The 67,438-nt window shown below is 51.5% G+C and overlaps 3 protein-coding genes and 1 long non-coding RNA gene across 4 annotated transcripts; all 4 read right to left on the bottom strand.

The window, feature by feature from the left end:
- Positions 1–13,913: 13,913 nt before the first annotated feature.
- Positions 13,914–35,025, bottom strand: LOC311204386 (hydrocephalus-inducing protein homolog; the record flags this gene model as incomplete). Its single annotated transcript, XM_084280817.1, has 20 exons — positions 13,914–14,086; positions 14,175–14,236; positions 15,111–15,185; positions 15,619–15,846; positions 15,963–16,090; positions 16,903–17,039; positions 17,435–17,568; positions 18,243–18,373; positions 18,847–19,024; positions 20,300–20,437; positions 21,788–21,997; positions 22,240–22,432; positions 24,224–24,537; positions 25,263–25,400; positions 25,897–26,040; positions 28,275–28,527; positions 29,422–29,660; positions 30,805–30,957; positions 34,489–34,653; positions 35,005–35,025. The coding sequence occupies 20 exons, from the start codon at positions 35,023–35,025 to the stop codon at positions 13,951–13,953; spliced, it is 3,177 nt and encodes a 1,058-aa protein (XP_084136943.1). The 3' UTR covers positions 13,914–13,950.
- Positions 35,026–37,644: 2,619 nt separating this feature from the next.
- Positions 37,645–44,163, bottom strand: LOC311204384 (hydrocephalus-inducing protein homolog; the record flags this gene model as incomplete). Its single annotated transcript, XM_084280816.1, has 7 exons — positions 37,645–37,731; positions 38,654–38,807; positions 40,892–41,115; positions 41,402–41,520; positions 42,562–42,661; positions 43,523–43,598; positions 44,141–44,163. 7 exons carry the CDS (start codon positions 44,161–44,163, stop codon positions 37,645–37,647), a joined length of 783 nt encoding a protein of 260 aa, XP_084136942.1.
- A 5,156-nt stretch (positions 44,164–49,319) lies between these two features.
- Positions 49,320–53,033, bottom strand: LOC311204383 (hydrocephalus-inducing protein homolog; the record flags this gene model as incomplete). The annotated part of the gene is made up of 4 exons (XM_084280815.1): positions 49,320–49,368; positions 50,420–50,619; positions 52,648–52,770; positions 52,959–53,033. The coding sequence occupies 4 exons, from the start codon at positions 53,031–53,033 to the stop codon at positions 49,320–49,322; spliced, it is 447 nt and encodes a 148-aa protein (XP_084136941.1).
- Positions 53,034–53,961: 928 nt separating this feature from the next.
- LOC311204388 lies at positions 53,962–60,811 on the bottom strand. Its single transcript, XR_014618052.1, has 3 exons — positions 60,395–60,811; positions 59,526–59,655; positions 53,962–54,040 (listed from the first exon to the last, which is right to left on the bottom strand). It is a non-coding gene; the product is annotated as an uncharacterized lncRNA (long non-coding RNA).
- Between the last annotated feature and the right edge of the window lie 6,627 nt (positions 60,812–67,438).

Here is a 67,438-nt window from a genome sequence, read left to right as displayed (position 1 = left end):
ATGACACTTAGAAGAACATAAAAAGGAGAGGTGAAAACAAATAAACACAATATGTTCATACAAGTCAGGGAATTTCAAAGGCAATAAAAAGGGTTTATAAAGTACATTACAGAGAGACACTATAGATATCGTAGGGGGATACCTGAGGGGAAGATACTTATATCCAAACAGCATCCTGACCGATTCGTGAGCATAAAATACTGTAACCAAATGACATTAAATATTTGTACAGACAGCTGTTCCTGTTAGCACTGACACTAGGAGTAGAGGCAACTTGCTGAAGTTTATAGATTCTGAAGATTGTTAGGCCACTGGTACTGCATAAGTCTGTATTTGTGTATATGAGCAACAAGGACAGTCCTAAATCCTGGGAATAATCTTCCTTTCCTAGGATCCTGAGTGCTCTTGGGTCCCCACATTCAAAAGATCTCTATCATGTGAAAATGAGCTGAATTGTATATTGGTATTTATTTAGTATGAATAGGATTATAAAACATGCTGCTGTTATTTCCACTTCCCCCAGATGAGATCACTGCTGGCTGCTCAAACATCTCTGCTTCAACATAAAATCAGGCAGGTGAGCAGACGTGGAGCCCTCACATAACTGCACAGCAGGCTCGGCTAGTATGTGGCCACCAAAAGCACAGCCATGCAACTGAGACTGTGCCTCCCTGCCCAAAAATCTTCTCTGGAACAAAACAAAAACATCTTGGCTGGAGCCATTCTCACCTGGGAGGTAGGAGCTACCAGCTGAGAGGCAGATCCAGAGCCTGCTGCCTTACTCTGAGACATGTGCCTACGTGTATCCTAATCTGGAAACAACAGTAGTAGGTTGCTTGAGGTTACACATGCGGAGTGATCACAGAGATATATTGTGGTGCTATGGAAATAGTCCAAAGGAAAGAAAAGAGAACAGTAGATGAAACATACGCAAATTTTGGTTTCATATACAAAAAACAGCATAGAAAAGTTTTTCAGCCAGGGCCATTATCATGTGAATTACAAGCTGCATGAAAATTATGCATGTGACAATTAATTTATGTCATTTTTTTCAGATATGGAGAAATATCGTAGAATATTGGTGTGTTTTAGGTTCAGCCTTCTATCTGACCTCTACATTAATAATTTGGAAGAGACGGTAAATTCATTGAGAGGATTAATGACAAGGACAGAAGAGTAATAAAAGGCATCCCAGAGAGATTGGGGTAGAAAACAGCAAAATCAGTTACATGCTGAGCTGGTGTGAATTAACAAAAGCAGAATAATCTGAAATACCAACACCATACAGAGGACAGAAACCAAAAGGATGTTATGTGGGTCGAAGACGGGCATTAAATGTGATATCAAACCATGATACGATGCGATAGCCAAAAAATGCCATTCATTTTGGAAAGAACCACCTCACTACAGAGTATGAAGAGTGTACTCCTTTTGGCTAGGAGTCTGGTGTGATCCCAACCACAGTACTGCATTCCTTCCTGGGTATCTCATTACCAGAATTACAGTTTGGGAAAAGCCAAAGTAATTAGGAAACAAGAAATTGTTGACACAGGGTGGCGGGGGTGGCAATTAGTAAGCTAAATTTGGAGACTTAGGTAGCAATGTTTAAAGGAAGAACATAACACATTAAAAATGTCCTGGAACTGCCAGAGATGGAAAAGAATTGGCTGATACAAATCCTGGCGCAACTGAGCTAAGGCTGAGAGAGGGGGAGAAAAAACAAAAGATAAATGCAGGCGAAACAACCGGTTATATTTCCTGCCAATTGTCTCTATTAGGCTATCTTCCAAGGGAAGCTTTTTTCTCTTGGGATGTTAAAATGTGGATTGGACAGAATTCTGTGAGATGTATTGTTTTATATAGCTTAATAAGTGGTTTCTGTCACTAATATGGGCCAAATATATCAAGACAGCATACAGTTCCTGCTGTTATTAGGAGCAGGTATTCAAGCACAGAATGTGTCTCTCTCATTCTTCTATGATGTTCTACAGTGAGGTGCCCTTGCATTTACCATTTCCTAGAGATCTTTGATCTTTTGAATGGCATGTAACTGGCTGTAGGGATCAGCAAACGCAACATTTCCAACTGACTTGTATTTAACGTGAGATTTCTAGCTGAGAGAGTGGGACCATGTTTGAGTATGTGCTGTTTCCAATTCACTGAACTTATTAGCAGTTTATACCCTGTGTTTGGTTAAGAATGTTCTCAGATACGATTCTAAAATGTTATTAATCCTTTTCATTATTGTTTTTAATCATTGTGGGTACATACTATGTGCCAAGAATAGGCTGTGAGGTTTAGTTTTCTTGCCTGATAGTTTAATAATTCTCTCTTGAATAGAACTTGCTTTCAGAAAGATTTATCAGGTTAAAAAAAGGTTTTGATTTAATATTTGAAGATGGAGTTAGTCTCCTGCTGTGCTTTAAGCATTTGAAAACCTGCTGCAAAGTGGCATTTCAAAGACAGCTTAATATTAAATTCAGTTTGCAATATTCATATCTAATTGTTGTAAGACCCGTTGTTCTGTTAATAAGTGGCAGAATAACAATGTTATTATGTTTGGCTTTCACATGCATTTTTAGACCTTTGTTAAAGGACATTGTTCTTGCAAAGGCTTTCCTCAAAGCAAAGAAAAACATTTACATATACAGTAGATAAACTCCTACAGCTTCAGAGCAGTCTGGGTGTTTATCATCTTCTGCAGGACTGATTTGAGTGTTATTCTGCTCAGCTATTCTCAGAGTACACATTGTATTCTCATTTAAGCATTGGCTAGTTGTGTTATCCAAATCACTGCATTATGAAAATAAAATATCCAAGAATATGAAATGATATGAATAGGAAAATATGCCATTTTTTACGAACAGCATGCAATCTAGTCCTCTGTGTTTTCTTCTACAGCAGAGGCAATATAATAAAGAATTTTATATGACTTCAGCACTGATGTTATTGAGTGATTTAAAGCCATTTTCCCATTGTAACTCAGCTGTTCTGCGTTTTTGGAGATTATTTTTACCAATATTACTGAAAATATCAAGAGAGCAGTTGCAGAAGTGACACTGGCTACTTGCTTCTGTTGGACGGCTTTTATCTGGCATAAAACTATTAAGCATACAGTCATTATGAATCATTAATAGCCTGACAGCAAAGTTGACTGCAGTGGGAAAATCAAGTCAGTTTTAGTATTCATTAAGACATTCCTGAAGGAGCTAACTCTTCACAGAAAGAATAGACAATAGAATTATAATATTTCATACTTAGGAATGTGGTCATGTGTTAAACTACTTTGCTTTCTTATAATCAGATTTTTTCAGTTACTTATGCTAATCATTTTGGTAACATTTTTATTGCATGCATTCCACTTAATTCAAAACCTGTCTTCTAGGATATCGAAGTAATGTCTGAATTTCTTTGTAATAGTTACCTTGTACACACCTTCCTGTATTAAATTTTAGTTTCTCAAAGGATTTTTATAAGCTAAAATTAGGCCAACTATGAATTTAAACCTCGTCTGAAGACAGCGCCTCACATTCCTCTTCACACAGGTTTTGCTGTTTTCCAAACAGAAAAAAAAACCCACAGGTTTTGAAAAGATGTGTAGAGTTGTGATGCAGAATGAGGTCAGGGAAAGGAACATACACTGGTGGCTTGATGCACACATTCCAGTAAGAACAAGAGCACTGAGACATTTGACCTCTTGGGTTATTTCTTTCATTTTGTCCTCTTTTGATGTGGGATAACAGCTCTCAAGTTAGAGCCAGAGAATTAACCTTGGGGTAGGGTGCTGTAGAGAGATACTAGATTCCAGCTGTTCTTAGAATAAAATTTGCAAACGTTTCCCTGAGATTTGTGAACTCAGCCTAACTTTTAGAGATACATTGGGTATGGGTCCATGAACACTGTCTGTGGGGTTGGCTCAAAATGTATTTGCCTATATGAGAGAGTGAACCCCTCCCAGACTTGTGTCTACTTAAGACATGCACTTATTCGGCATGCCAATCTCTTAATTTTTCTGTCTTCAGAATGAGAATCCCAATACCTCACAAGAAATACTAGAAGTCTAATGTATAAAGTGTTTTGATATTTCTGGTCATAGATATAAAAGTGGATGTTCCATGCTCACAACATTGTAGATTCCCCCATATCCATGCACACGGAACAGTGTTTTACTCCCAGCTTCTCATTTGGTCCAGTATCTGAACTTGGCTGGGAAGATGATCTTATATGACTGTGTAGAAAAATTTATTTTAAAAGAATAAGCAAATTCAGAGGTGCTCTGTTTTAGGTACTGGGCAGCTCGGGGACATTCAGCGTTATCATCAAACTCCTTAGCTTGTTCAAGACTGGCATTTTAGGATGAGACTTCTATGAAAACAGCATGATTCAAAACATCATCTGGTATCAGATGCATTCAGATCCATCAGGACTAATGTATCTAGAGTCATAAGTGCAGAATATCTGCTTGCAAACCGCTGTAAAACTATTAATGAATCTAGGTAATCTGGTCCACATCATGCTTCCTTCAGAGGCATAAAGATAGTGCTATTTATAGGCCAAAAAGAAAGCACCAAAATTAGAGAAGTGTTACTAAAAGAGCACTATAGAAAAGCTAGCACATTCTGAGAACAATCTGTCTTCAAGTAGGTTCTGGCTTCTACCATATATTCTGCTACCTCAGCTCTTAAAATCTGATGTAGAAAACGAAATCTTGCAGATTTATTGCTAAAGGGTGTTTGGTATGTGGGGAACCTCTAAAGGCAACATCTTCTATTTATCCACCTTAAGCCAGGATGCCCACATACACAATTCGATTCCTTCCCTCATCTCAGATTTCTTTTAATCTCCATCTCCAGAGTGCCTCTGACCACTGACAGCTCCTCCTGCAGATTTTCCCCTTCCTGCTTTCGTTTTCCTGCTTTGGTGTTACGCCGGTGAGCTCAATGTTGTTATACCGTGGTACTGTATGATACTTTATTTTACCGTATGGATATTATAATTATAGTAACATGCTGATTAAGAACTTCAGACACAGATGAGCACTGCCAAGTACTAAACACTATGTATAAAAATGGAAGAAAAATCCTAGACCCATCAAATAATGTTTACAAGATACAGATGGATCAGACAGATACTAACGGATCGGGGAATGCAAAGAAACAGCAAACCTACCATATTTGTAAGTATGATAAGCTATTCTCTTGAAAACATAACACAATGCAAGCTAACACCTTTGGTCAATCTCTAAGAATTAAATGAAACAGAAGATTGCTCAGGTTTTTGGAGATTAAAAGAAATTAAAAGAAACTTTCATTGGCGACGGATGAGGGAACACTGAGGAAATCCAAGAGCCAGACAAAATGATAAACTGGGTAAATGCCGCACTTTTTGAAGGGGTACAAACAGGCCAAGGAAGCATTTGTCAAGATCAAAGTAAAGGACTTTGTGAGATTTAAGACAATGAGCACCACCAAAAAATATCTGGCTACGTGAGAGAATGGAAAAGGTGTATGTTAAAGGTATTACTCAACAGGAAACTGCTAGACTTGTTGAAGACATTGCTAGAAGGTTAATCATACTTTAGTCATCAGTAACATTGGGATTATGGGCCTGAAGAAGAGGTAGGATGCTCGTAATCACGGTGGTTAGAAAGCAGATAAAAAGGGAGAGATTGCACTGGAAGAGTATCAGTGCTACTTTAAGCACGGTCTGTCATTGGTCCCTACATTTAAGTGAAGGCGTCTCTCACTGTTTCACAGTGTACCTCTGACAGCTCATCCAGGTCTTTCCATGTAATCGTTGGCTTTATTCTTTTCATCTGCATTTTTAAGCAGTGGCCTGTTCCTATCACTCTTTCCCCACATCCCCCTCAGAAAGCTGTTTGGGTTCCTGACCTCTCAGTTTCTCCATCGGCACTTCAGGTCCATTTGCTCTTCTCTCACTGTCTCCTCTCATAAGATCGTAAAAAACATTTTTTTCTCAGTTTAGACTCATGGTTGCACAGCTCTGGGCATGAGCAGAGCCCTTGGGAGACCCATTGTTCCTGTCCCCTTCCAGCTTGCAGGCTCCCTGTTTGACTCCCCATCGAGGTTTGAATGTCTGTGGTGGTTTAGGCCTGGCTGGAGGCCAGACGCCCACCAAAGTTGGTCTATGACCCCCCCTTTGTAGTTGGACAGGGGAGAAAATGTACATTGAGAGGTTTAGGAATCAGTGTAAGGACAGAGAGATCATCCTGTCAACAACAACATGGGCAAATCACACTCAGCACAGAGTGAAGGACAGAAAACTCTCTAATTTATTACGCTACAGAAACAGCGAAACTGGAGTGGGGAGCGACCAGATCTTAAAGCAACGTGAGCAGATCTTAAAACACTTTCCCCCCCACCACTCCCTTCTTAGCAGACTTTAGTCAGGATTATGCTCCCTTCTTCCCTCCCGTTGTGGCACAGGGAGGGCAGGGACTGGGGAAGATGGGGTTCTCGGTAGCACCTTCCCCCTCCCCGCCATTCTAAGCAGACTTCCCTTTAGCCATGATTTTGCTCCCTTCTTCGCCCCAGTGGGGGTACAGGGGTGCAGGGACTGGGAAAATGGGGTTCTCGGTCACTTCTTCATGAGCTGTTTTCCTTTTCCAGATCTTATAACACCTCTACCTCCCCTCCCATCCTTCCCTTCTTAGCAGACTTCACCCTAGTCATGATTTCACTCCCTTCTTCCCCCCCACATCGTAGCAGGGGGAGGGGCAGGGACTGGGAGGTGGGGGCTTTGGTCAGTTCCTTGCAAGTTGGTTTCCTTCTCGGCCGGGGGGGGGGGGGGGGGGGGGGGGGGTACGACATTCATTCCACACCCTCCCCCTGCTGCACTGTAGGGTCTCACCCACAGCAGACAGTCCTCCATGAACTACTCCAATGTGAGTCCTTCCCCACAGGGCTTTATCTGTTCATCAGCTGCCCCGCCGTGGATCACTGCTGTGGCGGGCAGTCATAAATCCCAATGTCTCTCCAGTCCTCTGTGGGGTCACCAGCCTCCCCCCACCAAGTCTCTCTCTCGCTCATCTCTGTGTTTCTGCTTCTCTTCATGGGCTGCAAGTGCTGGCAGGGGCTTGATCCAACACTGGTCATAGGATCTTCTCTATGTCTCCACCTGCTCCATCCAGCATGGAGCCTCTCCACTGGCCACGGTCATGGGCTTCCTTCTTCTCTCACAGGACCTGAAGACAATGATGAGATGCCACATAAATGGCTAAAGACTGAAACAGAGCAAGACTATGAAGAGTGGAAAAAGAAGATCCTGGAAAATGCTGCTAAGGCACAAGAGACAAGTAGGAGTCTCTGCAGTGCCACCTAGTAGTACAACTGCTGCTTGCTCATCATTTTAACTCTCCCTCTGCTCTAAGAAGAGTTCCTGTAGCATAGGAAGGACAGCTACCTGGTAGCTAGCTGTTTTTATTTATTAGCTGTTTAAGGATTTCAGAAGTTACTTGAAGTAAATTACACCGTAATTGAGGTGATTTTACAAAAGCTTGTCTGACCGTTCCCCAGGCTGGTACCTGAGCAGCTGGGGCATGACACAGAATAGCTTCATCCTCTTGCTGCAAGAAGAATAATGTGTTAAGAGTAAAGAAACTGTAATCTTTATGCTCTTGGGCCCCTGGCTAGGAGTAGTCTGTGAAAAAAAGAGGGGGGGGGGGGGGGCACACTAACGGTCCCTCATTGAACTGCAAAACCAGCAGAGGAATTAAGACTGATTTTTTTAATATTTTTTTTTTTTTTTTTTAGCAGTACAACACTGCTGTACAGTTACACTGTAGTGTAACTACATGTCTCTTATGTCTTCTGCTCTGGATGTGCAAAAGAAGTTAACTTTTATGACCCCTCACTTCAAAACAACCCAGAAGGCCCCAAGTGTCCCTATGAACCAAAAGTAAGGTATCTGACATCTGAGCATTTCGATTGGAAACGCTGTCCCTGGCTGAGCTTCTCAGCAGTACATTAAGGGCTTGCCAAATGCCTCACTGCTGTGCATGCTCCCTGCTTACCAGGGTGACACCAATGGCACCAGGATCACAGTAGTCGACACCATTACCTGCTTTAGATGCCAGCGTGTGGCGCTGGGTCTTTCTGTCACACTTACTGACTTGCAGGTCACCCGAGGTTTGGCCTTTCAGCACTTTGCAGAGCTGAAAACAAACTTCACAGGACACAGTGAAACACCCTGTAAGGCTGCAGAGGTCAGCTTCACTGGACCCCAGAGCTGCGTGATGGCTGCCAAAGGGGAAGGGACTCTATTAGGAGCAAAAGAGCAATCCTGCTGGCCAGATGCACCTTCTCCTTGGAGAAGATGGAGAGGAAACATGTCCAAGACACCAGTGAGCATCCATGTGTCAGCCTCTTACAAAACCAGAAGAGGGAATAGCACCCGTTAGCTGGAAAATTAAACCTTCTGGCCATTTTCCTGTCACTTCTCCTCCCAAAACATAAAAAAGGAAATCATTTGAAGCCAACTTAATTAGCAGGAGCTAATCTCATTGCAGATGCAAGTTCTGAAACGGAGCTGTAACTGTTAGGGAGTGGACTTGAACACTAACGCTTGATGCGCAGAGAAAGTGCTGGATAATTAACCCATGCAGAGTAAGAGCTGCAACAAGTGCCTGCCCTTTAAAGCCCAGTCTAATACATAGCAGAGGGCTCTCAGGGTGGGAGAGGACCCAGCCTCGTACATTAGCATTATGTTGTTAAGACCTACTCAGAGATGCTTTGAGGTGGGTTGGTGCAGGGATTTAAACCAGAGCTGAGAAATAGGCTTATTGCATTTTAATGGACTCTATTAGTATTCATTCAGAAATAGGCAGACCCATTAATAAAATACCATTTAGCAGGCAGAACCACTGTGGAAGGAAAACATGAACAAAAGTGGGCCTTCACAGGAGGTGAGACGTTGTCAAGGTTATTACGTTTGATTTTAATTCTTCTTCTCCCTTTCGATCCTGGAAATGCTGTGGAAGTCCAGAATTCAGGACTATGGAAAGGGAGAAGCGTAACTGGAAAAGATGACTAGACTAGTGTAAGCCAGGCTTACAATCTCTTTATTAGCAGCCAACACTTTTGCTAAATCAAGGGATGTGAAAGTCCATAAAGTCAAAGACAGCTTCGCCGTGGTTTGATGCCTTTGCTGCCAGGCTAGTTAGAGTAGTGCTGGATTCTGTGTTTCCTAAGAGTCTATCCAGCTCATGCTGAGTTTTGCAGAATCTAGAAGAGGAAGAAAGGAAACCACAGCTTTAATAAATAATGTTCTGCTTTTAGCTGAGAGATTGTAAGTGGCTCCAAACTCTTTATACATCAGGGAAAAGTTTTAAATACAAAATAAGCTAGTAGCATGAAGAAAATGTAGAATGTTAAAGAGCAAAGTGAGGGGGCAAAAAGGGCTTCCACCTCCTAACTGGGTTAAAGGCAGTCTGGCAACACACCGTCTCCCTGCTACTGAACAGCATCAACACCTATTTTGCATGTCACACCATATCAACTTCTCAGCCTTCAGGAAAGTTGTCAGGAGGAATAAAAAAGCCCTCAACCTATAACTTACAAAATTAAGGGCTGCAGTCTCACAGACCGTGAGAAGAACTTCCAAGTTTTAAAAAAAGTAAGGAAACTTAGTGTTTCCTTTAGGAAAACAGTGTCATTTTACTGCAGTTCAGCTCCAGGTAGGAAGTAACAAGTACAAAGAATAGAAAGGTGGCTGAATAGGGATTGGAACACAGCTGCCAGGGGCAGGGGGAAGTGGAGGGAAGACTGCAGGCATTTCTCGCCAAAGAGGGGTTTGGGGGTGGGTTTCCCACTGCCGCCCAAAGGACACTGCTTAGTACCACAGAGGCTGAGAAGTTTCTGGTTTGAGAAGCAAAAGCCCAGAATCCTGTTCGCTGTTCTGAGCAAACGACCAAATAGACACTGAAAAAAGTGTAACGAATCTCTGGAGTTCCCCACTCATTGCGGCTGCCCAACTAAATAAGTCTATTTCCTTATGACCTAAGGCCATGTTAATGAGAAGTAACTCTTTTAATTAGAGACTCCATGGTGGTCCAAACCACCATCGCTAACCAGCAGAGAGTATGAGCTACTGACCTTCAGATCCAAGTGGAGAATGTAATGCTGGTTCAAGTAGTGGACCTCGTGGTGCCCAGTGAGTGGAGGAGACTTGGCCGGGGCTTGTGCAAGCTGTGGCTGGTGGTGGACTACTTGGTGTGCACCTGCCTCTGTCTTCAACATCGTTCTTATCAGCTTCAACCAGCTCATCTCTGTCACCAAAGCGGTAAGGGCTGGGCGAGTGAGGGGGCTGCAGGGGCTCCACAGCTGCCCTTTCAGGGAGGATGGGCTGCTTGTGGCACCTGGCTCTCGCACATCAATCAAACACCACAGGAGACAGGGGGACTGAGGCAGCTCCCCTGTGCCCTGGAAATATTGCAGGGGTGATTGGCTTTGGCAGACAAGACAATTGATTCTCACTTGAATATGGGAAGAGGTACTCTGGTTTAGAAACAGGTACAGTTAGCACATGCTCCTGTTGCAGCTAGAAGGGAACAAGGTGTGCTTATTTCCTCACCAGCTACACTTGGATAAGCTTAAGTAGTATTACCCAGCTGAAGCAGATCATGTCCCTCAGAACATAGCAGCACACCTGCTGGAAGCTGATAACCCAAGCCAGCCTAGCTGCATCCTAGCACAAAGGGATTTCCTTGCAATGGGTATCAACCCCTCAGGGAAAGTTAGATGTACACAGTGGTGATGGTTCCAGAGAGGCATTGCTGAAATCAAAAGAGCTTCATTTTCACCTGGACCATCCCACCTCCGAGTATTTTGGATGGAGAAGAAAAAAAAAATAAACCTGGTAATAGGTTTTACTCTTCTACACACATTTTTTGCTTGTTCTTCAGCCTCCTGTTCCACCCCCATTTCCTTAAAACATGAATTCACCTTCATGGCTCAATTCCACTTGGAGGAAATGATAACGTTTTTGGCAAAGCCATTTTAGTGGCACCGTCCCAAATCTGACCCCAACTTCATCCCAGATTTCTGCATGAGAAATATTGTGACTGTTTGTGGAAGGATCACTTTTAAAAGTCCAAAGAAAAATTTGCTGTAACTCTCCACTATCCCTTTTCTTCCCATGTTCCTTCACAATCCTGTTGATTACATTCATCCCCACAGTTCTCAGCCGCTCACCTTCCTCCTGCGAGAGGCACTGGGGCGCCGGTAGCGCTTCCTGTCAGCGTTCTGCCCTGAGTTCAGCTGAGCCGCGGCACCGGATCGCAGCGAGTCGTGTCAGTGCCCCGCACTGGGCGCCATTGGTGGCGTATTGAAAGGCCCGGACTGCGATCGCGGTGGATCGAAGACACCTTTAATAACAACTGAGCAAGCTTTTATCCCCTCTCATGGCTGAGGCAGCAGCCTCCAGTCAGGTTTCTGGACTTTTCATTAATACAAGAACCACAACATTCCTATACAAAAGGTTGTCCCAGGGGCGTCCTTCTGTCTGCACCTTCCTTACCGTGACGCACAAATCACATCTCTACACGACCCTCTTTTCTACTTTTTCTCTTGCTTTTGCAGCTTCTCTCCAACGATGGGCATGGGTGCTGCCCTGACTGTGGTCCAGCAGGACCCTCATGTCCATTACCATGGTCAGGGCCTGGCATGGAGCAGTCTGGCCCCAAGAGCATTGCAAGAGAGGATGCCACTCCCAATTAGGTGCTCGCCAATTAACGCCTGCCAGGGATTTATTGCACCCAGCGTGTGCCCGCGGGCAGGCTGGGCTCTGCAAGGGGCTCCCGGCACCATTGCTGGCCCAGGGCAGCCCCGGCTTCGGAGAGGCGCTCCGGTCACCGGTGGGACAGGGACATGGGTGGCACCCGGGGGCCCCTCATGCCCAGGCACTGTGCCCCTCCCCGGCCTGACAAGGTCACCCTGGGCAATGCCTGCACCAGGGCCGTGCCGGTGCCCTGACAATGGCCCCTTGTCATGCTGCGCCCGCACCACGCCAGGCGTCAGTGGCGCGGAGGTCGCTGCTGTCACCACCACACCCCAGCGCCTAATGAAAAGAACTTTAATGAACCCCGGGTCATTAGCGCGCCGCTCCCCCGGTGTCACAGTTTTGTGTAGCTGGGTGCTGGGAGAGACATGGGGCTGTAGAAAATGGTTGTTGTGAGGAGCTGCTGGAATTCTCTATGGCCCCAAAGTGTAAATATTGGGCCAAAGCGCCTCTGTGAATCACATATAGGAGAAAAAAACCCCTGCTGGCAGCTGCATTTTGCCACCAGAGAAGGGAGTGAGGAGATGTAACGAGCTGCGTAGACACGCAGGCTGGGGAGGGTTGGGGAGGAGGCACCCCGGGTGTTGGAGAAAGATGCCCCTGCACCCTGTGGAGAAACCCACTGTGGAGAGGGTGTTTCCCCTCCCCCCCTCCCCACAGAGTCCATGGAAAAGGCCAAGACCCCACCTGTGGCCAGTGGAGAGGCTCCACGCTGGATGGAACAGGTGGAGACGCATAGAAGAAGATGCTGTGACCCTACGTTGGAGCAAGCCTCTGCCAGTACTTGCAGCCCACAGAGATGAGCGAGAGAGAGATTTGCTGGGGGGGAGGCTGGTGACCCCATGGAGGACTGGAGAGACATTGGGATTTATTACTGCCCGCCATAGCTGTGATCCACGGCGGGGCAGCTGATGAACAGGTAAAGCCCTGTGGGAAAGGACTCACATTGGAGAACTTTGTGGAGGACTGTCTGCTGTGGTTGGGACCCCACGGCATTTATTCCACACCCTCCCACTGCTGCACTGTGGGGTCCCACCCACGGCTATTGATGTGCAGCAGGGGCTGGGGCCCTGGCATGCTGGCTCCCAGGAACCAGGATGGTTCCTGGCATCAGGTGGAACTGGGTATCCCATGGATTTAAATGGACTGACAGGGGTTTCAGCTCGCCCTGGGGGAGTGCAGGGCCCCATGGGTGGGCTCAGGGGCTGCTTCTCCTCCTCCTTCAGGGTTACACTGCCCAGACAGTCCTGGCACTGCCACCTCGGGCAAACATCCGCTCTGTATCGCTCCATCAGAGGGGCGAGGAGCTCCCGACCGCTCGCAATCAGGGGTGTCATCTCCACTCCGCCTTTGGCCAGCAACAGCAACACCCCGGGACTGGGAGCCAGAGCTCTCGTGTCCACAAGCCACCGGTTTCCAAGTCCCAGTGGCCACGTTCAAACCACCTTTGGGAACGCTCCACCATTGAAGCGGATTCCCAGTTTGCCCGGAACGTGCCGGCACCACAGGGACCACGGGCGGTGAACCACGATGGGCGACAGCCCCGCTGAGCCCGGGAAGGGGCCTGGGCTGGGGCTGCTTGCTGGTACCAGTGATTCAGTGACATGCAGTAATGCTGAGGGGATGGATATAGATAGAGTTTAACAGACAATTAATTAATAGAATGTCAACTGTTTGTCGTAAAACTTGCTGTCTGGCGTAAATCTTGGTGTTTGCTGTGGTGTGCATGAGTGAGTGATTGTGAAATCAAGTTACTGTAAACTAAGTAAAGGGCCCCAATTTGTAGTCCCGAATCCCTGTGAAGAGATTGGTTGGAACTTGTGGTAGATATTAGATGAAGGTTGAGATCAAAAACTTAATACAGATCTCGAAGAGCAATAAAACTAAGAGAAAGGAATATGTGGGAAATTAAATATTTCCACCGTGTCTAATCTAATTGATCCAAGATGTGGTGAATCGCATGCAAAGTTACTGTGAACCATATCCCTTCTTTGTCTACTGTAAAGTTATGAGTCACATGGTGTAGCAACTTTCTCCCCCTGATGTCCAATAGAGATATAGATAGAAACTCTTGATTAACTAAACAAAACTAATCTTTTTCAGTGCACAGAACTGTATAACTGAACAAAAACAAAACTTTATTACTATGCACAACTATAACAACAATAAAAAAGACACAATAAGAAAAATAATAAAAATAATAATAAGTGCTGACAATACAAAACATTCCATTTTAAAGCGTCGCTCCCACATATCCGCATCAGCTGGAGCAGAAGCCTGGGTCCTCTGCCTAGAATTAAAACAACAGAAAAGGAAAATTTAGATTTTTTCTAAATTATCTGAGCTTGAAGAGACCTTTTAGTCTCAGTAACACCCACCTGTCTGGTTGTTCCGGTGGGTAAAGCCGCACTCGTTTGGAAGGCGATGACAACCTGAAAGTCTAAGGGCAAGGGAACAATATACCACTACAGCCATAGCAAGGACATTGTCCCTACTGCCTGGCTGTAGTGCTGTAGAAAGGAACATTTACCACTCGTGGAGTTATAGGCGCATCCTGTGATTCAGGCAAGGGAATTGGGGTCTCACCCTCACCAGTGCCGGCCACTTTGTACTGCTCTGCTGCTTGACTGCGTGTTCACCTAACTGTGTTTTTGGAAACGCGCAGGCGCAGTTTTCCCCCTACGTCCCCACAGAAAGTACTAGAAAGGGAAGGTTCAAACTGTAACCGTCGCAGTCTAATCCTAAAATGATGGGTAACAATCAAAGTGGAGCCTCTAAGAAGAATCCCCTAGGGTGTGTGCTAGCCCATTGGAAGGAATTGGTGGGATCAGGAGGCACTGAAAATAAGAAAACACTTATGAAATATTGTAATCAGTAGTGGCCTTGGGATAAATTAGAAGATGGGGCTAAATGGCCACTAAACGGAACATTAGATTATAACACCTTATTACAATTGATGTTATTTCTAAGAAGAGAAGGAAAATGGGATGAAGTTACATATCTGGGTATGTTTTATACCCTCCAACACCATCCAGAGTGGCAAAGGGAGTGTGGATTAGTCCCACCACAAGATCCTATGGTACTAGCACTCGAGAGGGAGAATAAAAAACACAAAGGTAAACTGAGGCGGTGTTGCTCGACGTGCAGTATAGGGCAGAGGTGTACCAGACCCGATAAAATTTACCAGGTACCAGAACAGGATCTGAACGATAGTTTTAAGCCTCCCCCTCGGCTGCAGGAACAGGATGAGGACTCGGATGCAGCTTATACTTCTCAGCAAGTTAGAGAGTCTATTTTCCGCACGTCAATCTCACCTCTTTCCTGGGTGTAAACCTGAACCGCACGTTGTAGCGCTGTCCCGGAGTCAGGGTCCCGGCCGAGGGCAGCACCTGGAAGACACAGCGCTTGTTCTTCCACTGCCGAAGCAGCTTTTGTTTAATGTACAGTGGCAAATACTTGTCCACCTGGGCACAGGAAGGAACCTTGTGAGGTCTCTTTGGTCTGTGAGGACAGACCCTCAAGTTCCCACAGTGCTCTGAGACACCGTCACGGCGCCAAGAGCACCCACATCCAGACCAGATGTGGCCACTACAGCCTAGAACTGGAGGGAAAACCCGTGGGCAGGGCAGGCACATGGGCAGGCACCGTCCCTGGAGGAGGACGAATGGGTGAAGGTGGCAGAGAAGTGAAGCATCAGCTGCTCAACAAGTCCAGGTGAACCAGCCGTGCTCCATACCCTCCAATCTCCCTCCCACGAGCCATCCCCACGCGGTGAGGCACCCACAGTGGCAGAAAAGGCACGAGAGGCACAGAAAACCCAACCGAGAAGTTACGTGTCCCGCGTCGTCTCTTCCTCCCCTTCACAACAGGCTCATTCATGGTGATGGACCCTTTACAGGGGACCTGGAGTTGTTTGTGGAGCTGGATGGTTGCTTCCTGACTCTGTCCACACTGGACAGCAGCAAACTCCAGTCTGTCCCTGGACACGCAGACGGATGGCTCAGCCACACTGGCACGCAGACGGATGGGAAATGTGGGGCCTTCTTCTGCCTAGTGAGGGGCAGAGCATCCAGCTGAAGGTCCAGGCAACATCTGCTGCTGCCCCCAACCTGACAGCTGCCTCAAAAGGCTGTGCTGGCACAGGGAGGTGAGGAAGGATACAGTACCTTGATGGGCAGGACAACATTCACTTCTCCCACCGGCAGGTTGGCACTCTGCGGGTCAAAGCGCACTTCAAAGGTCTCGGTCTCACAGAAGGGCAGGTTCTTCACGCAGCCCAGATCCACACTAAAACCTTGAATGGGTGAAAATAAAGCAGCTGAGATACACCAGCATCGTGAAATTGGTCACAAGTATCTTCAGACCGTATGGGTGTCCACAGGACTGTCAGGCAGAAGGACCCTTTGTGTCTCCAGAGAAGACTGCCACTCCTTCTCTCTTGTCACCGCTCAAAGAGAAAGGAATTTCACAGCCTGAATTCAAGACCCGCAGGGTAAAACGGAAACCCATCAGCTGAGGAGCACCAGCAATTCCTTCACCAGGCCCCCAGGAAGGATGCGCAGATCTCTCCAAAGAACTTCCAGGGAAGATTCCCCTGTGCTGTGGTGCTGCTTGGAAGACAATTTAGAGGAGACACCTGACCACCCTTCAGACGCAGCAAGTCACCATCTGATGGTCCTCAAGGACCTGTTTTGAAAGCCTGTTTTGACCTCACAGGCTGTTGTCTCAAGAGAGGCTAAAGCAGCACTGTGCCATTACGAACTCTAAACAAAGCACTTCCAAAGCACCAAGGGTCCCATCTGCTCCCAACACAAGCTCATGGAGCGCACAAAGACACTCAGGAGATGCTCCTGGTAGCCAAGAGCAGAAGATGCTGAGAGGTGACCAAGGTGATCAGCCCATGGAGCCCCCGCAATGAAGCGTCAGGGCAGCCCAGGTGGCTGGACACTGCAGGCCAGGAGAGTTCCGGCTGCAGAGCACCGAGCAGGGGGAGGAAGGAAGAGAAAACGATGCAAAAGAGCACTCAAAACCCTTCCCCGTGGCCCCAGCTCATCTGTCAGAGACAGGTCCTTCAAGCCCGCGGGAAGTCTCTCCAGCATGGGTTACCGGTGCCACACAGAGCCCGTCCGTCGGCGCAGAAGGACGCGGGGAGCTGCCCGGGGTTGGTGATCTTCACGACGTGCCTGTGGATGTCACCAAGAACGACGTGGCCAAAGTCCAGGATGTACTCGGGCAGCTCCACTCTGGAAGGAGAAGCAAGGAGAGTCCTTAAGGTGGAGGAGGATGCAAACAAAGCAGGTGCTTCTGTAGTCACTGCTGCAGAAACTCCAGCCCATGAAGCCCAAGGTCTGATCTTCTGCTAAGAAGACTTTGGTACGTCACAGGGCACCCAGGTCCAAGCTTTTATCAGCTACTAACAGGTTCTTAGAATAAAATGAGTTTAAACAGACACTGGGCACAACTCCTCTGCTGTGAAAAGCCACTGGAAAAAAGTCCTCAGGCTGCTCACTGGTAGCACGTCCAAACTGTCAGGACCAACCCCCTTCTCAAGTCCCCAGCTATTCCCAGAGACAAGGAGCTCCCAGGAGCAGGGGCACACCACTGTGCGCTACCATCAGAGCACAGGGGCCCTACTAACTTGAGAAGCCTCCGACGAGCACACTGGTCAAAGGCAGCGTCCTCTGGGGAACCGGAGGAGAGAGCTTTCTGCTGCTCCAGGGCGTGCTGCTCTATCAGCATGTTCTCCATCTCCATCTGCAGCCCAACGTCCAGCTGAGGAAAACAAAGACAGTGGCTGGTTAGCAAAGGCAAGTTAATCCCACCCTGCTCTTGGTAAGAAGCAGGAAGAAGTCCTTCACTCTGAAGGTGGTGAGACCCCTGCACAGCTTGCCCAAGGAGGTGGTGGAGGCTTCATGCCTGAAGACGTTCAAGGATGAAGCTTTGAGCAACCTGATTTACTTAAAGGTGTCCCTACTCCCTGCAGGGGGTAGATGGCCTCTGGATGTCCCTGCCAATACAGTCTATGATGGGGTCCTTCTGTCCAGCTGCTCCGAATCTGCCAGGACCATATCTGAAGGGAGATGAACTCCAGCACCTTCGCCTGCTCAGCCACCCTTATGCAAGCTGATCTGACCAAACAAGTCAAGGACCTGCCAGAGCTCCAAGTAGCTGCCTGTCCCCAGCTGCTGCCAGGGCAGCTCAGACAAAAGCTCTCTCCATGAGGGAACCACATCAGCGCTGACAGCTCTTGGAGACACATCTCAGTTGCTTGAGCACAGTCTTCAGGACCTCCCACTCGGGCACTCAGGAAGCTCAGGCACCCACGGGAAGGACTACTACCAGAGGAGCCCCATGTTTGTGGCCAGCCCAGGGGAGCCAGCTGCAAGGGGGACAAGTGACACAGGGAGAGGGTGGCCCCTGCCAAACAGGGCAGCAGCCGGTCTCACCACAGTGCCAGAGTCGTCCATGGGTGGCTCGCTGGCCGTGGCCTCCCCGACAACCACCGCGTCGTCTCTCTGGCTGCCTCCTCCAAGCTTTTCTTTTGCCTCTTTGAGGATGTGCTCATAGTTCTCATTTCCTGAAGGAAGAAAACAGCCACAAATAGAAGTGTGGGCGCAGCGGCGTCCCCGTTAAAGCTGGGAAGCTCCACACCCCCAGCGTTGGCCCTTCCCACAAACACATTCCTCCAGCAACGCATGGAAAGAGGATGCTGCTTTTCTTCTATGTTCTCTCCCACCCATCTTCCTCCACACAAGGGAGCATCTCATCCCCCCCACCCCTGCCCAAATCCCTGCCAGCCCACATTACAGCTTTCCCCAACACTGCTTTCTAGCTGTCCCCTTTATCCAGGCCACCAACAGATGACACTGGCCAGGATGGCTCTCTGGAGCAAAGCCCATGTGCTTCTAGAAAGCAACCAGAAGAACAACAGCCCTGAAACCTCCAGGCTTGGTGGAGGTGGGTGTGAGCTGCCCTATGAGCATGACGACACAGGGGGACAGAAAAAGACCCCCAGGGGACCTCCCCGAGGAGCAGTCAGACAGTGCTCACCTTTGATTCTCCTCGGAAGGTCCAAATAAATCCTGGGAAAATTCCCCTCTCCTTTCAGCCTGATCTCTTCTGGCTCCAGGTGACCCACTTGGATCTGGAAGGTCCGGCAGAAGACTCCAGGCACTCCCGGCAGGTGATAGACAGTGAGCACTTGCTCTCTGCCAGGTCCAATGTAACCCTGGAGGTGTGGAAGAAGAGGAGGGGAATTCAACCAGAGGGCTTGGCGGAGGGGTGGCTCAGACCACCGGTAAGCTGAGATGAGAAGGCACCTTGCAGGTTCTCACACAACACATTGCCTTCCAGCTTCCCTGCATCCAAAAGCTCAAGTCTCCTACACCAGGCTGTGGTTTGTCCTCCTGCCAACACTGCCCACCCTCTGCCAGAGCCAAGCAGCAAAGAAAAGCCCTTCTGCCAGCTGCTGTGGAGGAGGAGCGGCGTGCCCAAACTCTCAGCAGGGCCAGCAGCTCCTGTCACGGCACTGCAGTGGCTCCCAGGCTGGTGTCCAAGAGCCTGACTTCTTACTCATGAGCCCAACCAACAGCTCCTGCCTGGGTGGTTACACCGAGGGTACATGGCACGATCTAGACTCACAGTGACCTGCAAACTTACACCCCTGGAAAAGCAGAGGCAGAGGCTCGGACGAGCTCCAGGGATGAAGGGGTTCCCCACAAATCCCCTCCTCACTGGGCTCCTAGAGAAGAGCTGTCTGAGCCTGGAGTTGGGCTCATGCCAAGCAGGTTGAGAGCCAATACAAACAGGTGGCAACACTGCTCAGGGGACAGGGCACAGCCACAGCTCTTCTCAGCTCACTGGGCTGGACCTTCAGCTCCCTGCTCGCCCCCCCACGCCGCAGGGAGAAGCTGCTGAGCAGGACACATCCTGCCTCTTGGTCCCCGGAGCCCCGGACTCCAGCTCCCAACACGGCATCTGCAAAAGCAAGTCCTGCCAAGCTGCTTGCACAGCAGCAACTGCCCAGGGCCAAGCAGAGCCGTGTCCTCTGGAGCAGTGACACCCCTGGAGACTGGCACGAGGACATATGAAAGCCATTTGGCCTCCTCTTCCCATTGCCAGGAGGGACACGGATAGGAATGCTGCTTCAGCTGAGGGATCCAGGCAGAACCCAGGCACTGGGACAGGGGATGCTACGAGCTGGAGGAGCGAGGGGCCGGCGCGAGTTCCGACACAGGAGCTGCGTGCCCAAGAGAGGGACTATTTACGTCCTTAGTGCTGACAGGAGGCAGGCAGGGACCTGGAGGAAGTCCTGTCCCACCACCCAACCCTGAGGGGAAGGAGACGCTCAGGAGACCTTGCACCATCCTGCTCCAGTGCCGCTACCAGCACAACTTCACCTGGTACAACTAGGACTCTGCTTGCCCAACCTTTTGTTCCTCCCCTATAACCCCCTCCTGGGCAGCCTGATGTGGAGCCAGCGTCAACCCCTCGTGCTACTCACGGTGCTGGGCAGGACCAGGGGCACGCCAGGCTGAGGACTGTCCGCGGTGCCCGTGCTGGGGCTCAGCACCACGTAGGTGAATCCCATCTTCCCGCTGTTCCGCAGGGTGACCTCTGATTTGGTGACTTCGGTAAACAGCTGGAGAGAAGACAGAGGGGCGGGAAACTGAGGACACACATCTGGATGTTGGCAATCTCCTCCTGCTGACACTGGGATGAGAGCCGATGGACACAACACAAGAGAGAGGCAGAGGAAGAGGAGGGACGGGCACCTGACTCTCCCAGGCCAACCTGAGGAACCCACGCAGGTATTTATGGCAGCGCGCAGAGGTGCAGCAACCACCACAAAAAGCTCAGTAATAAACTGGGGGATGCCCCACTGCTGGAAACATCTGGTCAGGCTGGATGAGGCTCTGAGCAGCCTGACCTAGTGGAAGATGTCCCTGCTCAGTGAAGGTGGACAAGATGACCTCTAAGGTCCCTTCCAACCCAAACTGTTCTAGGATTTTAAGATACAAGTCCTCAGCACTTTAAGGCGTCATCTGACAGCCAGCTGAAACACAAAGGAGGACCATGGCTCCCACCAGGAAGCTTCTTCTGTTACCAGCCCCCTTGAGCTGGGGGTGCTCAGTGGTCTGGACAGCAAGCCTTAACTAGTGCCAAGGACCTTCTTGGCCGAGCCCCTATTCAGTCTCTGATCCATCTCCAGTGAGCTTAGTTCCCTCGGACTTCCCCCGCTTCTCGGATTGATGGAGCCCTGGATGGAGCCCTGGATGGAGCAGAGCCTCTGCAAAGGCTCCAAGGAAATTCAGGACAGATCAAGGCAACTGCCCCATCCAGCATGGCCAGCCCACCGTGCTCTCAGTCACCATCCCTTGACCCACTTGTAGGGCATCACTTGTCTTTACGAGGCAGCCACGTACTTGCTGGGATGCCTGGATTCTGCTGGCACTGACAGAGAGGCACTAAGGAGGCATTTCAGAAGGAAAGGGATTTGCAGAGCTTCCAGGGACAGCAAACCAAGGACACAGGGCAAGATGTACAGGGCCAACAGCTGGCAATGTTGGGGGGGCTGACTGAAAAGAGGTAAAATGGGGATTGTTCTGGGACATTCTCTCACACGGTGACTGAAGCCCACAGTAACATTGTTCCTGGTTCCTTTTGTTGGTCTATGGAGAGCACTGAAAGAGACCATCTCCTTGGACCCCAGGATCCGGGAGCGGATCTGCAGATGGATGTCTCAGGGCACAACTCCCTGGAGATCACCGCCTGCCCTGGGAGCCAGAGTTCATTGAAGAGGAGGGATTCCCAGCTTCAGGAAGGGCAATGGAGATGACCATTAAAACCAGCTTGGACACAGGACCTGTCACCCCAAAGCTGCACCTCCAAGCCAAACAACCAAAGAAGCCAGTGAGAGTCCTGGACCTCGGTGGGCAGCCACCTGCCAGGGATGGTCTCAAGGATTCCTGCCAAGAGAAGTGCCTGGTACCTGCAGCCCGCAGTCCATCTCCGTGCTGTCCAGGAGGTAGTGGATGAGCGAGGCCTCCCCACGCAGCGCAACCTCATAGGTCGGGCCTCCCTCCACGCGGCACAGCGCCGTGACGCGGGCAATGATGTCTGCATGGCCAGAGAAGGTGACCCTGACCCGCTCGCTCTCGCCCGGCTGCAGCACGCCGTACAGCGGCAGGATGTGGAAAACCTGGAGGAAGGGGAAGAGACACTGAGACATCAGGTGTGGAAATGGGTGCAGGAGAGGAGGGAGCCACTGCTTGCAGCAAAGGACAGACATGGCTGGAGGGCCTCTTCCTCAAACCCAGTCTCATCCTGCAGCCACCCTGCCTAAAAGTGGAAAGACCATGGGGAAAATCTTCTCCCATACTCAGTAATGAATGCGTAAGCTGGGGGAGGCAACGCTGGTGGGAGGTGTAGAAAATCACCTACCTCTGTTTCCAGGGTGTCATCTGCATCTGGTGGCTGTGGGACAGAATCCCCCACCCCTGCCAGGGCTTCAAGTGGCTCCTCCACACTCCCATTCCCGAGGATGCTCTCTGAAGGTGCTGGGCACTCCAGCTGAGCTCCCTCCTCCTTTGGTGGTTTGGCTTTTGTGAAAGAATTTGGTGTTGGAGGAGTTAACCTGGAAAACAACAAAGCTTTGATGGTGGAGCTGCAGTGGGAAGGAAGGAGGGCAGCAGGAGCAGCTCCTTGGCAGGATCCGGCACCAAGGTGGGAGCTCAGCAGCTCCATAAGTGGGTCAGAGCAGGTCAGTGCTTGGGAACGATGCCGGTATAGCGGCGGTGCCGGCAGCCGGGTGCAAGGAGCAGCAGATGGGGACAGGGGTGAACACCTCACCGGGGTGGGGAGCGTGGCAGCAAAGGGAGACACACACGAACCCTGCAACAAGCCCAGACTGGAGGGCAAAGGGACAGAGCCAGGCAGCCATGGGCTGGTACAGACCCAGCAGCACCCTCCCAAAAGCACCTGCCACCCCAGACCATGCCTTCCCCACCTGCAGAGCCACGGCAAGAAGTTCTGTGGCTCAGCCAGACATAGATGAAGAACATCTCCCCAAGAGTGACCCACAGCCGCGGGTCGGTACGAGCAAGCAGCGACGCTGGTGGCTTTTTGTACGTGTAACAAGGCAGGATGGAGCCAGAGCTGGAATGGAGCCGGGGCTGGGGTGGGTTGGAGCCTCCAGCCTGCTGTGCCTCAACTGGACAGAGCCCAGCACTGCATGGGACACCCAGGTACCTCAGCTGCCTTCGGGCAGCCTGACTTCTTCTGGGTGAGAAGGGAGGTGCCTGTGCCAATGGGACACACGCACCGGGAGCGCCTGGAGACTCTCCAGCCACACACCGGTCTGACCACCATTCTATCCATCTCACCGTCACCAGCCCTGACGGTTGATTCCTTCCATGTCAGACCCAGTTAGTTTCATCTGATAATTTACAATACCAACAGTGCTTAACGTGGACCAGAAAAATAGATCTGACATGCTGCCCTTCTGCCGGGCTCTTAATGAGCAATGTGAGGTGTTAATAGCTTGGAGACCGTCTTCATTTCCAGCTCTGCCACAAGGATCACATGGTGTCTCCTGAGGGACCCTGAGAGAGCACATTACCGCTTAATTAACATGCGGAGCAGAAGAGGGAGCTGTCCTAAATGGCCGCAGCGCTAACGAGCAAGCAAAGGGGCAATGCCAAACCCTTTGGAGCAGAGGATCCTGCCAGAAGGACACTCACGACCCTTAAGGCAACAGAGCTGGGTGACTCGGCATCTGCTGGAAGAACCAGCACCTGCGGGCTTGCGTCCAGCAGAGCCAATTGTTCTAGGACTCGGAAGAGCTGCCCCTCAATGGGTAACTTCGCTCCGTTTCCCGGGGCGGTATGGAAAAACCATTGGCTGCTGCAATTAAACTGCCCAGAGTCAACTTCTGACCTATGCAAGAGAGGCCACAGCGGGAAGAACCGCTCGAAAACGCCTTTAGAGATGCGCTACAGCACAACTGAGAGATTGCTCTTGGGCTTGGAAAGCACAGGCCAGTACTGGGTGGCCCTGGTGCCCAGGGACGTTGGGACAAGTCCTCCTACTGACACCTACTGCTGCACCCAAAGCCGCAGCAGAACCCGCCGGAACACACAACACACAACGAGCGCCGGAACACACACAACAGCCGCTGTGTGAATGCCATGGGCAGCAGAACACGAGAACTCAGTTCAAGGTGACGCTTGCCTCGAGCCATGGAAATCCCCACCTCAAGCTGTGGAAAAGCCCCACTCCCTGGGCACCTTCCCTGCCTGAAGCTGGGAGGTGCTTTTTCCACAAGGGAAAGTGAAAGGGATTTGTCGGATGCTACACAAACCATCTCAGGCTTTGCAAAGGACAAACGGGACAGCGGACGAAGAGCTTCAAGGAGAGGTGCACGTACCTCAGGTGCCTTGTGGAGTCGTCCATCAGGAACAGCCAGTGGTACTGGACAGGCAGCGGGCTGCAGTTGGTCATCTGGATGTGGCGCTGGTGTTCAGTGTCATTCAAGACGCAGCCAAAGTCCAAGGTTGTGGTCTGGATATGGAGATTTGGGAAGAAGACTTCTCCCCGAATGGTGACTTGTTCCTCATGAGGGTGCTCAGGAAACTGTATCTTCAGAGTTTTCTCTGCTTCCCAACTATTCCAACCCTCTTCAAAAGCAGGGTTAAACCCGATGGAGAGATTAAGTTCCTTCCCGGTCCCCAGCTTTATGGGCTGCAAGAAGATGACGAGTATTAACCACTGGTGTGATGAAGTTCCGAGGTCTGGTGGCACAAAATGCCTCAGTGTTCAAAGTGCAACCCCAACATGGGCTTCTTGCTTCAGCCTTCATTTTCTTTATAACGTGCCCCTGACCATGCAGCACAACTTTCTTCTCTGAGACTCTCAGGCTCACCCCCTTGTGCTCTGCACCCATAATGCAAGAGGGAAATAAATCCTGGCGTGCCCTGACTCTAGAGGAACCCCTTTGTCTTCACACTCAACATGAGCCCTAGGGCACTGTGCCCTCAGCCTGGAGAGGGCTCATCACCTGCATGGCAACGGTGGCCGTGCTTCCAACATGTCTCTAGCAGAGCCCATGTCTCACACCTCCCACCGCCAGCAGCGCAGGTGACAAGCGCCTCAGCCTTCCCAAGGGCAGAGCTGCCCCCAAAGAGAGCAAGCAGCTCTTCAGGTCACCCAAGGAGGGCTTCCAAGAGACACCTTCACCTCACGGTTGGCCCACACCTAGGTTCCTGCTCCGAGTTGTCTTAGAGCCAGGAGGTATTTCCCCAACTGAGGTGGTCTTTTCTCTCCTTTTCAAACCTGATGCTGTTCATGCCAACTGACTGCCAATTCAAAGGAATAACCACCTCTCCTGGAGGGCTTCCCAAAGGAAACGCACCCCCATCCCCCTCCTTCTTCAAACCCCACCAGCGGGAAGGTCTGGGGCTGCTCACCTGGTCTGGCAGGGGCTGCTGGGACGCACTGCAGACCCAGAAGGGTTGCTCTACCATCAGGACGATGCTGAGCGGCAGGGAGGAGGTGTTTTTTAAAGAGAGAGGCTTGTACTGAAGGCTCAGGACATCGCTGGGTTGCTAAAGACAAGGGGAAAAAACAGGGAGGGGGGTGACTCACCGCCCTTCGGTGAAGTTAAGCAGTCCCACCTCTAAAAACATGGTTGCTTTGCTCACAGACCCCCTCATGGGGGGGTTGGGGGGTGAGGAGGGCGCTTGGCATCGCTCGGCCACAGCGACCTGCTCTCCCGCCCCAGTCCCTACACAGGAGGATGGCTGTGAGAGGCCCATGCTGTTCTTGTGGGTCCCACACACCTGGCCATGGGCTCAGCAGCTCGATTCTGCCTCCAGCTCAAGAAAGGCAAAATAGAGCTGGAGAGATGGACCCAACCCCACAGGGGAGAAATGATGATCTCAGTGTTGATGGCAATAGCTTGGTCCTGCTCAAACCAATGGCAAAGCCCTGAGGACTTGGAGAAGATGTTTAACTTCCTTCCCTGAAGGCCATCACACCCCTCCGTGGGCTTTCAGTCCTCAGCCATGCTACTAAACACCAGGACCCAACCCAGAGACCTACCTTCTCCACCCGGAAAGACATTGCTCTGGGCGACACTTGCAGGGTGGGAGCAATGAACTCGCACGTGACAGCCACTTGCATTATCCGTCTCTTCCCAAACTGGTTCCCCACGATGGCATGACACACCAGCCGCTCCTTCACTACCTGTGGGCAAGAGTCACACGTCACCCACCAAGTGCCAGCAGGGAGCCCAGAAAACACCATGGAATTTGCAAGCCGTGGACACAGAAGCAATTTGATAGCCTGGATAAACCCATGCCATGGGATCTTGGCCATCAACCCTCCACAACTATTACACTGCCATAAAGCTACAGTCACTGGTCTCCTTGCTAGTCCTCTCTTCATGCTCCATCCTACTTATTCTGCTCTCCCAAAATCCTTAGTGCTACACCCCAACGTCCACAAAAGGCACCCACAAAGTCAGGTGGAACTGGAATAATCCCCCCCCTCCCGCAAACTGTTATCGCCACGATGTGCCCTGCTGCTCAGCATGATCATCATGCTGAAAAACATCATCTAGGTCCAAGCCGCTGCCATGGGCAGGGACACCCTCCCTAGACCAGGCAGGCCAAAGCCCCATCCAACCTGGCCTTGAACCCTGCCAGGGATCCAGGGGCTTACACAGCCTTGCTGGGTAACCCATTCCCTTGATTTCTCATGGTTCTACTTCCCCAGGTTCCTCCCCCTCCACTCTTCACAAGAATCACAAGAATCTCAAGGTTGGAAGAGACCTTTGAAGATCATCGAGTCCAACCATTCCCATCCTATGCTAAACCATATCCCTAAGTACCTCATCTACCCTTTTTTTGAACACATCCAGGGATGGTGACTCAACCACCTCCCTGGGCAGCCTGTTGCAGGCCCTGACAACTCTTTCAGTAAAATATTTTTTTCTAATATCCAATCTAAACCTGCCCTGGCACAGCTTCATGTCATTTCCCCTTGTTCTATCTTCTGTCACCTGGCTGAAGAGACCATTGCACACCTCTCTACAACCTCCCTTCAGGTAGTTGTAGGTGGTGATAAGGTCTCCCCTCAGCCTCCTCTTCTCCAGGCTAAACATCCCCAGCTCCCTCAGCCATTCCTCGTATGATTTGCCCTCCAGCCCCTTCACTAGCCTGGTTGCCCTTCTCTGCACTCTTCCCCCTCTGGTACAGCTCCACAAGCCAGCTCCTCCCGGGAGCCTACAGCCTTCACAACTCTTGGGTTGTACGTGCACCGCAGGGAGTTGGGCTTCTGACCAACCTCAAGAGTACCAACTTCTCAAGACCCAAAGCTACATCTGCTCCCCATGCTCTTGCCTCACAGGTGCCCTTCACAGGGCTTCCCAGTGCCCTTCTCAAGATTTCCAAGCAAGACACCCTCTCCAATGCCCTAAGCATTTTAGTTTCTTTCTTGGACCTTTTTCTCCACCTCAGCAAAACCTCGGGACTCACAACTGCACGGGGACAGTCCCACCACAACCAACTCAGCCGGGAATCACATCTTGGAGCCTCCGCCGAGGCAACCCTTTCAAAACACCTTTCAAAACACAGCAGGAGCTTCATGCAGATTTATTCCACCTTCGCCTAAACATCTGTGCCCAGTGAGCCTGGAGCAAGGGAATGCGCCCCAGGCTTAGCTGGCAGCTCCTCTGCAGAGCTTCCCCTGGAAAGAAGGGGCCAGGAAGAAGACGACACAGCGATCCCGCTGAGCTACCCCCGCTCTGAGCTGCCATCCAAGGGCGCTGCCGGACCTGACCGCCCTTGGGACACGGGGCCGGCCGAGAGCCTGGGGTGAGCTGTTCTGGGAATACTGATACAAGTGGAACTGTCACTTCTAATGATCCCTGGGAGCAGCTTCCCCCATGGAGAACATCACTCCCACCATTCTGGCTGCTGCGCTGGGCTCGTTTTTCTCCTCCAGGACTGGGCTCTAAGCAAGCCCTCTGCCCATGTTTGTCTGCAGAGAGAAAAAAACGCTGCTCCCAGACGCTCCCCTCCCTTCCCAGGGCCTTTGTTTTACTCCCTGCTTCCCCCAGAGAAATTACCTCGCGGTTTCTCAATCCACTCCCTGCCTCTGCTCCTAGGCTAAGCCTAACTTATTTTCTCTGCCCTTCCTTCCCTGTAACCCACCGTTTGCCCCTGTTCCTTCAGCCCCTATTTTGGTATGGGCAAGTTGCCTTGATGGTAGCTATAGAAACACCCCAAAAAAACCCCTTGGGAACTGATGGTGGCCAGCAAGGAGTGCAACTGGTGCTGACATGGTCACTCGGGGCGTTGAGATATTTTCTTGAAAGCACTTGTTCATCTTCCCAGGGAGAAGTCAAGGGGCTGCAGGAGAAGCCCCAGTGGAGGTGATGCGATGGGGAAAGCTCAGCACCCGGGGGGGAACCTCACCTGAGGAGTGCTGGAGGAGCCTTCCAGAGTCATCTCCACAGTCTGGCCTGGCATCAGCTCCACTGTCAGGGGTTGAAGCTTAAACACGGGACTGGCAGGTCTGGAGGTCTTGGAGGAACCTTTGCCCTTGGTTTGGATGGCAGAGAGACAATCACGACGGGGAGATGGGGGGGAACCTTCCATTCTCCAATAGAGCTGATGGATGCGTCGTCCTGCGTTCGTTATCTTGAAGCAGTAACAACAGGGACGTAGGCTAGAAGAGAAGCAGAGATGGAAAATGGCTCAGGAACTGCCTCTTCCCAGCACCCACCTGGCTTCAGTGCCCCGCTGGCCTTATCTGACCACTCACCCAGCAACAAATCCACCTCCAAAAACACTGACCCAGCTCAAAGTTACACCAAGAGCCAGACCCTGGTTGCCCCTAAGTTTATCAGCATCCAGCAGCCGGTCTGTTTGCGCAGACCAACCCACCCAACCTCAGGAGACTTCTCCTCCATTCAGGGCCAGTCCTGCAGCCACCATGGCTGCTCCGTGCTGTGGCAGCTGGCAGAAGAGACAGCAAGGAAAACAGGCAGGAGAAGGGAGGAAAGAGTATCTACATCTGATAGAGAGCAGCCTGGCAGGGGACAGGAGAGAGACAGCAAGCTCAGAGATGATACAGGGCAAAGACAAATTCTGCTGCTCCTCCCGGACTCCCTGGGGCAGAAGGGAAACCAAACAGCGCTGGTAACTTAGCCAAGGAGTTGCTAACAAGCTACTGCCAAGGTTCTCTGCCGCTGCCAGACGATACTCCACAGCCAGTGAAGAAGCCAGCAAGGCTACTGCAAAAAGTACTGTGTTTCTACTTGTAATGTCACGTTTCCCTGCTGAGGCTTTTCTGGCTTTTACTCCATCAAGCCAGAAAATACATGGATTCTGACCCAGGGCAAGTCGGGAACCATTTCCCAACTGGTGTCTGGCTCAGTGGCTTTCTGAGGGAATCTAACAACTTGAAAACCGCCCAGAAAACATTTCTAAAGGAGTTCCTGGGGCTTCAGTGGCACCGAGCCAGAACTTGGAGTGCTGGAGGAGAACCGGCCCCAAGGATTTCAGCAGAACTCCTCCTTGCTGGGCCCACAGTAGAGCCCGGAGCAGAGAGATAACTTACCTGAAGTGGGGGCCCAAGTTGAGCTCCGGAGCAAGTGGTTTGTCCGTGACGATGGTGGTGCCAATGCCGAAAGCCCGGATCAGGACGTTGTAGCTGTGGCTGTTCTCTATGGACACGATCACCTTGTCCTTGAATTGTTCAATGTCATCCAAATTTGCTATGACAGTCACAGCCACCTTGGTCTCAGGGGGGATCACTCCTTTACTGGGCTCAATCCTGCAGCGCGAGCGTTTGCCAGCCTGTAAGACACGGCAGACGCTAAGTGAGCACGGACACCACGGACCCTGCTCTCTTCTGGGGTGCAGGAGAAAGGACTAAAGACATGAGGGTAAATCCATAAAGGCTTCGTTTCCCTAAATCCAAGCGTCTGGAAACAGCAACTATGCTGGAGCTTGTATTGCACCCTCCTTTAACAGACCCACTTCTTTAACCCTGTTTTGCCCAGCCCAAGGGATGCTCATCCTCGGGAGAAGCTTTATTCCCCTCCAGCCTCCCCTAGGGAGAGCACACCAAGGCAAGCTGCATCTCTCCTGGCTTCCCCACAGACGGGTTTGCACAAAGGCTCAAGGCCAGGACTGCTCAAACCCCACTGCAGCAGCCACGCAGCCGGGGGATATGGCCGAGAGCCTGAAGGATAAACTCTGCCAAACGGGTTGAGCAAAATCCTGATGCCCAAAGTCTTCTTTCCCCAAGAGTTGGGCAGTGCTTCCCAACAGCCCCCCCAGGACTGAAGCACTCCGTTCCCACTGATCATCAGCCGCAGTGAGGTGCCCTGGCACTCTCTGCTTCGGGAAATCCAGCTCTGAATGTTTACAGAGGGGCAGTGAAGAAACAAGCAGGAAGAAACCTGCCAGCTGTGCCCTGTGGGCACGGCCCCAGCTTCCTCTCTCTTCCTCTTGTTTATTCCAGATTGCCCTTTACAGATGGGGCGATCAGGGCACTGGACCCCCCAGTCCTTCTAAAGTCACATTCACAGGGAGCAAGCTGGCAGCAGAGCAATGGTCTCCATCACCAGGAGGAGCTTGAAACAGACGCAGAGAGAGCAGGGAGATGATCAGGAAAACCGTGCTCCTTTCAGGAGAAAAAGGCTACGGGCTTCTCTTCATCTCAGAGCTCCAAATACACAGCTCAGAGCAAAACACCTCCCACAATGTAAAGCCAGAACTTGTGGAAAGGACCTGGCATCAATTTCTGCTCAACCATCCAGGAAAACTCCCTGCCTCCCTGAGGGGTCCCCCAGTGCTGGGCTTCTCTTGCTGCGCTGCGGTGGAATACCTTGCTGCTCTCTCAGATAGCGACATGGAAACATCACGTGCAAAAATCAAGTCCCAGGCTGCTATGGAGCCATCATTTCTGTTGGGAAATATCCCCACACATACTTACCACCTCTGCCCGGAAGGACGCAGGGATAACACTCTGGTTGGAGAGGTAGAGAGTGCGAGAAGCGTCTGCCAGGACTTGGATATCGCCAAAATCGATCTTGCTGGGATACACGTGGACAACTGGTCCCTCTCCAACAGCCTTCAAGCTGATGTCCTGTCCAGGTAGGGAAGATTAAAAAAACAAAGGCAAGGGAAAGTTTAAAGAAGAGATGGCTCTCAGGGCACCCCTAGACTGGAGGGTGATTACGGCTGTCGGTCGTTTGAGGTGTTGTAACACTGATGCAGAAGGCCTGGAGCAAGTGTGGGATCTACAGTGATCCCATCAGGAAGCCACAGGCCCCTGTTACTGGGGGATAAAGAAAACCAGCTCCCCACACTTGTATTTTCCCCCTTGTTCAGCTCTCCTTCCTCTACCCCATGCCTGCTCCTGCCCCTTTTCTTGCTCCCGCTCCTTTTCCCGCTGGATCTTGCCCCAAACTGTCCTCTAGGACTTCCAGACAGCCACACTTGGCCGGTAACTTCTTCCGCATCCCCCACAAAGCTGCCCCCTGAAAACCAGCGCAAGCCCCCAGCAAAGCAGGCTCTTGGCAGCAGAGATCACGTCCGTTGGCTGCCTCTCGGTGCTGCCTCTGGGCACTCCCAGTACTACAGGAACAAGAGATTCATTATTCATTCTGTCCCTCAAGCAGGATTGCTTTTCTCTCCAGAGCCTGAGACCCTCCAAGTTTTCTTCTTGTAAAGGCCATGGTAGGAGGAGGAAGACGGGTTCCTGTGCTGAGCCACCTTCTCACAGCGCTAAAAACCAGGGAACTTCATCTGCTCTGGTTGGACTTCACCAGTTCCGAATCATAGAACGGTCTGGCTTGGAAGGGACCTCAAGGACCAGAGAGCTCCAACACCCTGCCACAGGCAGGGCCAACAACCTCCATGCCTGGAGCTACACAAGGTTGCCCAGGGCCCCATCCAACACTCCCTTGAACACTCCCAAGGATGGGGCACCCACCCCTTCTCTGGGCAGCTCCTTCCAGGCCCTCACCACTCTCTCTGGAAAGAACTTCCCCCGATATCTCATCTAACCCTTCCCTCCTTCAGTTTCACTCCATCCCCCTTGTCCTGCCAGTGTCTGCCCTTTGGAACAGCTGATTCCCTCCTGTTCCTCTGCTCCCTTCAGGGACAGGAAGGCTGCAATGAGGTCCCCTCAAAGCCTTCTCTTCTCCAGGATGAACAAGCCCAGCTCCTAAGAACACTTCAACCTTTCAACAGAACCCGAACACACAGAACTCCCAGCACTGACAATCTCTGTGCGATTCACCGGAGGACACGGAGTGGGATTTAACCTCAGGACAAACCAGCCTCTGTGATGGAAAACCTTTAACGATGGCCCACTCGAGGAAAAGGCACTGACAGCTGTCAGAATCACTAGTCCAGTTCAGGCAGAAGGAGCAGCGTCTGTAAACACTCATCTCTTGACAGCGCACTGTGCAAGAGCCAAAAAACCCCCAACAAGCCACGTACCAAGGCTGGTACCTCAAAAATAGGAAGCTAAAGCTGTGTGATGATAGATGTTTCATCGCTCTGGGAGGAGGGAGGTAGGGAGAGCTGAGGTCTTACTGATGCTTGCCCAGAGCTGCCAGGAAGAAGGAGCTGGAGGGAAGAGCTGTGTCTCACCAGCTGCCTTGGCTTCCCGGTAGCAGTGGGGTGGAAGCAGCAAAGGCAGGGCAGAGCCCTCTGGAGGTGGACACAATAACATCTGGAAGATGCTCAGGCTAGCTGGTTTTAACAAGGGAACGTGCACTAACACAATGAATCCTCACCAAGGAGAAGGCTTATTAACAAGCCAACGAAACTCTTCATCTGCTGTCTTCTTAAAGGGGGAAAGAAAAACCCTGTTCAACAGCGTGACGGGCAATGTGACACCCGTGAAAGGCGACAGGAGTTTTGCTCTGGGTAATACTGCTGCACGTACAAACCCCAGCACCACTCTGGCTTTGCTTCTGGGTACCATAACGTCACGGTAGATCCTTTAGGAAAGAAGAGCATCTGTCCCTGGCAGACAGCCGTGGTCCAAGTGACCACCAGTAACCCCAGGTCTGGGTTTTACCAGCTCCTTCCCACAGAGCATGACAGAATACACCACACCAAAGCTGGCACGCAGCCACTGCAAGCCCAACACCAAGCAACAGACACCCAGAGGGACTCAACACAATGCAAGGTGCGGCCACAGACTCGGTATCCGCGCTGACGGGGTGACTTCAGAGCCAGCTCGCGCTCTGCTCCATCGTGACGCACTGCAGCCATTCCCCCGGGGTCAGGCTGAGGTCACAGGATCCCTATGGGGAGGATTTGCCACCAGTGCAGCATGTGCAAGTTGATGCTCTGCTAGCCCAGAAAACTTCAGATGAATCCACTACTCTGCTTAGACTATAGGAAACAGGGAGAATGCCGCCCCACGGCCAGAAACTCCCATCCCTGCGCTCAGTACACCCAGGGAAGCCTCTACCGGCGCTCGCGGCAAGGGAGCATAAATGCTGCATGTTAAAGACCGACTTCACGGGCTTGTGGAGCCACTCAACCCCCTGCCAGGGAGAGCTGGGATCCTCCAGCTGAAGCACAAGGAAAATGAAGATGACGTTCACTTCCAAAGGCAAATACTTTAGGCAAGGTGAAGCTTTGAACCCAGAAGCTGTTAGCTCAAGGAGAAAAGCTTTGCAAGGAACCTGCAGTTAAACAGCAGGCTGGTTCTAGAGGGCAGAAATCCCCCTTTTCCAGGGAAACACCACATCTACGCCCAAGCAACTGGTTTGTCCCACTTCAGGCTTGCCTGTCTCTCCTACCAGCACAGCCACAAAGGCCAGGCTTGAGATGTTCCCTGGCATCCAGGGATTGAGCAGCATTGTTTCCATCTCTTTTAATGACAGTTTCAATCCCCAGCCTGCTTTCAAAAGGCCAGCCTCCCTTTCGGGTACAGAAAGCTTAAGGTTCCTGTAGCATCCTACTTCATGCTCAGAGAGATGGCAAGACATCTTGAAACAGCCGCTTCCAAAGTTAATATCATTCTAAACTTAAATTTAATTAACTACATTTGTTCTAGATTTCAGCTAGATGAAGCCAGGACACTACACAAGGCATTCTCCTGCCTACATCTTGCTGTCACTGCTGCTGCTGTGCATGCCTGAACGCTAACAGCATCTTTCAGGAGGCTCCAGAAACATCGTCAGGAATGCTTCACCATTTCCAAGCCTGTGCTGGAAAAAGGAAGAGTCCCTGCCTTGCAGATGCCAGGGGTGTGGAGATGCACAGGGCTTTACGCAGAGATAAGACAGATACTTCTCGACGTGATGGGCCAAGCTCTCAGCGTGGTTTCTCACACAGGCTGTCCCAGTGCCCTCCTGAACAAAAGTTCCTGCTCTGAAGCAGCAGCTCCTGCTCACCTAATCACGCAGCAGAGTCTCAGCTCCAGGGACCATGCTGGGTTGCAGACTGCGCTCGTTATCCTGTCTCCCCTATCTATAATGATGTGCCACATCGGACTCTCAGACTGTCACCTGCCCAAGAAGTCCCACCAGCCTTCCTCTCCTCTAGACCTTGGCTGTTGCTTGTACCACGAACCCCTTTCCTTGTCCACCCTGGCTGCGTACTGCAGCCCCGGGAAGGATCCCTGGAATTAGGAACCTCGAGGACTCACCAATGGGGATTTCTTGTTCCCAAGCACAGCGAGCACAGCAGAAGCAGACTGATGTCCCAACTTCTGGGCTTCCAGCACCAACGGGACCCTGACAGTGCTGTAAGGCTTGATGATCCCAGAGAACACGGGGCTGGAGTACAGCACAGCATCACCCTGCTTGTGCTTCTGTAAGAGACAGAATCAAACCCAAATTCAGAGCGACCTCCGAAGAAACCTGCACTCCTTAACATCTACCATTGGAACCCAGCTAGGAGAGCGGGATGGGCTTTGAATCCCAAGGGGGTCCAAAAGCTGCTGCACCCACAGGCATACACACCCATGCCAGCAGCCTCCTCACAGCAGCTTTTCACCACCCTGCATAAAATCAACCTAAAGACTAGAATACAAACCTCTTCCCAAAGTATATAGTCGGGGGGGGGGGGGGGGGGGGGGGGGAGGGGCGCGGTTCTTCTACACCCAAAGCTTTGCTGAAAACAAGAACCCATCTGAATATAAACCAGCAAGGTCTTACCCCACCCCTTTGTTATTATTTTTCATCCCCTTAATAAACCCCTGGATAACTCTTGAGGGCAGATGCGATGCCAAACCTGAGGAAGGAGCCTGTAGCAGGCTGGAACGCGGCTCTTGTTCACCAGGGTCAGTGGCCGCTCGTACTGGAAGTTTAGGAAGCACCGGCCAAATGTCACAGTGGGGTCCCGCACTTCCAGCTCAGGAGCGATGCATCTAGGCAAAGAGATGTCCCAAAGGGAATTAGAGATACTGAGAGAACGTAGAATTTGTTTCCTCCTTGAATAGGGAACAGAGGAGTGGAACACATTTGTCACTGTCAGACAGACATGTATTACCCCGACAGCAATAAATCGCCTTCAGCTTCTGTATTCCCTTTGATTCCCACAGCAAGCCCTGAGCTCTGGAGGAACCTTCCCACCAAGGATTGGTGCAGTATGGCCCAGTATCTCAGCAGAAACTACTCCCTCCTCTCCAGAAAAGGGGCCTGAAGAGCCTCAACTGCTTGCTGTGGCGATGGAAGGTCCGAGCCAGCCCCTGCCTTACGCAGTGGGTGGTTGTTAAAAAGAAAATCACAGCCCAGATACTGACCAGACGGTGGAAAAGCACCAGTGAGCTGCATCCTACTGGTAATGACACCGACACCCACAGCACAGCGGGATCCAGCCTGGCTGCAGCAGGGATGACTTCCAGCTTAAGTGTGAGAACATTCATGCTCAAAAGGACCAGAGGGAAGCAGCAAAACCTGAGCTCTCCTCAGCATCAAGGACTCTGTTTCTCCTTCGGAAGATCTTGCTGTTATTTTTCCTGCACCAGTCCTGCCCTAAGCCCCTTCCCCATTAGCATGTGCCTTTGTTAAGCCAGACAGACACCAGGCTGCTCCCCACATCCTAAAGGAAAACTGTGCTTTGGTGGCAACACAGACACAGTTCCCCCACTGACTGCTTGCAGGAAGGAGGAGAGAGACAGCCCTTTGGAAGTCTGTTACACCTCACCCACCAAAGAAATAGGTCTATAATTAATCTAATTAATATAATTAGGAAAAGGCTGGGGGCTGTGCCTGTCTGGTGAGCACAGATGCTCCTCAACACTGGCTGCTTTCAAAGCCCTGCTTAACGAGCTCATTAAGTAATACTTCTCGTTTGGAGCTGGCCTTTGTGTGAGGGGAGGAGAGACGATGCACCAGGAGAGAGGACACGCCGCAAAGGAAAGCGCCGATACCTGGCTGTGAGGAGCAGCCCCAGCACCTCCTTGCCGACACCGTCCACATCCACCACCAGCGCCAGCTTGTACTTCTTCACGGTGTTGGAGCACAGGGTGACCTGGTGACAGAGAAGAGCGTCAAAGACCTTCACCACCCCCAAAAACTATCGTTCCGTGTGTGGCATCCCCTGATTCTCCTTCCATGGTAAGGAGAAGGATTTTCCCCTAATCCTTCTGCTGTGTAGAGCAGAGTCTGAGAGCAATAAAGGTCTCCTGACAGCATCTGCTTGGTTCAACACCCTGTGTGGTTAACAGGGTGTGTGTAAGCTGAATTAAAGCCTAATCAGACAACTGCCCTGCTCACCACTGTATTAAAATTAATCTCGGTTCTAATCTCAGCTACAACAGCGTAAATCCCGGGGCAATGCATTACCTCAAACCCAGCGAGTTCAGCTTTACAGCCAGGGCCAAATGCCAAGGGCCCCAGAAGTTGGGTGCAGGTCACACCTGGCAGAGCTGCTTCAGCCCCCCCTAGGGATGGCTGCAGTGGATGCAGCTCCTCTGCTCACTGGGAGAGGGAAAACAAGTCCGGGAAGAAAAGCAAACTGCTTTACACAAGGGCATCTCTCTAATGGCCACCCGCTGTCCTCATCCTTCCTCTGCCCACGGTTAAGCCAAAGCCACAGCTCCACGCAGCGCTCAAGCACACACGTGGCTTCCGCACCTGACCATAGGGCACAGGATGCTCAGCGGATGGTTCTGGAAACAAACCGATGCCCCTTCACAAACATCCCGGACCAACCCAGACAACACAAGTGCATCTATCTGCCTCCCATCACTAAAGCCCCCCCGGACCCTCCCCACCAGTGAAGCTTCAGCTCCATCTGCTGAAGCACGGCCGGACGGATTCTCCCCACACCTTGATATTCCTGGATCCCAGGGCGCGGATGGTCCCGCTGCAAGGCTTGATGGTAAATTCGGACGGCCTGATGGAACCTTCAACTCCCCATCTCCAGGGCTCAGGATCGTTGTTCGACAGCCAAGCAGCACTGGTAACGCTGGGCCCTCCCGAGCCGTCCCCGGGGATGCGAAGGTGGAAAGTCATGGGCACCAAGGAGGTGTTTTTGAGGCGACAGGACAAGGTGTGAGGGAAGCCTGGGGAAGAGACACACAGAGGGATTTATGCCCCCGTTATCCCACCATTCCTGGGCTGAACAGCCTCTCACGGTAAAACTGCGCCTGGACTTTGGCTCTCTTCAATCTCAACTGCAGCTAATTGAGAAGCCCAGCAAGGAATTAATTGCCATGGAAGCTCTGTGCCAGGCTGGTGATGGAGATCCCTCCTTGGCAGCTCTGATGCCCAAAGCCATCAGTTTTTCTCTCTCAGCTGCCCCGACACCAGCACCGGTTACGTCTCACGTAAGAGTGAGCAGCCAGACAGAGCATTTACTCCCAGAATCGGATCCGTAAAACTCCCCATGAACACCCCCCGTGGTTTGCAATACGGAAGAGCAGGTTGGCACCAAGGAGAAGCTGCAGTAAAAGCAGGGATGGATGAAATGGGGAGCTACAGCCCGATGCAAAGCCCTCTGATGCAGTTTTGTTAGCTGGAGCCTTACGGCATCTCCTGTTTCAGGGTGACCAGATGGAGCACGTGAAGGTTTGCAGCCCACTTGGCAGGAGCTGAGCCTGACACTGGCTGAGAAATCAGCAGAAGCCGTGTCTCACCTTCCCTAACGAACGGCGACGTCTCATTACTGCTCAAAAAGCTCTGACACCAGCTTTCCCTGCCGCACCAGTGGCATAACCCCACTCAGTGGGGATGTTCTGCAGAGGCAGGAGACCAGCCCAGGAGAAGACATCTGGTTTGGCTGGCCCATCTCGATAATGGCCCTTCCATCAATCCACAACTGATTTCCCATTAAAAACTTCACCTCATCTCAGTAAAAAGCCTTTTGTGAGGCAGAGATGGAGAACCAGAACCTGCATTTCAATGGAGCTCTGGATGCTCAGCCACCAGCGCTGCTGGCTCAGCAGAACTGGGCTTTTGGGGTGGTGGGACACAGGGAAGGAGCTCTGCGCAGAGCTATGGCTTGGGCATATTATGGGGTAGGTGATAACAAGGTGCCCTCCCAGCACTAATTAACATTTCACACTAAGGCTCAGGGGACTGAATGGCTCCTGTCCTCCCAACATTTATCCAGAGCAGCTTCAGGCTGGTTCACAGCTCCATCACCCTTCTCCCCCTCCAACGTCTCCCTTTTCCCCCAACCCCAGCGTCGCCCTTCTCCCCCTCCCAGGCACCGCCCTTCTTTCCCCCGCCAGCATCACCCTTTTTTCCCCATCTCCCATTCCCGGGGCATTTCAGGGACTGATACCCTCGCGGCCATTCTGCTGCCAAGGGTATCAGTCCTGCTTTGAACACCCTGAAGGCTGCTGCTGCAGAGGAACACACATTCTGGGTGCTCTGAGGTTCCAAGCGCCCTGTTTCGGTAACGCATGGACCTCTCGGCCCGCGGTCCAAGCCCAGGGCGCACTCACCGAAGGAGACGTCACCGAAGCAGAGGGCAGGCACATCGAAGTGGAGCGTTGGTCCAATGACGCAGCCACTGTGAGGACAGACAGACAAGGCACTGGCTGAGTTAGAGAACTGCAGAGCTTTCAGCTCTCCCTGCTGCTCGGGCGGGTAAGAGCCGGTGTCAGAACCACGGCGGGTTTCAAACCAGCCCCTCACACCCTTGCCCTCATTCAAGGGGACAGGAGGTGGCCAGCAGCTATCAGATGGGGCTTAGGGCACAGTGTCAGGCAGGATAGGGCAAAGCTATGCCCCCAAGTTGGCTCAATGAGGGGCCCCAAACAAGCGATGGCTCCGTGACTCAGTTTCCCCATCTCTAACGCATGGGTAGAGATGCCCACACAAAAGCGGACTCAATGGAGTAACCCTCCTCAGGTTCCCTTCGTCTCAGCTGGAGCCAGCGTTTCCATTGAGTGGCTGAGCGTCTTCTCAGGAGATCTGGATCCACACAATTATCAGAATCCTAGGGAGCGCACAGACACCCACCAACCACAACAAGATCACCAACAATTCTACACAGGAATGTATCAGCTTCTCACTGCTGACACAGCCAAGAACAACACATCTTAAACCAAACACGGGGCCCTGAACCCACCACACCTCCTCTCCGGTCCCTAAAATCAGCTCCAAACTCTGAAACTCGCCATCACTGCCTGAAATCGGCCCTTGGAGCCACACACCATTCATGAATTCACCTCATGGCTGATGCCACCCGAGCCCAGCTCCACCTGGGGGGGAAACGCGGATGTTTTGGGAACGATCACATCTATGGCAGCATTAGTGGACTCGGGGGTTCTTGCTGAGTGGGAAGGATAACAACTGCTCAAACACTCATCCTCATTCCCTTCTTCATAGCCCAGTATCCCACCAGCCAGCTCACATCCAAATGGGAGTTGTTCTCCGCATGGGACTCAATCCAGCATTCAAAGCCTCCCGAGGAGCGGGGCGCTCAGCTCGAGCGGGTGGGTGGGTGTCTTGAAGCTCCAGTTGGTCACACCGACTCCCCGCTCTCTCTTCAAGCAATAAACTTCTTGTTCTGTTTTTACCGGTTTCTCTTGCCTCACTGGCAAAACCCACTGCAGATTCCTTTCATTTCTTGGCTACCTTGATCTAGCAGGAGGCTGCTGGCCAAGGAGGCACAGCCAGCCCCACATCTTGCCTGCCTACACCACACTATCCCAACAGCCCATGGTTATGACCCACTGGGACAAGTTTATCCGCTGCTGAGAGCCTGAGAAAGGAGCTTTGACTCTCTTAGCAGCCTTTTCTCTTTCCCCTCCTCGGCTTGGTGCACATTATCTTCTGCACCAGCACCGGCCCACAGGATGATGCCCGAGTTCTTGCTGCAGAGAGCTCCCAGGCTCCTGCATCGGCGCTTTTCCAGCTGCAGAAAGGAGGCAGCACAGCACTCGCTGCACAGGAGCTGGGAGGACACCTTGTCCCAACACAGGAGTGCGAGGGATGACACTGAGCCTGCTGCTACCCAGGTTGGGTGGATTCTTAACAGAGGATTATAAAACACAAAATCACCCAGGCTGGCCTGTTGCTCAAGGGTCTCCAAAGTGCTTTTGGCCTCGCTGTGCCTTCACGTGGGACATCACAGACCCATCCCAGACCCATCTACAGCCCATCACACGCCTGCCGCAACCCAAAGGGGGAAGGAGCTACCAGCTCCTGGTACCCACCCTGGGCAGCAGGCATCTCCACACCTTTCCAGTTAAACTTTTCCCAGCATGGGTAGTCACTTCCAGACCCAGGATCATCACACTGGGGTGTCAAAGGGTCACGATAGGAACCTGTCGCTGCCAAACTCCGTGCCAAGAGTGTCCTGGAAAGCTCCACCAAGAAGGCCAAGGTACTTCCCACAGGCACCCAAGTCTTTCAGAGTTAAACAGGGTATATTGAGGGCATAGGAAGGAAGGTCATCACCCCTGGGTTGCAAGGTTCAAACTGGAGCCAAGGTTAAAGGCTCTCAGCTCTTAACCTAGCATCCCCATGCCAAGACCTCCCACAACACCTTTTTCTCTCTGCTTCACCAGAAAATGAGGCAGGTGGGAGATCACTACCCAGAGATAACTCCAGAGGTGCCCACCAAGCTCCTGTAACCTCCCCACTCACCTGATAGACAAGGTCACGGGCTCAGGGGATCCATTCACATTGAACTTGAATTCTTCTGTGAACTTCCCCAGGATGGTGGAACTGAAGGAGATCTGGATGACCTGGAGATCGTCTGGCAAAATCTCCCCCTCGCTGGGGAGAAAGGTGAAGCAGGAGCCCAGAGCTGTAGCTGGAGGAACCAAGCTGAAGGCAGCTTGGATGAGTCCTTTGTTAAACAGCACCACCTGCAGCAGGAAGGCAAAATGGAAACACAGAAGGACATTTCCTTTAGAGAAGACCCATTTGCTTTCTAATTCAACAATGAACACCTGCAAGGCAGAAGGCAAAGGAAATACAACGGGACAAGTTCTGCCTTTGGGTTTTTTCCAGGCAAAGCAGTGATAACTCCATAGAACCTCTGCCTTTGTCCAGCTGGCACAGAACTGCCCTGCTCACAACTCCTGAGCTGCCAGAAATCCCACAAGGAGCCAGCAGGCTCCAGCCCAAGCCCTGCTAGCTCTCACAGCTCACCTCGTACTTGTGTGCTGCTCCCATGAAGACATCCCCGATGTCCAGACGCTCAAAGCTGGAGCGCAGCTGAGGCCCTATGCCTTCCCCTTGGATGCACAGGGGCAGCCTGGTCTCACGGCCTGGGGAGAGAATTCAATGTCAGAACAGCAATTCCCTCTGATCCCGCATTTTCCAGGCTCTAGCCTCCGACTTGGGGCTGGCAGAGATCAGCCCAGGAAGATCCAGGGAAAGGTACAGGACCCTTCCCTTGGCAGATATGCCTTTGGGCTGCTTTCTCCTTTCTGACCAAACCCTTGGGCTGCTTTCTAATTGAGCCATCACTTTGCACCCTGAAACAATCACACAATCATTAAGGCTGGAAAGGACCTCCAAGATCATCCAGCCCAACCATCCCCCCACCACCTCTATTACTCACTAAACCATGTCCCTAAGTACCTCATCCAACCTTTCCTGAGGGACGGTGACTCCACCACCTCCCTGGGCAGCCCCTTCCAATGCCCAACCGCTCTTTCGGAGAAGAAATTTCTCCTCCTTTCTAACCCGAACCTCCCCTGGCACAACTTGCAGCCATTCCCTCTCGTCCTCTCGCTACTTAGCTGTGAGAAGAGGCTGAGCCCCAGCTCCCCACAGCCTCCTTTCAGGGAGCTAGAGAGAGCAATAACGTCTCCCCTCCGCCTCCTCTTCTCCAGGCTGAACGCCCCCAGCTCCCTCAGCCGCTCCTCAGAGGATTTGCCCTCCAGCCCCTTCCCCAGCCCCACTGCCCTTCTCTAGACACGCTCCAGGACCTCCATGTCCTTCTTGGAGTCAGGTGCCCAAACTGAACACAGGATTTGGGGTGATGCTGAGTTTCCAACGCCACCTCTGAATCTCTTCCCATGTGCTAAGATGAGCTTTGAAATCCACTCAAGGAAGGTGTAAAGCTCAGGAAAACACAACCCAAGACAAAAATCTGCTGTTTATACTGATGCAGCTCAGCACCACCTGCACCCAACATACAGCTCCACACCTGGGTGCTCCAGGGCTCGCCACCTGCAGCAGCATCTAACCACCACAGGGCTTTAGGATGTCTAGGGAGAAGCAACTCCCCAAATTCCCACCATAATACCTCAGCCAGGCTCCTCCCCACCACGGGCAAGAGCAGGAGGGGACAGGAGCCATACCTGAGATGTCGCAGTAGAACTTTTGTTGATACACTCTGGCTTCTTCAGGCTTAAAGGTCACACTAATTTCAGCTGAACAATTTGGCCAAATCTCTCCCTCCTAAAACAGAAGCAGACAGCAAACCATTTATCTTCAAACGTCACATCCTTTCGTTCCAACCGTGGCCCCATGAGCCGATATTTAGAGCACCAGGGAAGAGGAAAGAGCCAGTAACACTGATCAACAATATTTATAAGGGAGTTTGGAAGCAGCTACGAAAAACTTTCCCAGTCCCTGACCTTTACTGGCACCTGGGAGAGGCATTTTCTTAAATTAGGGCTATAGCGGAGCAACCAGCCCAGCTCACACTCCAGCGAGTCCAGCAGGATCGCTTCAGAGGTGCCGGCCAGTCACGGACTCACAGACCGTTAGGAGCTGAAAGGGACCTCGAAAGCTCATCCAGTCCCACCCCCTGCCAGAGCAGGGTCACACATGGTAAATCCTACAGGAATGCATCCAGGGGGGCTTCAATGTCTCCAGAGAAGGAGACTCCCCAGCCTCTCTGGGCAGCCTGTTCCAGGGCTCCATCACCCTCACAGTGACAAAGTTCCGGGGGCTGAATTTGCCCTCCTTCCCACAGAGGAGCGCTTCGCTCTTCGGGTCAGCATCTCAACTGACATGGTCCCACACCCTGCGTTAGCCCTGTGCAAGGTGTGCCTTTACATGTAAGGCTCCATCCCTCTGAACGTGGTCAGGACACTTGGGCAGCTCTTCATTTATAGCCCTGGGAGCAAAGCCCAGCTTTAGGCTCCCGGTGCCCATCACGAGTTGGGAAACGCTTTTTGCCACCAGCTCTCCCGGCCCCACCAGAAACCCAATGTTTCCTCCCAGCACATCAAGCAGGGATCTGCTGAGTGACCTCATTCAGGGAGCAAGAGGAGGAGGAAGAAGAGAAAGGGAGCTTTCAAAGCTCTCACTTACCGCTGGCTCAATGCTGAAGATCCCGTCGGAGGAAAGCAGGGATTCTCCTTGCACCTTGGCACTCTGGTCGGGGATGCTGCAGAAGAGGAGGCGGGAAAGGTGATCTTGCGTCCTGGGGTCTTACACAAGTGAGCAGCCCTCAGGAGAGCGACCTAGCTCAAAGCTGCTGCCACAACCAATGGGGAATCCATCTCCATCCTCAAACTGGCTTCTCCTACCCCCAGGATGCTCAGGGGAGGCAGAGGAGGATGAGGAGCACCAGGGCAGCGTATCACCAGGCAGGGCATCAGACCCCTGCTCTGGGCTGCAGGTTCCCAGCATCACTGTCTTCTCTTCCCTTTCAGACCCGCAGGTGTAAGGAACAACCACAGCCCCTCTGCTCCCCACCCCGCCTCCACCAGAGGATCCCAGGGCTCCGGCATTCAGGCACCACAGCATCCCAGTGAAATCAGTGGGTAGGTGCAGAAATACAGAGGCTGTGAGAAAGGAAGCCTAACATCACCTGATGAAGACGTCAGGACTGGCACCTCTGAGCCCAAACCCTTCAGCCTGGCCCTGAACCACCTGCTTTTTTCCTTTTCCCCTTCTCCTCAGAGCTCTGACACAGTTAATCCTCACTTGGGAGTAGTTGCCAAAATCATCCCGGACTTGAAGGATGACAAGCCAGAGATGGGAAGGGAGCAGAACTTCCGAGCGGGTGCACTGCTGTCCCCCTTCACGCTCCAGTCCCACAGCCACGAGGAACCAGCAGCTGACAACTCAGGGAGGGGGGAAGCAGACGGCTCCGTATGCAGCACATCGAGGCCGCGGGGTAGAAACCACACGGCGATCGTCACCCAGCTCAATTCAAACACAACTGGAAAGGAAACGCAGTCCTGGCCGTTCCTGGCTGCACACAGACAGAGCCTGGGGCGAGTGCCCTCACCAGCACCAAAACTCCTTGCGTTGGCCAGCTCCCCGTAGAGCGCAAGGGCAGACGTTCCTCCACGGCTGACCTGCAACGCTGCACGTTTAGCGGGGGCTGCCAGCCCGAGATGAGCGACCCTCAACTCAACCTCCATCAGCAGACAGGAATTCCACCCTTACATCCCAGAGAGTCCTGCAGGACAAACCCCTGGACAGAGCTTCCAATGACCCAGCTCTTCTTGGGGCACAAACTGGGGTCCTGTGTTGCTTTCTCCCATGAAAACATCCTCCCTGATCCAAGACCTCAACAGCTCCTCTGACAGCAGGTCAGCGGCCCTGGAGCTACGACCATCCCCAAACATCCTGGGAAGTGTCTAGGGGACAAGCTGGCAGGAGATCAAATCTAATTGGGGAAAAAGATGGCTTCTGAGGGGCAGAGCATCACTCAGGGCCCAGTCTGAGACAGGCAGGTGGGGAGAGGGGGCACTTCCCTGGACTATTCCTTTACCAAGAGGAGGTCATGAGGTTTTCTTTTAACACACTGAGCTCACACACAAGTCACACACTGTGCAATTAAAAAGAGGTAACAGTGGAAAACTACTTTTGGCCTTCAAGGCATTTCTCACCTAATTCCCTTCACCTTTATTTGCTCAGAAGCCCTCACAAAGCCTCCAGTTTGTGGCAGGTTCCTCATCAGCTCCTGCATCCACCCCACTCTGAGAAAGGATTCCCAAATCACCCAAGCTTTGAAGTGCAATCTCCCACCCATCATTCCACCTCCCAGGCTCGGAGTGTGTCTCTGCCACCTGAGAGAGGCCTTTCAAAGCTTCCCCAAAGACGTCCTTTGAAGATCCAGCCCCATCTCTCACCACCATGAAGACAGGGGGTTCTGAAGCCCAAATGCACTTCCAAGTCCCATGCTGCCCTACCTTCCTTCCCTGCAGACCCTTCCACCTACAAACTCTCCCCAGGCTCGAAGGAAAGGCAGAAACACCCCATGCTGGAAACCTGGACAGCCCAAACCTATTCAGGAGATGGCCTCATCCTCCTGGGCCAATGAAGCTTCACAGACTCTCTGCAGCCCGGGAGACACTGGCTCGCAGCAGTCTGCAGCTCCCACAAACACCAGAGCTCGCTCTCAGAGGAAATCCACTCACTGCAATCAAGCTTTCCTCCCCAAAACATCACCCTCAGCCAGAGGGTGGATGGAACTGGGATGGGAAGCACCCAGCTCCATTACCCTAAAGCCCAGGGACACCCACCCTGATGCTGTGGATGGCTGACTTGTCCTAAAAGCACCAACCCCCCTCGAGGCCAGACGGTAGCGTTCCCCTTGGGCAGGGTACCTAACCAAAGGCATCTTTGAAACGGACCTTCTCTCCCGCTGATCCTCCTCCTCCTGCGTGCCACAAGCCTTCCACTGGAAGCGGGCGATGATGTCACTGCGGTTGTGGATGGCCACGCATCTGCGCTTCGACAGCGTGAGGTAGGTCTTCTCAATGGTCACAGGCTCCTCATCCAGACAGATGTTGACATCTACAGCCACTCCATGAAGGTGTGTGTTCATGTCTTCACCTGGAAGAAAGCAAAGGGGACTCTTTACTCCTCTCACTTGCCGATGGAAGTACGAGGAACGCAGCGAGCCTCAGCTCACAGAAGAAAGGGCTACAGCTTTTATTACCCCTCATTCCCAGGGGAGTCCCACCTCAGCCACAGCTCACACGGCATCTCCTCCAGGCCCACCACAAGTGTCAAGTCTCTCCCAGTCTCTCACTGATCCCCCCCAAAAGATGCCTGCAGCGTGTGGGCCAGAAAAGAAGGTGGCAGAGCAAGGAGCAAAGCGACAGCCCATGGCAGGATGGGATGCAGACAAGAGCTTCCCTGTGTTGTAGAAGCAGTGCCCGTACTCCTGGATCAGGACAGTCTGAAGAGCTGCCACTTCAATCCACCCAATATCGGGCAGAGGGAGAACTGTGACTTCCTCTACATTTGCTCAAGCAGGGACAGGGACAGGCTTGTCCCAGTTGCAGCAAACATTAAGCATCACTGCAGAAACCCAACCCCATGTAAGCTGGGGAGGAACCAGCTGCTTCAGTGAGAACAAGACTCAGGTTTTCCAAGCAAGCCATGAAGATCCTGACAGAAGCTGTTTAACATCTCACCTTCTCCTTGAGGTTTTCCCCCCCTCAACTTGTTCTTAAAGCCACCTAGGAAGCTGATGGCACTTCGGTGGCACCTCGGACCCTCGTAAAGATTTCCTACCTGTCTCTTCCTGACAAATCCCAGGAGCCCCCATGTCCTGGCTGCTTTAGTCCTGATGTTGTCAAGAGTGGGATTTAGAGGGCGGCGTAGAAAAAGGGGCTGGAGCAAGACCACGGGGAAGCGGCATATGGGACAGAGGTGTGTAAGGGACAGTGGGCATGTGACAGCATCCCATAGAGACACACACCCCCCCACACACACGTTGCGCTTACAGGACCAAATCCAGCACTGGTTCGGAATGGAACATCACACGCGCGTACGCACGCGGTCGCCCAGATTCAAGGTTCATCCTTCCTCCACCCAGCAGCTCCCAGGAAAACAGATTCCCAAAGCATTCTCCTTCCTGTTGAGGGGGATGCACTCTAACAGCCCCGAAACACCAGCTGGTTTTCACTTTTCTTGGAGGTAAAGCTGGGGGATAGCACCCAGCAAGGGAATTTGGGTGCTTGGGACAATAGGCAATGATGGCAGATGACTGTCACAGGGGTGTGGGGTGGTGGCCACCATGCTGACAGCAGGGAACGCCCAGGGATGGGCCAGGACACCAGACAGACAGAATAAGGACAGACTCAGCCTTTGCCCTTCTAAGCACCAAAATGCACAGAGGTTTTGAAACAAAAGGGTTTACAAGTAGATTGCAAAGGAAGTTCAGCCTTGTTCTGCTTTGAAGGACGCAGACCTGCAGATAGGACACTCACCTGTGTCGTAGTGAACTATCAGGGAACCGCAATAATCCCCAGACTTCAGCGGGTGGAAGTCCACTCTTACTTGCATGGCCTCACCGATGCCGAGCGTACCGCTGGAGCGATCGACAGAGAAAGGGCTGCAACAGAGACACACACACTCATCAGGACTGTGGTGGGAGCTCTGGGGGCTCTTTTGCAGTCTAGTTCCCGGCAGCTCGCTTGTGTGAGGAGCAAACAAGCAGCTGGCAGCAGCAACCCAGAACACAGGGGGTCAGAAACACGGCTGGCTACCCTCGCTCTCCGAAGTCCAGAGGGTATGAAATGACGTCATCCCCCCCAGATTCTGCAGCCAGGCTCCAGTCTGGACCATACCATCAGAGAATGGGTTTTGAAGAGCCCAGAGCAGGTAAGAGGTGTTTGCATGCACAGCTTGACCCTGATGTCCCTGGGACATCCGGTTTTTTTCTGCCACCTATAAACCTGCTACTCCTGAAAGACAGGAGAGAAGGTTTGGAGGGGGATTAATAGCTCCTTTTCTTCTGGCATGCTTTTACTACATCCAGCTGTCCGCTTGCTTTGTTGCACAATGTCTGAAGTTTCGCAGGGCCTGATCTCCCAGCAGCACCTTGCAGTCCCCAACTCCTATAACCTCATCTAGGCACACCAACCCAGGAGACTCCTTCACACCAGGACCTGCTGAAATCTTGCCCATTACGGCCCTTCAGCAAGAGAGCAACACTAGACCTGTAAGCACTCTGATAATTATCTACCTTGGTATTTAGGGCTTGCTTACTCTCACCAGGGGTCAAGCTTCCCCATCTTGACAGAAGTGGGCTCAAGTTATGTCCCACGAGGATACCAAGGGCCATCATACTCCTGACATAATGCAGAAAGGCAGCTGACAAGTGAAAGAAGCTGGCAAGTCTGTGACACAGGCCCTCAAAGCACCACGTTGGCTTCTCTCCTGCAGCCACATGCTCAGTAAACACAGCGTGCAAGGAGGCTGCACTATACTGCGAGTCCCGGGCTACCTTCATCTTCTAACAGCCAAGCTTTCTTTGGTCTACTGCTGCCTTAATTGGCATCCTAAAACCAGTTGAGTTGGGGAGAACCTAGTTCATTAAAAGCTACCTCCAGCCCCAAGGCAGACAGCAAAGTTACTCGGGACTGAAATGCCCCACCCTGTCCACCCAGACCTACAGCAGGGAAAACCCCACCAAACCCAAAGGCTTAACCTTTGCACATGCTACTTTGTGGCAGCAGTAGAACAGCCAAAGTCAAGCAGCATAACCATCCCAGCAAACCCAGTCCCTCAGGACAAAGCATCCCAGACTGCACTGAAAAATCCCAGGTACACTCAGCACCTCCCAAGCCCAACCTTCCCTTCCCCCCTTTTCCTGCACCTCCGCCCTAATTTCAGAACCTCGGGTGGTCTTTGTGCATCCCCACACCTCCCTGTAGTGTATGGGTACCACAGAGGATCGCTGAGCGCTCTGCCTTGGAGGATCATCTCCCGAGCTTTCCGAGCTGGGTGGGGACACTCCTAGAGGGATCTAATCCCAGACCGACCCTCTCTGTCCCTGGAGCACAGCAGAGCACAACGTCCATCGCCGCAGGAAAAGGCAGCGCTGTGCCTTGTCTGCTCCCAGACACCATTTTCATCTTAAACCTATTGGAATGACATTTCTCTCTGCCAATGTCACGGAGAAGAAACTCATTCTCCTGCCTGAACCACAAGAGCAATGGGAAGAGACTTACTGGATTTAGCCTCCTGGGATTTTTATTCCCAAGCGCTGCGGTTAGGGGCTGGGCACGGCCCTGCTGCGGAGGGAGGGCAGGCACAGAGCACACTGAAGAATGGGCAGTGCTGGGGGGGCTGGCTGGGGTTTTTTCATGAAAAAGCAGTCAAATCATGGCCAAAATGCGACCACGTTTTCTGGAAGCTATCGAAGATGCTGAATTGGCCCCACACATTCACTGACGAGCTCCTCTCTGGAGCAAAAAGCAGAACAGAAAACAGCCAAGTCCTCGGACAAACGATGACCGGGCAGGGAACATCACCAGGATGTGACCAGATGCACGAGCTGAGCTCTCAGTACTGTGAGGAACAGTTAAGGATGGGAGATGGGCTGCAAAAGCACCCTAATGGGGAGAGCAGAAAGTTCTACGCTTGGTGCCAGGGAAGGGAACCCAGAGAGGGGAGGCAAAGACAAGTGGCACAAGCAGGACAGCAGACTGGGCAACGGTGGCACCTGAGCTGGTTTGTGAATGGGCAAGAGCCTGAGTTTGCTCAGGCCAGAAAAGAGAAGTTGCATCAACTAAACCACAAGTTCAACCTGCACAGATAAAACATAGAGGATACAGGCCCATCAGCTGGCCTCTACATGCTCAGATGAATCTCTCATTCCCTTCTACCCCACTGCTGTCCTCCTCCTCTCTCACATGTGCCTGTACCTGTGTTGTGGCTTTGCATGGCTGGGTTCTGCTGGAGAAGGGGGAGATCTGCAGGGGTGGCTTCTGCAAGAAGCAACCAGAAGCTCTCTGAAGCCCCACGGAGCAAACCCCAGCCAACTCAAGGCTGGAGTCGCTGCTGACCAAGGCCGAGCCCATCAGGGATGGTCACAGTGCCTCAGAATCACAGTTAGAGGGAAAAAAACCACCAAGAAGCTGCTTTTTGCCCCCAGAGACAGGAGTGAGATGATGTGAGGAACTGTGCAGACACCAAGGCCAGGGAAGAAGGAGCAGGGAGGGATGATGAGGTGTTTCAGGCACCACAGAGAAAGATTCCCCTGCAGTCTGTGGGGAAGACCATGGTGAAGCAGGCTGTCCCCCTGCAGCTCATGGATGGCAGGGAGCAGAGATCCCATCTATAGCTGTGGAGGATCCCACGCTGCAGTGCCTGGAGGCACCTGAAGGACACTGTGACTCTGGGGGAAGCCCGTGTCGGAGCAAGCTCCTGGCAGTGAAACTTGCTGCTCTAGAGCTCTAGAAGAAAAACACCCACACACACCTTTTGTTGGGCAAATGAAGTGAGGTCCCTTACCTCTGAGTGCTGATGGAGTAGCGGGCCTCCCAGTTACCAATGTTGCGAACCAGCAGAGTCTTCTGGCTGCTGTACTTGACTGGACAGGTGGAGAAGTCCAGGTGGAGGGGGAAGCCCAGGACCGCCCGGGCACCAATACCTCGGATCCGCACAATGAAGTGTCCCCTGTCTGTGACACAGGTGATCGGCTGGGAGTAATCCTGAGGGGAAGGAACAAATCACGGTACGTTCAGTCCCTGGAGGAAGGAAAACCGCTGCTTCCCACCACTAACAGGAGCCTTTGGGAATGGAACAGCACTTCTTTCTGTAACGACCTTTCCCTCCAGCAGCACCACTGGGACAGGGCTGGTACCCTGCAGAGAGGAAACCCCCCTGCTGATCCAGCTGCCTCCTCAGTGAGCTGGCAGAACCAGACCAAGTCACCTGATAGCTTGAAGCCGAACCACCACAACAGAGTAATCCCACGGAAGGGATTGCAGCAGATCAAGGACCTGCTTCCAGCACCGCTCCGCACCCGGTTATGCCGCGGCACCAACTCCATCCCAGTGACCCCACTTGAAGCTTGGTGGGGGATGCTCAGGTACACTGTTGGATGGACTTTGCCACCAGCCGTTGGTGAAATCACAGAATCACAAGGTTGGAGAAGACCTTTAAGATCATCGAGTCCAACTGTTCCTGTCCTGTGCTAAACCATATCCCATAGTACCTGATCTGCCCTTTTTTCAAACACACCCAGGGACGGTGACTCAACCCCCTCCCTGGCAGCCTGTCCCAGGCCCTCACAACTCCTTACCGAGATGACTCTTTTAACATCAAGGGAGGCAGAGATTTCCTACCCCTTTCCACAGCATCGCAAGGACAAGGCTGGGGACACCCATCCTCCCAAAGCTGATCCACCTCCCCAGCCCCGAGTCGGCTCTGCTCCATACCCAAGCTATTCCTGAGAGATTCCTGACAGGTACTGAAGGGCACCAACAATTCCAGCCCTGCCCTCGGCGCAGCCTCTTCCAGCTCCTCCCAGGCCCTGAGAGCTCTCGCTGCACATCTAACCTCTGACTTCCCTTTCACCTCAGCCCAGCCCTGGGGGAGGCAGGGGACAGCTCTGCTCTCTCTGCTGCACACTGTGGCACAGCCGATGCCTTGCTAACGCCTCTGAAGTTTCCAGAAGGGACTGGGTGCCTTCCTGAAGCTGGTGCTCTCAGGCCCACAGGCGGGAGGCACGGGGACAGCCCTACCAGAGCCAAGCATGCTATTCCCAGCCCTGGGCTGGTTCAGCAAGGAGCCAGACAGCCATTGCCCTGTCCCCCAGGCAGAGGCATTCCTCAGAGATAAGTCCTCACAGCCTCGTCTCCCCTCTTCCAGCTGCACTGTGCCCACCCGAAAGACAGAGGCAGGTCTCCCACTTGTCCCCAGACACCATGGTGACACTGCAGCCAGTAGCTGCAGCTCGCTGCCAGTTCTGCCTGCACTCATCTGACACGTTCCCAACCTCCCGTGCTGTCCCAGGCAATCCCTCACCCGTTCCTTACGGGTCTCTCACTGTCCCCCCCAGTAACCCCCTGTCTGGGTGGTGTCATACCCACTGGTCCTGTGGAAGCAGCAGCTTTAAGCACCCATCCAAGCAAGTGTTACTCCAGATAAAACACATCCCCCCCACTCTGCCCAGGGGGACTTCCCTGGCAAGACCCTGAAGCCTGCAACCCTCACACCCTTCTGAAGGCTCACGCTCCTCCTTCCAAGCCAAAGCATTAACAAATCGGCTTCATTAAGCCCTGAGCAGGTACCGCAGGGTCTACGGCCTTCCAAGGTCCACTCTGCCACTGCTGAGGGTGTCACGGCCCTGAGGGTTTGCTGTGACTACACCAAAGCAAGGAAGGAGGAGGTTAGTTCAGAGGGAGGATGGAAAATGGCAAGCTCCTGCCCTTGTGTCCCACCCCAGCCTTCCCCCAGTACCATCCCTTTGGTGATAGCAACTCAACTCCAGCAGAACTCGGTCGGGGGTTATTGATCCTGGATTAGCACCAGATGTTGCTTCAACATCGTCCCGGGGGGAAATATGTTTTCCCTTTTCCCCAACAGAAGGAACTGGACCAGCAGCAGCGGTTTCAAAGGACAGCGGGACCTTGTCACCGAGGTATTTAGAGAAGCTGGGGGCAAGCCTGCCACCAGCACACACCTCCTTCAAACATCACATCAAACGGCAAGGAAAAGGGCAGGAAAAGGTCTACCTCATCACAGGAGCTTTCACTCGTATCTAGAGGCGGGAGAATCCGGGACCGCCTCAGCTCCCGGGTGCTGGCCATCCTCTGCGCCTTGGTGACAGACTTCTCCAGGAAGGCAGAGGGTGTCCACTGAAACACAAAACACCAACAAGAGCTGCAGAAACACCTCTCTTCAGAAAGGCTTTTCTTGTTCAAGCGCCACTGATAAACCATTTGTCACCACAGCCACTAGGATAGTCCTGGAAGTCCCCAAAGTTCCCCGCTGAAATATTTAACATCAGTCAATGAATGATGGAGAGCGGAACACGTGCTCTAACCAAGCGGCTCTGTCCCCTGCGCTTCTCCTTCGTCCTCTCATGTGACACGTTTGAGGATTTCTGCTCTTTGGGCATTTGTTTCCCCTTTAGCTTTGCAGGATTCAGGCAGTGACCTTTGAAAGGAGTGGGGAGGAGTCATCAGAAACCCCCTAACTCCATCCTCGCACAATGCTCACAACCAGCCGGCGTGTGGAGATGTCACTGCCGGCTGAATCACAGGAGAGCAGAAAAGCAGCGCTGTGCCAAGACCGAGGTGGAGCTGGCTGGGTCCAAGCTTTAGTTATCTTTTTAATTAGCCCTTGTTTTCTCTCTGTTCTGGCCTCACAGCCCCCTCCACAGAAGCATACAGAGATACCACCTCCATGAGGTTACCTCCAGGAAAGGGAGCCTTGGCCAGAAAAAGGCACATGCATGGATGGGGAGGAGGAACTGCCCCATGTTCATGGATGGGGAGGAGGAACTGCCCCAACTCCACAGCTGTTTCAAGGGCTGGATCTGCACTCAACCCAGGATGACACACATGACAAAACTGGTTTGGACCCCATTCTAGCTGGGACTGGACACATCTCTCAAGTCTTCAGGCAGAGTCTGAGCAGCCCCACCACATCCCCAGCTGCTGGGAGGGCAGGGATGGTCAGAGCAGCGCCTGCAAGGACGCTTCCATGACAGAAGATACTGCTGCCCTCACCAAGAGGATGGGTAGAAGCACCCCAATGCTTCAGCTACTCCAGTGCACTGCCCAGGACATCCCGTTAACTGGGTTCCAGCAGCACATTCAGACAAGACTCGGGACTTTCAGCCCACACTCCATCTCCCACCGCACCTTGATGGCCACCTCCAACACAAGTATGGCACCAACAAGATGGGGTGGTGGTGTGTACCTTCACAGTGTGGCTAAACAGGAGGGGCAGGCAGAGGAGGGACGCAGGGCAGGTTTCCAGCCTCACCACAGCTCCTATCTGGCCACAGCAGGTACTTACAGTGACATACTTCTTCTTTGGAGCTGTTACTACTCTGCGCTGGAATATTCCAGAGAGCTCACTGGATCGATGAACGTTCTTAGTAGCCATGTCTCAGCTCATCTGGAAGGAGCAACAATGGTACTTTGAAAATCCAGGAAGAGCATCTGACCCCAGGTGACTTTGTGCCCGACCTTATCACCTGCTCAGGGTTATTACACCAACCTCCAGCCCAGGGACCGCGGCTGCCCCGAGCGTGAACAAGATCAGACCAGACCCCTTCCCACTTCGCCAGCCCAACGCCCACCCTCCGTGCCAGGAGCTTTGTTGTGTTTCTAACTAACGCAGCACGGAGTTCAATGCTCTGATGAAGAACTAGAGTCTCCAGGCTCAGTCAGTTGGTTTGAGCTACAGAAATTATCCAGCAAATATGACTCCTTCCAGGCATGAAATTCCCACAGCGCCCAAGAGCATTTCTCCCAGGAGAACAAGGGCCCTAATTTTCACTTATTAACACTCACACTCGAGGCTCTCTACAGGCATTCGAGGCTGTAACAGCAGAAAGAAAACCATGAAGACATTAAAGGAACAACAGCAATGAGCTCAAACATAAACACCACGTCTGTGCAAGCAGGGCTGCTAAAGACTTGATCTTAACAGCAGTTCTTCTCCAGCACCCCCACCCCACAAGGACTGCGGGTTGACCGCTCCATGGCCGGCTTTTAGGTCCATGGCCCAGTCGCCAGCCTGACAATCACCTCTCCATCTCCATCACACACAGCCAAGCGCTGCCATTCTGTAGTGGCTCCTATCAAGATCTGAGCCAAAGCTCATGGAACTCATAGGCAGACACAGGCTATCAGGCTGTTTCCATGGGCAGTATCTTACCCTACCCAAAGCAAACGCTTGGACCCACAGCAGCCTGCAGCTAAAAGCACGAGGTGACAAGTCCGCGCTGCCCAGGGGCTCTCTGCATGTGCACAGCAGCCACGGCTCTGCTGCCACACAAGGATTTGGTCATCTACCCTTGAACCACACACCCAAGCTGGAACATGGGGCACTGCCAGCATCCCTGAAAGCCATCCTCTCTCCCTTTCTGAACCACATCCCAGCTTCTGTGGCATCAATTCACGGTGCACAGCTGTGCTGTGTCCACATCCTGACCACTGCTGTCACCCACAGAGCTCTGCTATCAGCCAGCTCACCCAAAATGCTCCCACAAACCCCAATCCAAGTCAAACTCTTTTAATCTCAACCTGCAAAAACCTTCTCAGCGAGAGTTCCGCGCATCCCTGCCCAGTTCTCACAAGGGAGTTTGAATCTCTGGCAAAACCAACAGCAGTTGAATTTAAAAGATACCAAACTGGAGACAGGCAAACAGCCAAAAGCAGCGGCAGGAGCATCACCCCCAGCCTCACTTCGGCAGGCTCCAGCCTCTTACCCAGCACACACACACATTCCTGGCTGCCAGAACAGACAACAGGCCCTATTTCCTGGCTTACTGCTGTCCTCCTCCAGGACCGCAGTAAACCTGAGGTGTCACAGACACTTCACCCAGTTCCTCCCAACCCTTCAGGCTCTGAAACCCTCATTTACACGTTGCAACACTGAGGTTTAAGGTCCAAACACCCAAAAGCCCGTGAACAAGAAGAGGAGGGCAGCACCAGCAGCCTCCATCCCCTCCACTCCTGCCCCAGGGCCTGGATGCGGCCACAGCTGCATCCCATGGGGGGGCAGACCTTGGCCTGGGAAAGCTGCTCTCATGGGGAGCACAGCGGGGCAGCTGGAGGGGGGGGTGCAGCTGGAGGGGACAGGCCCCGACACAAAATGCTGCCGCCTCCTCTAGCCCGGCACGAGAGCACCCCCTTCGCTCCTTAGGCAGCCCCTCCCCCCTGAAATCCCGCCCTCCCTCCCAAACACAGCGCCTCCTTGCAGGGAAGCCTACCCGGCAGCAGGGTGAGCACCAGGGCCTGACACAGTTCGGGCGGCACCCAGCTCACACCCCACACCCCCACCCCGGGCACGCTGTGCCACTCACCCCAACCGCTCCAGCCCCCAGCCCCGGCGCTCCGCCCGCCCCCGCCCCTCCCGAGCCCGCACCTCCGGAACGCGGCCACCGCCCCAAAAACACGGCCTTGGGCACCGCAATCTCCCCCCTCCCGCTCCTGGGGGGGCCTGGGGACACTCACACGCCGGAGCGCGGCCACCAGCCGGGCTGCTGCCGTTGGCAATGAAGCAACGGACACACACGTTCCCGTGGCAACGGCGGGACGCCAGCAAGGCCCCTGCGGCAGCGCCCGGACAGCCCCGCCTGCGGGCCCGGCCAGCCCCGGGCAGAGCTGACCAAGCGCCGCACCTCGCCGGGGAGTTACTACCCGCTCACTCCTCACCCGGCACCGGGGAAACCGGCGGCACGGCCGCGGGGGAGATGCCGCTTGGTGATAGCTCAGAGCCCAGTTCAACCAGCTCACTGCCTTGCCGGCATCTCCTGACCCCCAGCCCGGCTCTCCGCACAGCCTGGCACCCACATGCAAACCACAAGCCACAGGCTCTGACACTCAGCACTTCCCACTTTCTGCTTCCCACCAGCTCCAGCACCCTCCAAGCGATGTCAGAGCCTCAAGTGCCTCCTGCCTGCCCCACCCGTACACTGCAAGCAGCTCCTCTTGCAGCAGCGCAGACAGGTGGCTGAATCCTGCTTCACTATACACAGTAAATAATCCTCCTTCAGCAGCAATAAGGCACCTCTCTCCAGAGTAACTGGTTCATTTGCCTTTCTATTGCACTTTGCTGGGAGAGCCAGAGAGGAGATCTGCTAAAAGGGAGAATCAGGATGCTCCTGAACACTTTTCTTCACCTAAATCATCTTGCCCTGTTCAGGCTTAAGTAGCACGATCATGTTTCTTGCTTAGAAATCACCTGCTTAGCTGCAATTACCATATAAACAGCATATCACGGGAGCCAGGAAAGGAGAAGAATTTCCAGGACTAATCTCTTGCCCCTCCAGCCCACCACTAAGTGGCTGAGAGCTTTCTAAATCAAGCCTTGCTCCCCAGGAAGCCTCACCTGGCACCTTTATACTCCAGCCCCTCTCGTCTTTTTATCACTTCGGTACTGCCATCCCACAATTTATTGTAAAAGCTCCACCACGGCAGAGATAATTAACAGGAGCCTCGTGTTACACCTTCCCCTTCCTTCTTTCCATAAACTCAAGCTCTCAGCTGATGGCGAGGCGGGCAAAGAGGACCAGGCTCCCTTCCAAGGGCCTGCCAGAGCTCCACGTGCTGTGAATTTAGAGCCACAGCTCCCGACGTCAGCACTTAGAGCACTACTTTCCCTCTCCCAGCACCTCATCTCTGCTATCTTGGGCTTCCCAACTTGCATCAACCCTTCCCCCCCACTATTTACTCTTTTTCCTGCATCGGGACCACGTTTCATTGTGGTTGGCAACACATCAGAGCTTCCACACAGAGAGAGACCTTGGAGTGGAAAAGCAGGAGCCGAAAGGACTATTACCGGGTCCCCAGGTCGGGAGCAAGTGGCCTCAGCGGGGTCAGAGCTGGCTCTGCTGGGCCGAGGAGCACGTTAGCGAAGCGCTGCCATTCTGTAGTGGATCCTGTCAGGATCTGAGCCAAAGCTCATGGAACTCATAGGCAGGCACAGGCTATCAGGCTGTTTCCACGGGCAGTATCTCACCCTACCCAAAGCAAACGCTTGGACCCACAGCAGCCTGCAGCTAAAAGCACGAGGTGACAAGTCCGCGCTGCCCAGGGGCTCTCTGCATGTGCACAGCAGCCACGGCTCTGCTGCCACACAAGGATTTGGTCATCTACCCGTGAACCACACACCCAAGCTGGAACATGGGGCACTGCCAGCATCCCTGAAAGCCATCCTCTCTCCCTTTCTGAACCACATCCCAGCTTCTGTGGCATCAATTCACGGTGCACAGCTGTGCTGTGTCCACATCCTGACCACTGCTGTCACCCACAGACCTCTGCTATCAGCCAGCTCACCCAAGATGCTCCCGCAAACCCCAATCCAAGTCAAACTCTTTTAATCTCAACCTGCAAAAACCTTCTCAGCAAGAGTTCCGCGCATCCCTGCCCAGTTCTCACGCGGCCACCGCCCCAAAAACACGGCCTTGGGCACCGCAATCTCCCCCCTCCCGCTCCCGGGGGGGCCTGGGGACACTCACACGCCGGAGCGCGGCCACCAGCCGGGCTGCTGCCGTTGGCAATGAAGCAACGGACACACACGTTCCCGTGGCAACGGCGGGACGCCAGCAAGGCCCCTGCGGCAGCGCCCGGACAGCCCCGCCTGCGGGCCCGGCCAGCCCCGGGCAGAGCTGACCAAGCGCCGCACCTCGCCGGGGAGTTACTACCCGCTCACTCCTCACCCGGCACCGGGGAAACCGGCGGCACGGGCGCGGGGGAGATGCTTTGGGCCAGGGGCTCGGCTGGCACAGCAAGCGTGTGCTGAAGCGGCCCCTGCCCACTCTCCCAGATTACCTGGGTGCAGCGGGGGAACGGGGCACCCACGGCAGACAGTCCTCCACCAACTCTGGAACCTGAGTCCTTTCCCACAGCGCTTCAGCTCTGCCCCAGCTGTACAGTGAACTCTTTCTGCAAAGCTGGTTAGGAATGACATCCTTAAAAACATGCCAGTGCTGTCAGCAAGTTCAGCCCAGCCCCTGTGCCTTCAAACCAATGGTGTCCTCACACCAGGACACGATACAGCTGTTTCTCAAGGCTTTAGTATTTCCTTCCTTAGCTTCCCTTTTGCTTGTGCTTCCTGCAGGTTTTACAGAGGGGGATTTTTAAGGATGGGTGAACTGATTCTGTATGAATTGGGCTCACTCTCTGTAACATTTTTAGCAGAATCCATCCCTCAATCCAATTCTTTGCCCTGTACACACTGAGGAAAATGAGATGCCTTTAAGGTATCATATATCTGTAAAGAACATTAGTAATGCAGGGAGGTAGATCCGCTTCATTTGAAGATTAGGGCCTAAATTTAGATTTGTTCCCCAATGAAAAGGGTTTTGTGGCCTTGATTTCAATAGCTGTTTCAATCCAAAACTAACACAGGAGTTCATGGTTTGATTTGGAACCTAACGATAGCTAGAAGCTAAACCTCCAGCCTTTAGTAGAAATGCATGGCAGAAATTCCTTGCATGCCTGACTTTGGTCTCTGTCCACCCCTTCTGTGAGCTCTTCATTTCACTAATTTCCCCCTGATTCATGGCATGTCACTCCTAAGGCCAAGCTGTCCCCGGGTAATGTAAAAACATAGGATTTGTGTTACACTTGCATAGCTTATGAGCAGATCTTCTGAAGCACGCAAAGCCCAAGGGCTCAGTTCTTTAAGGCATTCTGGTTTAATTATATATTGAGTGGAATGATCTGTCCCTTATATATGTGTGTAGCCTCATAAAGGAAAATGATAGTGAGTTTGCGTCCAATGCAGCCCCGACCAACTTCCCTTATCCAGCTAAAACAACCCCACAAGCCTGCACTGGTATCAAGTAAAACCCAGAAAATTGTTAGCCCACTCTCCTCTGTTGAAATCGTTACCAGCTTTGGGCTAGATGCCTCCTATGTTTGGTCACCTTTGTCTTCAGTCAACATTGCCAAGTCTCTTTGCTGTTCTTCTCGATCCCCTGGAAGAATACTGGGGACTGTCTGGAGAAGTGACTCAATCTGCTCTTCTGTTAGACTTTCCTCACTTTCTTCTCCCATCTGCAGGTCAAAAACCAATAGATTGTTATTCAATCCATACTTCCTTCCTCAGCTCCAAACAGAAAGACTCAGCTGCAGTAAATACTGCTTTCAATGGATGCAAGACTGTAGCCTGAACTCATCACAAAAGCATTTTACAAAGTGGAACTCTTCTAATATTTATAACAATACAAAACAAAAAAGCTCTTTGTTAGCCACGACAACTGGCATGCCAGAATGAGACCCTGCTTTTGTTACAAGGAGAACACCACCCTCAGAACAGGCTTTCCTCCTAAAGCCTCTCAGCCTACACATTACCTTGGGCCAGGAATTTCATTTAGCTCATTCTAAACCTATTTTTCTAAGTTCCTGTGCTTCCATGGGAGAACAAAACTGGCATAACCTGATGGTGGTTACCTGAACCTTGGGATCTTATCCAGCACCTAGGCTGTAAGTAACGAGACCAGAAAAGAAGCCATCTAACCCTACAGTAGCCACACTTTATTGGAACGTACTTAGATTGTGAGATTCCTGAATACAGTAAAAGCATATAAAAACTCTGGGCAACAACAAAACATGCTGTCACAAATCAACAGCAAACTACAAAAACAGGTTGTACCAAGGTAAAATTATACCAACAGTCCAATCTTTCAGTTGCACAAAGTTTTGTATTCTTTAGCAATTCATTTGATGTGACATTGTACACACTGATTTGAGATGCCTTCTCATAGGTGGATCCATTGATCATCCGGCATCCTACCTTTATTTCCTCGCCTGTCATCCCGTTGAGTCTGAGTAGTTGATCAATACCCTTAGGATCCCTGTTCCATTCATTCTTTGAATATATCATGGTCCCGTGCATTACTACAGTTAAGAGGGCCAAGTCTTTATTGTCAGAGTTTCGCATTATATTGCTGGTATGTTTAACATGGGCTTCAGACCATGGCCACTCTAGTGTTGCTTGAGCACAGGTTAAGAGGAAGGAGCATTGTCAGGATTTGGAATAGCAACATGAACACAGCATTTCTATTTGTCATCCTGTGGAGTGCTGAAAGAGAAAACAGATTCGTTTCGGTGGGGAAAGTCCGAACGGGTTACCCCTTTTAAAAAGAAGGAAAAATCCATCGTGCACTAATCCTGTGTTTCCCACCACTGCTATCTGTAGCCTCCCAAACATGTGGGCCACGAGGTTTAGTTAAAGTCATAGGCACAGTACCAATGGATGGTAGATCTACCATCACAGGTTGTCCTGGCTGTAGTGTTTCTGAGCGTCCTCCTTTCCCAGTAGATGCAGTATTAAACTCAGTTCTTACAAAGAACGCTCGGCTTACAGGGCTTCCAGTAGGCCCGTACCGATTATTTAACTGATGGAGTATTTTAGAAAGTCGAGTATCCCATTGAGCCTCACGTGGCTTGAGGTTCCTTTTCAATACGCCATTAGCTCTTTCTACCATCCCGTTTGATTGAGGGTAGTATGGGGTGTGGAATACCCATTTAAATGAGAAATGCGAGCCATTGTCCCTTTGGATAACATCAGGAACAGGCAGATGCCAGAACCAAAGTGATAGTCCCAGCACTGTATTTCGTCCGCTGGCTTTCCCACACTTAGTTGCCATAAGTAAGCCAGAGACTACTTCTACTCCTGTAAGGATGTACTGATATCCTGCAGAGGATTTGAGTGGTCCAATATAATCAATTTGCCATGTAGACCATAAAGTTTTCCCTTCATTGATATGTAGAGGTGGTGCTTTAGCAGGGTGATCTGCTTACAATGTCAATCTACACTGAGGACATTCTGTAAGAAGAGTTTCACAAGTTTTCCTGTTTATAGGCCAGCCTTTACTCTGCCCAGCAAAGCAAAGTGCTTCTTTACCTGTGTGGCCTAAGTTTTGATGTAACCATTCTCCTAATTGATACCACTCAGGATTTAAGCTGATTGTCTGAATTTTAGTTAGCTCATCTACCTTTTGATTCCATTTTGTGGCTGGTTGATTATTTTTAGCATGAGCTTTCACCCATCCCGTCTCTAAAGGGTTTCTTCCTGGCTAGATCTAGTAATATTTGCCAGTCTTTGTTTCTCCATACTGGAGATCTGTTTACTTCCCAATTCAAGGTTTCCCATTGACAGAGCCACTGTGTGGCACCAGCCCAGACAGCATAAGAGTCTACATATATGATTTTTGCTCCATTTTGTGCTGCCAAAACAGCTGCTCTTATTTCTCCTACTTGTGCACTGCCTTCACCTTCCTCTAGCACTTGTTTGCCAGTGGTAATATCCAATGCAACAGCCTTATATTGCCATTTACTGTTTACTCTTTTTGCTGAAGCATCTGTAAACCAAGTATTTTCTGTTGGTGCATCCTCAGTGAGGGGAGGTGCATCCAGAATGGGTGGAGGTTTAAAAGGCTGTTGTAATGCTAAAGGGTCTGTATTTATGGGCATTTGAAATTTGGAAACCTCAGTGTGTCCTTCAGTTAATTGCATATTTTCTGCAACTCCTGTCAGGTAAGCAGACCACTTTCTGATGGTGGGTTTTTGAGCAATTCCCTCTGGAGGAGCAGTTCCCTTTAAAACTGCTTCCAGCAAATTAAAAGGTCCTCTAGTTTTCACGGGTTGTCCCTGATGTATTTTCTCAACTTGTTTAACTGCTGGGACTAAAGATAAGAGTCCTTTTTCCCATTCAGAGTATCTCTGCTCTGTTTCTTTAAATGCGGTTGAGCTCAACAATAAAGGTCTTTGCAGCGCCTCGGGGCCAGATTGGAACAGACCACAGTAAGTAGCATGTTCAGCAAAACCCCATTCGACTGTGATTAAAACCATATCCCAGTGACTGATATGGTTTTAATTCTTTAGTTAAAGCCTTTACTGCTTCTTCATGTTCTAATTTCCACTCCCAGGGTTTACCTTTCCGTAAGAGAGTGTATAACGGACGGGAAATTATAGAGAATCCAGGGATATGGTTTCTCCAATATCCTAAAGTTCCAAGTAAATTTTGTAATTCCTTCTTTGATTGAGGCATTTGTTGCTCATCAATTTTTCTTAAGGTATCCGGAGGAATTACTGCACTTCCTGCCACCCACCAAGTACCCAAGAATTTTACTTCTTTACTAGGTCCTCGACATTTTGCGGGTGGAACCTCGAGTTCTGCTTTATTCAATGTTTGCCACACTGCTGCTGCGGCTTTCCCTACTTTTTCAGGGCAAGGTCCTCCAACTAGGATATCATCTATGTATTGATACAGTTTCACATCTTGGGGAAGTGAGACTGTCTGCAAAAGTTCAGCAAGTGCTGCATGAGCAACTGTGGGTGAATGTTTAGACCCTTGTGGGAGTCTATTGAAGGTATGTTGCATTCCTTCCCAACAAAAGGCAAATTTACATTGTCCTCTTCCTTCAAGGGAGCCATAAAGAACATGTCCTTTACATCTAAGGCTGCCATCCAGGGATGTGCAGCTGCCTGTAGGGTAGCTGATAAGTTTGCAGTGTTTGGTACAGCAGCTGTTAATGGGGCTGTATTAGCATTCAAGCGCTGTAATCAACTGTTAATCGCCACCTCCCGTCTGGCTTCCGAACTGGCCAGACAGGGGAGTTCTATGGGGAGTGAGCCCTGGGGATAATTTGCCATTTCTCCAAATCAGCTATAACTTCAGAAATTCCATTTCGTGCTGTCACAGAAATCGGATATTGAGGCACGTTTGTAATGTTTGAATCAGGGAGTGCAGGGGCTGTGCGAAGCACACGTACTTCAGCCTCCCTATTTCTGGTGGGATTGGAATTGATACTTGAGCCAAAAGACCAGACACTACCATTTGGTAGGTGCCAGGTTCATCCGTTTAAAACATCAAAACCTAAAATATTTTCATGATGATCTTTAATTGCAGAGTAAGTAGTTGACATGCGCTTCTCGCCTGGAAGCCACAAACTGGCTTTAGCAGTTGGGCACACACTACTCCCTCCGTTCACACCAGTAATTTGAACCTTTCGCCGTCCGGGTTGCACACCCAGCTTCTCAGCAGCTTGTTGTGTTAGTATTGAAATTTGTGCTCCAGTATCTATCACAAATTTTACCAATTGTCGTCGAGGACCAACTGGAATTAAAATATATGGGCCATCATCACTTTTACATTGACATGCCTCCACTTCCCGCACAGGCAGACCCAATTTCCTGCCGGATGTTACTATTTTTTAGATTCAGTTCCTGTCATTTCTTTCTAAGAGGGACGAAAGGATTTTCTTCCTTTCTAGGGGGTGGCATAGGAGGAGTTGAAATTTGCTCCTTCCTTTCATTGTTATCTCCCCTTTGGAATGCTTCAATTAGACTCAAGATATTGCTAGTAGGCTGACCTTGAATCGCAGCTCTGGAAATGCCTAGAGCTAATGCATTCCTCCATAACTCATTCCTCTGTTTTGCGGATGCTGTTTGTGAGTTTTTAAATTTGTTTCCTTTTAGGTCAGTTTCTGTTTCCCTTTTCACAGGCCTTACTTTGTTATCTCCCCGGGACTTTTGTTTTTCAGATGGCATGTCATCATTCCAGCCCATTTCCTGGCTGTAGTTAACAATGTCATGCATCAATTCTGACCAAGTAGGAAGTGGCTTAGGAGCACTATTGCCATCCCTGTTGAATTCAGTATCTCTTTTAATCTCATCTCGTTTTGCAACTAGAGAAGATTTAAGAAGTGCTGGGGCTCCACGAATTAGTGGCTTTAACATTGCAAAATTTACTGTAGCAGATAGTGGGATCTCATGTAGTCCTCTCTCAGGCATAGCTTGTAAGCAAGCAGCTTTTGTGACAGCTGTAGAGAGTTCACGTAAAGATTTAATAGGAATTATGGAGGGTTGACCTCGCTCCATGATGTCTATTCCACCAGCCCAATAAGCTACTCGGCTACTGATAGAACGGGGTATATTCGTTGGGTTGGGTCCCAAATTTAAAAAGACTCCTGGACCCCAAAATCCATTTGCTTCATCCTCACTTCACATTATTCTGTCACCACCACTTAGACAAACTCGCCACAGGTATTCACATTCAGTTTCACCTGGGTTTCTGCTATATTTCTCTTGCAAATTTGTCAGTTGCAATGGATCCCAGGGGGTGGTTCGCGCAGTATACCGCGGATGACCACCCCGAGGTCCCATAGTTTCTTCTTTTTTAACAACGGGTCTGATTTCATATTCAGGAGGATTCGTAGGGAACAAGACGTCCTCCTTATCTGAGTCACTATTATTATTATCACCCCAGATATCTCCATCCCAATATTCAGGAGATACTATTAGCTTCCTGATCTGTACAATATCAGGGGGGCAGGGAGACTGTATAAGCATCATTTCAACCTTTCCTCCCAACTTTTCCCTTTTCACTTTTTCTTCTTGCAACTGTTTCTGTAGCTGTTCAATTTTTAAGGACAGTAACATTTCAGTTGCCTTTCTGCTTTCTTTTTCCTTTTCCAGGTTCTTTTGCTTTTTGTCTCTTATTTCCCTTTCTTGATAGGCAGCTTGTAAACAGGTACCCAGCATTTTACAGATGATACCTTTATTTTTTCTGTCCTTTGTACAGCCTCTAGTAACTTTTAGGTGTTCTTCAACGGCTTCCCAGTTATGCCAATTGTCACAAGCCCATTCATTTGAGAAGTTGGGGCTTGGATTTACTCCATGCCTCCCTAAAGAATCAGAGATACTGTTTACCATCCTGCCGGCTATGCCAATTTGTGGCAGATGGGATAGATCAGAGGGATGCACTTCACTCTTAGGAGAGAGGCAATAATATGTCTATTGATATAAACCAAAAGGGTGTAACAGTGTTTGGTAATAAACGCGACAATAGTTAAGATTCGATGATAAGGTACTCTTGATTAGTTAGTGCACAGAGAGCAGGGTCAGATGAATCTATCAGGGAGACCCTCCCGCTGAGTCACGAGGTTCAGAAAGAATCCCCTTGCTTTCTAAACTCCTGCTCAGAGAGGAGCCCAGGTGCGGCTGGGTTCAGTCCTAGTCCCAGACTTGGTCAACGGTTTATGTCTAAAGGATTTGATGTACAATCAATCCTTTCTATTTCTTAGCTAAGATCACAAATGTTAGTGCACTTATTCCCAACTCACTTACCGAGGATCTGTTGCGGCAAGGATTCTCTCGACCTCGAGAAGTCACCTTGAGAGGCGTCCCTTTCAAGGGGAGATCCTGACGTGCAGCCCGCTGTCGTCTCAGGAGAGCTCAAAGGGCTCTTGGAGTAAGGAACTGGCTCACTGTCATATTTACATACTCCCGTATATGCCAGTGGACACTGACCAGTGTTTGGTGGGCATATTAACGTAGATAACCCTTGGCTATTGTGTTGTTATCTGTCTTCCTGAACAGAGAGACAGATGCAGAAATCACTATCAACACCAATGGTTAGCAATCAATCCATGTAAACAGCATAAACAGGAAAACATGGGGGCAACGGGGGAAGCAAACCGTCACAGCATCCACCACATCCCTGGGCAGCCTGTGCCAGTGCCTCACCACCCTCAGAGGGAAGAATTTTTTCCCTAATAGCCAGTCTAAATCTACCTCCTTCCATTTTAAAACCTATCGCTACAGGCCCTTCTCAAAAGTCCCTCCCCAGCTTTCTTGTAGCCCCCCTTTGGGTACTGGTTGATGTTGTTTGTACTGGCTGAACACAGAAGCCTGCAGGACTGACTAGCTGCAGATACAACTCAAGACGCTGACAGATGAGCTCTGGAGATTGCTCTGGCAGTTTAAGAAATTACACTTGACCAGAAAGTTGAGGAAAGAAAACAGTTTCATGTCTCAGATGCTTTGGTGCTGTATGTGATGTCTCATTAAACTATTGAGAAAAGCATGTTTACAGAAAGATGCTGGATACTGCACTGAGGAAAGGGTTGAAGCAGCTCCAAATTCCCTTCTGTTGACAGAGCTGTAGGCTCTACCAGAGGGAAGCAGTAATTCCTTCAACTGCGTATCAAATTCATCAACAGCTCACCTCTCGGTGCCTCTGAGCCATGCATCCTCCCTCCAGCTCTCACATCAGGAATTATTGATAGAGAAACACTGAGGCGGGAAACTCTCTCAACGGGGATTCAGTGGGGCCCTACAACGGCTTCAGAAGGCGCTTGCGCATGGCCTTCTCCAGGACGGCATCTGCAAGGGCAAAGCACAAGTCCAGACCAGCTCCTCCTCCCCAGCAGAGCCCAGACCAACGTAACCATTCCCAACAGAGACACCCAAGTGCAAGACCTACTTGCCAGGGCCCGTCTCTTACAGTAGCTGAGGTTGCACATGTTTGCTGACAAGGAAACAAAAGGCAGAGCAGAACCTGTGCTCCATTTTCATTTACGGGAAAAACTTTTCAAAACCCTGCGAGCCACAGAACCTCCAAAAACCCAATTAAAACCAGGAAAAAAAATCCCAGACCATAAAACCAACAAAAGACCAAAGCAAAATAACCACCAAGCCAAAGAAACCAACAAACCCGGAAACCCCAGACACCACAACAACCCCCAATAACCACTCAACGCCACAGCAACCACAACAGGAGCCCTAAGCCCTCCTCTGCCAAAACAACCCCACGAGACAGAAAACCCACAAGCCGCAACCAGAGAGAGACACAGACCCACACAAACCCCACAGACACCTCAAAATCCCCCCAAACCTGCCAGCCCCGACCAACTTCCCCTATCCAGCTAAAACAACCCCACAAGCCCCCACCGACCCCGCTAACCCCAGCCCCAACGCAAAGCCCCACAGAACCCCCGTACCCCCAAAACCCAGCGAAAACCACAAGCCCAAAAAACAAACCCCGCACCGC

This window comes from Gallinula chloropus (genome assembly GCF_964237585.1).
Source record: "Gallinula chloropus genome assembly, contig: HAP1_SCAFFOLD_203, whole genome shotgun sequence".
Classification (NCBI taxonomy): Eukaryota; Metazoa; Chordata; class Aves; order Gruiformes; family Rallidae; genus Gallinula; species Gallinula chloropus.
Note: the sequence above shows the minus strand (reverse complement) of the source record. Positions and strands in the feature narration are given on the sequence as shown.